This window comes from Juglans microcarpa x Juglans regia, chromosome 6S, assembly GCF_004785595.1.
Source record: "Juglans microcarpa x Juglans regia isolate MS1-56 chromosome 6S, Jm3101_v1.0, whole genome shotgun sequence".
In the NCBI taxonomy this organism is placed as follows: Eukaryota; Viridiplantae; Streptophyta; class Magnoliopsida; order Fagales; family Juglandaceae; genus Juglans; species Juglans microcarpa x Juglans regia.
Genome location: NC_054605.1, coordinates 13,714,878 through 13,765,487, shown reverse-complemented (window position 1 = coordinate 13,765,487; position 50,610 = coordinate 13,714,878). Strand labels below are relative to the sequence as shown.

Below are 50,610 nucleotides of genomic sequence, written 5' to 3'. Positions count from 1 at the left end.
GGTCATGTATAGATGAGCCTTTTAGTGGACCGAGTTAATGGCTTTCTGCTCCGGACCAGGCTTAATTGGACCTCGTGGGCCTTAAGGGGAAAATCCCCTTACAGTTACCCGGCTAATTCTCACCGAATGAATACGGTGGAAATTTATCATGATTCGATCTTGCTCTCTTACCAAGGGCGGGAACCTTACTTAGGTTTTTTGAGGTCCAGGAGGTTTATGTGAATTGGCATTTCTGATGGTGTTCCTATCTTCCACGATGGGTTCACATTTTCATAACATCTTTTCAGCCTCATTAACGTCAGGCGGCTTTTCAAGTTTGTGTCGTAAACCACATTCCCCAAAACCGAAACGTCAAGTATCCTTGTTGCCGCGGTGCATGAGAGTCTAAACGTCATCTTCTTTTTATAAAATGAGGGAATGGGTCCTGGTTTCCACCCATTGCGTTGTGGTTATCCCATTGTTCCAGTTTTCTTGATTTTCTTCTCTCCAATTAGTCTTTTTTGCTACTTTGTGTTCTAGCATTGATGGCCTCTGAAAAATCTGTTCAACCCAATGTTTCTGATGGTGGCTCCATTGATACTGGGTCATTGTTTCTGGGTAGTGGATGGCGCTCGACTACCAACAAGCCAACGCTGGCCTCCTTAGCCCTTACCTACCAAATACCATAGTCTGTTTCCTTCGAAGTTCCTGGCTTTAATGTGGGCGCTATCGATGCATAAGGCCATTCCACCAAGGTGGCTCTATATCCTTCCATGTTATCATGCTGCTTGAGACTATCATTACCTCACCCTGTTCGCAACTTTCTGAACTGCCTTGGCTTGGCCCCCTTCCCAACTGCACCTGAATGCCTGAAGATTATTAATGTGCTGCAGCATTATCTAGCAGCGGGTTTTGTTGGAATCCTTCCTGGACGACACAGACCTTACTAGCTGTGAGTTTTTTCTTGCTCATAGGGTGATACGTCTGAAGAGGAATGCATGCAGGTTCAAGGCATCCCATGCTTTAGTCACCTTGGTGTCGCGATACTGCAAGGTGAAAGATTGGTCCCTCAAGTTTTTCTTTGTATCTGGTAGTGGATGGGAGTTTCCGGTAGGCCAGGTGAACAACCGAAAGTTTCCAATACAAACAAACTGGGAACAAGTTCCGGAAGACAAGGTTGTGCATCCGACAACCACCCCTTACGAAGCGAAGCACATCAAAATTGTGCGGGAGTGGGTGCAGCCCGATAGTGTTTTTTTCCGAGGTTCTCCTTTCTGAGGAGAGTTTGAGGAGCTCTCTGCCTCCCCTGGGACACCTGCCTTCTGATGATAGGCAGGTTGTTATGCGGCTCCGAGTTGCTTCGCTTCAGAAGCGTTCCTCAGACCTTCTTTTACTGGATAAAGGGAAGAAAGCTCGTCGAGAAAGTGTTCGAGTTGAGGACAGGCCTCTTTCCGAGATACAGGACCCCTTAATGCAGGGATTGGCCACTTTGGAGACTAGCCATCCCATTACAATGGCGGTCCCAGTGACGGTTGTGGCGGGCTAGCTGGCAAGCAGTTTTCCCTTGGCGTCTCTTCATGTGGTGACTGTTGAGGCGTCCGAGGGCGAGGTCGAGATGGACGCCCTCCTTTAGAGTATTTTCGAGGCTACTGCGCCGGATGAGGGACAACATTCTTCTTTTTGGGTCTCTCCTTCTTCATCTCATTCGGCTGTACTATTTCCATGAGGTTTGATCGTTTCTTTCCCGCCTTTACTCTTTTTTTTTCTTTTTTTTTTTTGCTTCCTTTTTCTTAGTTTTTCATTTACGTCGCCAGAGTACTTTTCAACTTGCAGCTTTTATCATGGACGATCAGGAGGCAACCGTTTAGGAGAGCTTGGAGGAGAGGGAACAGTTGAAGCGCAAACTCGAGAGGATGAGACTCGACCTTTCGGGTGAGCGCAAGTGAGTGAAGAAACTAGAGTGTCGTCAAAGGAAAAATAAGCAAAAGTGGAAAGAGGAGAAAACCCGATTGGAGCGGCTTAACCAAAGTCTCTAGGGCGACTTATCCTAGGCGTGGGAGGAGAAGGACCGGTTGGGGCATTTGAACCAAAATCTTCAGGACGATTTATTTTGAATGTGGGAGGAGAATGATCAGTTGGAGCAGCTGAATCAAAATCTTCAGAACGCCACCCTCTCCTTACAAAGACAGCTAAGGTGGTTCCCGAAGTTTCGCGACGAGGTGTGGGGATGCGAAATTGTTGAAGGTCATAGATCAATGGGGCATTCCTTCTGGAGAGTCCAGAGCTGTGTTCGAGATCTTTCACCAAGTAACTTCAACGGCTCACTCTTGCCAAGATTCCCACTAATTAGGCATCCTTTGAAAGCAAATGCGAATTAGGAAGGAAAGAGATGTCAAATGCTTTCCCTAGTCCTGCCGCACTCGTGCCGGCATTAGTGGAGTCGGCCAATCTTGTACCCGTTGCCGCTGAGCCAACCAACCTTACTCCTATTGCCATTGAGACCAATGCTCCTGCCACTAAGACTTAAAGATTTTATTTGTTTCGTTATACTCTTTTTTTTTTTTTACACATGTATCCGCATTTTATCGCTCAATGGCTTGAATATATATACATACTGACTAATGCACATATCTTGTTTGTCATGTCTCGCATTTGCCTCTTTTTTTCTTTCTTCTTTTGTTTTTGTGTGGTCGGCCTGGGGGACCTTGGTAAACGGATCCACAGAGCTCCTACCTACCCCGCTGGCAGGTCATGTTGCACTTGCTTATCCTCTATGGATAGTCTTTCTCGGAGTACAACCATCGTTTTAATCGTTATTCAGGCAGCCGTGTCCAATCGTGCCTTTGAAGTTTCTCGGCGTACCCCACTGGCATTCGGTTTAACCTTTTCGACTCTGCTATTTGCTTAACCTTTTGAGGCGTCTTTAATACTGGCTTTCTTCTTTTGCGTTTTTGTTATGCTCTGTGCAATTTTCTGGATTCATGTTAATTCTTTCCAGATGAGTCCAGAAAGAATTCTTTTTATTTCTTATGACCTTATGTCCTGCAAGTTCCCGGCCTGCCTAGTCACATGCTTAGTGGTCATTCGCATTTTGCATACGTGGCAACACAGTGCCAGTTATGTTTCCACATTAAATTGTGTCCCTTTGATTTCCGCATCATGGCTCCATTCTTTATTGGCATTAACTCAACACATTGTATCAATAGATATGTTCTACAGTGGTTGCGATAATCAAGGGATTCTGATTCTCTTGGGTGGGGGACACGTGGCGACTTATGGTGATTCGTGGAGTTATGATGCCTTAGCAGGCCAAGCGTCAACCTCGCCTATATAAGGACCCTTCTCCAAAGTGAAAATCCATTATACTCATTTCTAGCCTTCTCTTTTATTCTGTGACTCTTGCTTTATTGCTTGAGTTCCCAGTTCCTTTGCTTTTCCCTTTGTTTTTCTTCTATCTTTCATGGTTCTGGTGAAACCTTTACACCATAGTGGGCGACAGGTCCTCTGGTGGCGCTTAGGCCGTTGCTAGCTGTGGCGGTTTGAGAGCCGGAGGTGGAACCACCAATCCTTTTGTTGTTGGGGTTCCGAACCCCTTGTTCTCATTCTTGCCTTTTTGTTTATTGTGCCTCACTTGTTCTCGCTCTTTTGCTTACAGGGTTCGACTTCAAAACTCTTCTCCCAACTTGCTACCTGCACCGAACTTCCGTGTTCCCTGTACTGTTCCTTTTGTCAGAATCTTTAAATGTTGCGTGACTCTGCGACGGCATCATTAATGTGGCGTGTTGTTCGGATGGTAGAACCATTAACACGGCATGGTTCTCCAACCTCCTCCCCTAAGTCTACTTTCCTTCTGGTTTATTGTTCATGCCTTCTTTGTTAATAAATTAATGGTTCTGCGTATATTATGCCTGATATGCGGGCGGACACTCGATGACTGGACACTCTCCAAGGGGTGTTCAGATCGACGAGTCTCATCTTCTGCAGCATCATCCCTCCTATAAGTCATGTACAAAGGAGCCTCCTAGTGGACCGAATTAATGATTTTCTATTCTGAACTGGGCTTAATTGGGCCTCTTGACCTTGAGGGGAAAATCCCTTACAAATATCATGAATCTTGATTGAATTATATAGCTAGCTGGATACTTATGAAAGTAGGCATGAAATAGGAATACTGATTATATATTATACATATGTAACATGTCGGGTAGCAGCTGGCTGGCATGTAGTTTTTGTCCGACAAAGGCATTCATGTCGGGAAGATAAGGCAGGGCATGTAACATGTTTCCTGATCTCTTACCGACCATTTAGAACTACCTACCTAATATATATATATTCTGAAGTACAAGATATTCATTGACTTGGAAATTAATCGAATGCAACAAAAACCCTAAAAGGGAGATCACGCAACCCATTTAATTACCTTAATTGTGCTTTCGCGCGCAATTAATATTTCAGATTAATTTCAGCTTTTAGCTTATAACATATAATATATTTCAGATTAATTACTTTAATTATCCCTATTTTAGCTTATTCATAAGATAAAACAACTTTCGACAATCGTTATCATATTACTTTTCATAAGCTTTTACTATTTCCACCGTCACATCAAGACAAAGCAACCTTCAACATCATTATAATGTTACTGAAAACTTTTTACTGCTTTTGTCATATGTAATTATCAAATGCACTATTAAAAAATCTATATTAAAAAAGCCTGTGAAGGTAGAGGAGCATGCAGAAATCTTCCTCTAGCATCTTTTATCCCAACACGTTCACTTCGCGTATATATATATATAATATATTTTTTTTTATTGAGATATTCTCATATATTTTATAAATAATAATACAAATATATAATAAAATAATAAATTGTAGTGAGATATTTTCAATATTAAAGAATTATGTTCAGTTTAATAACAAGTTTGTTTATAATTAATTATCTCCTTTGCCATGCACCTTTTCTTCTTATCATTATTAATTTATATATATATATATATATATATTTATATATATATATATTTATATTTATACTTATTATATTATATTATAGCTGGCCTCCACTTCAATATCTTATGCTCTCCAACCAACACAATTACTCCAAGATGTTCAAGACGGGCTCAATTGATTTGGAGTTTTCAGATGATGATCCACAACTTGTATAGAAAATAAAAATAAAAAACGTAGTAGAGTCGTCAGTCTTCAATTATGAAAATCTACAATTATACAAGCAGACACCAAGATAATAATAGTTATCAATCAGATTTTAGCTTAATCATGTAATTAAATTATAATTAAGTCTATATTATATATACTTCATATTAATTACTTATGTAATTGAGTCATGCTAGCACAAGAGATGTCACCGCGCGATAAGGTCAAATGACTTTTTTCTTGAATATTTTTCATATATTTTTTTATACTCTTAATTTTTTTTAAAAAAATATATATTCATAATATTATTAACAAAAATACTTCCTTAATTATTAAATAAAATAAATAAATAATCCGTAACCACTATCGTGGCTTTTGTCGGTGTATTAATTAGCCCTGGCCCAAAAATAAAAACAAACGTACGTAACTTATGTCATATGCTTTTTATATACGCCATTATACGTTGTTGATCTTTGTTTAATTTGGCTTAAATGAAATAATTGAAGGCAGATCGATAGCTTAAACCAAAAGAAATAGAATTCAACGGAACTAATTAGAATATATAAGTTAGAATATATCAACTCATTATTTATTACTCCAGTCTTTGCGTGTCAACGTTCGTACGGTGGCTGTATATGTAAGTTCCAGGATGGGGGATGCATGACTACTTGCAGGCTTTTCTTTCCTTTTTTTTATGGGCATGCAGATGACTTGGGTTTCCTCAAGTTCTTTCTTTGAAACTCCCTACATGATCTCAAGAAAAATTCTACCTGTCGCTCTTTACCTGACCACATCGATCGTAATAAATGTATTAAATAGAATAAATCGCATTTTGATATATAACGTGAAGATAATAAGTTCTATTTCTCAGATCGATCGGTGGTCTCATTTCCTAGACGACCAACACATGTTTTTTCGTTTTTTTTTATTTTTTTGGGTGATCGATAAAAGAAAGCAACCAACCCATTATATATTAGTTGGAAGTCTTTCAACGTCGTTACTTTCGCGTCCTTTTCGTGTACCACGTACGCGTGCGTTTCTCAACGCCAACTCTTTCAAGTATGGCTACTAGTAGTGACGTATGCATATGCGTGTTTATATATATATATATATATATAAATGTATGTATCTATTCATTCTTACATGTACGTACTCGATCCCTATATTCAAATATGCACTATATATTATATATTTAGTATAGGGAGTTGTATGAATAAGTTACTTGTTGGGATATATTTAAATTACAGCTTGTTTAAATTAATATGTGTTTAAGGAACTGTTTAGAGTTGCGGTAATAGTTTTAAAAAGTGTTTAAATAGTTTTGAAAACTCTTTAATAAAAAAATTAAGTTGTTTGAATGTTACATATTAAAATAGTTTTAATTTCAAATAAGTTAAAAAGTATGTTTTGATGTTTTTTCCTCAAACGTATATTTTTAAATAATGTAGAACGTAATTTGAATTTTAAAAAAAGTGTCAATGGATGAAAATGACAAATTATATGTTGTAGAATAACTCTCTCTCTCTCTCTCTCTCTCTCTCTATATATATATATATATATATATCTTTACATAGTATTAAATTATCCTTAGTAATAAATTATCCTTAGTAAGTATATAGAAATGCATATATATGCATGCATGCATTGATCAGTACCGTATGCATATATATATATATATATATATATATATATATATAATCGAGCTTATTTATAGAGTACGTATTATAGGGGGGGCATCGGGCAGGGGACAACATGTGGATTGCATGTATTGTTCCGTCAATGACGCTAATTTAAAGTCTCATGGAGAATATCAGACACGTAATATCAGATCATGATGATAATCATCATGGATATAGTACTGATCAGAAAGTACTGGGAGACATGATGTTGTGCACGCGTGTGTGAACGAACATCATGCAATGTTTGTGAACGAGATCGATCGAACTTCATAATGATGATGGTGACGATGATAAGCTAGCTTTGGACTCTTTTCTATTAGCACTATATATAAAGTCTTCTGATTCCCCTCACAATCATCCATTTACGCCACGTTTGTGTGTTATTTCGTGGTATCACCCACCATGCAGCGCCTAGCTAGCACTCTTTACAATTTTATATATATATATAATGCAAGTCGTTTTACACTAAATGCACATGTTGGAATATGATAGCTAGCCTTTATTGTTAGTTTTTATTAAAAAAATTCTCATCAAAATCAGTGCAAAGCGCACTATTTAGAACACCAAGGACGTACCATTAATGTCGATCATGCACGGTGTCATTATCTGTTGAAAAAAATGAAAAAGCAGAAAGCAGTAGCCGACTATATTGATCTAATACGCGCATGCATATAATGGAATTTTAATTTAGAGTTGGAAAATTTTGAGTTTTTTCTCTTTTTTAGAAATTCTGGCCACAACTTTTGAGTTCAAGATCATGCAAGATGCATATTGTGTGATACATATTATGATCGTGTGTGATCATGGATATATATATATATATATATATATATATAGTCATGTGGAGGGAATATATATATCGATCGAAAGTGAAGCAAACTTATCGCAGCCTCATGACATGCAAAGAAGAAACTAAAGAGAATTCATGAACTCTCTAGATCAATCTATTAGGCTGTGTTTAGATACTGATGTGATTTCAGATGATTTGAATAATTAATTTATGAATAGTAATATTTTGTGGATCCTATTGAGATATATTTGAATGTTTGAAATATGTTGAGATACGTGTTTAACTTTTTTGATAAGTTGAAAAAGTAATAGATTTCATCAATGATTAGTTTGAGATAGGTACTTAATCAGATGGATTCGACACCCAAATATAATATTTTCTTTTTTTTTTTTTAGCATGCACATGCCTTTTGTGTGTTCCTTTTTTTTTTTTTAAATAAAATATATCTAGAAGAAAAAGAATTTCTCACATGAAAAAGATTCATGAATAAGCACGCGGTTTTAGTACTGATCATGATCTGATTAAGACGCGGATGTTGATCACTAACGTTATAAGAAAATGATTAAGTAGTAAATCATGTAATTAGAGTAATTAAAGTACTACTACTGATCATCATGTATATATATTTTGATATGGACGAGGATAGTGCATGGTTTCACTTTCAATATTCCCCCATCTCTGTTTAATATTAATGCTGCTAATTGCACGCAATAGTATCATAATAATTCTCAAGACCAAAACAAATTGCACTACTACTATGCTACGAAGTGCCGTATATGTCACTTTAATTTCAAAATAGACCATGCATTTAAAAGCTGTAATTATTCAAAGTTAGTCCCGTGATACCCCATATGATATAAGGATAACAGTAGGTAGTGAATGAGATTCCACAATATTATTTGAGAATGAAAAGTTTTTGCTCTTTATAAGGTTTGAATGAGTCTCCAATTGCATTATTTACTACTCATTTTGAAGTATAGATCATGTTATTTAGACCTTCCATTAGGGCGTTACAAGTCCCATGATACTTCTTTATTTATTAAGCTTTAACTATATGGACAATGCTAGAGCCACCTCTGGGCTCCTACTGCTCTTTATGTGTATTTTTTTCTGGTTCTTTTCTTATATAGATTTTTTAATACTGCTACATATTTTTTTTTTAAAAAATCACAATATCATTAAAAAATACTTCTTTAATCAGAAAGTAAAAAAAAAAATATTAGTCTTCCCACTGGAGCTAATAAAAAAAATATTAATCATTAAAAAACACATTAAAAAACACTTCATGATTAAGGAAGCATTTTCTAATTATGTTGTGAATTTTTTTTATTTTTTAAAAATATTTAAAGTGTTAAAAAAATCTATGTAAAAAAAACTAAAAAAAAAAAAAAAAAAAACTCACATAAAAGAGCCAACGGGAGCCCCAGCGGTGGCTCAAGCATTTTCCTAACTATACATAATAAGACTGAAAATGATTTCTAAAGCGTTCGTTAATCTTGACGAAGACAATACAATTAGGAATTTTATTGGTGATACCGGAATTAAGCTTAATCGCATATATGTTTTAACTTACATGCAATATGTTTTATAAGTCTAGCTAGCTCTTGAAATTTTGGATCAGCTGCTGATGATCACATGATGATGGCATGAAAAAGTTTGCATGATATCAAGAAATCAAAAGTATAAACGACCAGAATATTCAAAAAATCAAAGGTATAAAGGCTGAACATCAAGAAAGATAGGCTTAAAAGATCATGTTCAGACACGAAAGTAGAGCGGCTTATTTGTTCAAATAAATTGACTGAAAGTACTACGTTCCTACCCATGCGCATAGAATTTTCGTTTGCATAATCGTGGGGACTTGCGGCAATTAATATAACATACCCAACACAAGATTTTTTTAAAAAATATTTTTCAGAAACTAGGAAACAAAATGAAATTCATTTTCCCCATATATCACTATTCTTCTTTTCTCAGTGAAAGAAGAGGCAGGGGTGATCAGCGTAGCACTAACCCTCCCTGAGTGTGACCATAGGAGCTATTCTCCGCTCATGTGAAATGTCTAGTTTGAGTCATAACTACTGTCCCAAAAGAGAACCCATCACCACAGTATCCTCAAAGTATCCAGCTAATTCAAAACTCTATCTTATGGCCCAAATGTCAGGCTTTATTATCACAATTAGTGGTTTCAACTTTCGTTATGATTCGAACTTCTGACCTTGAAATCATGAAATACCAATTCATACCAACTGAACTATCCCTTGATAGTATATATCACTGTTCATTTGTGGTTGTTTACCGTCCAACATTTATTTATTTACAATGACTGAGAAGTCCTTTTTTTTTTAAGTAAAAAGTGTTAGCTAGCTAGGAGTTCAAACCTTGCATGGTATTCTCTATTCGATTCTCATGTCGATATGTAATAATATTTTACATTCATTGGTAGCTTTTAGGATATTATAATTAAAATAATTATAATTTATTTATTTTCATTAGCTTAAATTTTTAATTATAAATGATGATTTAACGTGGTATCAAACCAAATATCTTGACTCTACGCTTTGTTAAAATATTATAAATGATATTATTCCCACTTATTAAAAAATAAGTCATTGAGTTTGAATATTGACTTTACACTTTATCTATTTAATTAAAATATTTCATAACTTAAAAAAATTAAAATTCATTTTCACACGTATCACTATCCACTCGCGGTGCATGGCAGCTTCCATCCATTTACCATCCAACATTACATGTTTGTTTACCTTGACTGGCAATTGTTTTCTTCTTTTAAAGCAAAAAGTAAAGAGGGAGTTTGGTCGTTGGCATGCATCATCTCTAATTTAGGCGTGATAACCATAATATTGATTTCAAAAAATATTTATTTTCATTTTAAATTTGTATAATATTTTAAATAGATCTTTATTCGAGTGCGTAACTCATGAAATTACTTAAATGTGTCATATATTCAATTGGTATACCTGAAGATGGTAAAACTAACTAAATTAGCCTTAATTAGATGGTTTTGAAGCCAAAAGCACTTCCTCAAGAACAAGAATACAAATAATCGACCCGAGTTTCATCGAGATAATAGTTAAGAGAATTGCAGCATTTACACCACACACTATTTACATAATATAATTTCATTTAAAAGATAAATTTTAAAATTATATAAGTGATATGAATATTATGCTATACACGTAAACTTAAGAATAAAATAACTCAATAATTGATAACGTATATATAAAAACTCGAATTTACAATCTTTCATCTATCAAATCATGTATCCTTTTAGCCAGTATTTTAAATTTCGTACTGTACCGGTTGGTACGGTCGAAATTTTTCATTTCGGCCGTCCGGCCGGTACAGGTACAATACTTGTTCCGTACCGGCCAAAATACCGGCCGATATTTCGGCCTATATATTTTTTTTTTTTCAAACTATAAGCTTATTTTTTAACCCCCAATTCAGACTAGATTATTTATAATTTATATATATATGTATTTGTATATAATTTATTTATATATAGACTATTATTTTAGAATATAATTTATATATATATATTTCTATATATAATTTATTTATAGATCGACTATCTCGAATCGTTATCCCAAAATACTATTCCAAAACGGTACCGGTATCAAAATATTTCATTCTAATGTCTTAACCGGTATGGCATCCGATACGGTATTCAAAACATTGATTTTAGCCTTTAAATGAACACCCATGTCCGAGAGTTCAAAATAGGAACATCAAACATGTTTGAGGTCTGGACGGACATAAAATTCAGTCAACGAAGTGGTAAAGTGAGAGAGGAAGCGTTTCACGCTTGGGTGCAGACTGCAGACTTTTAAGAATGTCTTTGCCAGCTCCCTGCTTAGTTAGGAAAAGACGTACGCAAACCTATTCAAGTCAAGAGAGAAAAGGTCAATATGTCTATTACTTATTATACCCCCGAATTGATATGATAGTCAGAAATTTAGAACTATGTTGTCCTTGTAATAAGAGGGCAGAATAAGGGCATTTTAGTAAGAGTAACTCTATATATACCTGCATTGATCGATTCAATCCCAGTTGGTTTACAAGTTGTAGCCGCTGAAGCCTGCAGCGTCTCCCTTCCTTCTTCTCCATAATTTCCATTTTCTTGTCATCTCTGATTAACTTTCTCTCTGTCTCTGTTTCTCGATCTCTCGATCTCCGTCTCCATGAATATCGGTTCCACGCTTCCTGCTCAAAATATCCATCTCTTTCGGGCCAGACGTGCCAGCTTCATACGCCGGGTGTCTCGGCTAAACCCTTCGGCAAGACCGGTGGCAGCTTCTTCCATGTTGACGATTCAAAAACCGGAAACATCGACCGATTTAACTCGGTTACACCTGGCCAACCTCGAGAAACTGCTCCAGACGTCAGCCCCACCGAGCCAAGTACTCGACCCGCAACCTCTGCAGAAAGATTCGAGTAATAATGGGTCGATGGAAAACAAGGGGAGAAGTCCGCTAGAAGGGCTTAACTTGGCCGGGCTCTGGTCGGAGGTGAAGGCAGTCGAGGAAATGTCGCCACGGCACCTCAACCGACTCCAGCGACTCCTATCAAAGACGAACGAATACTCTCCCAGAAACCATCTCGGCAGCAAATGGCACGAATATCACGGCAGCAACCACTGGAAAGGCCTTCTGGACCCTCTCGACGAGAATCTCCGTCGTGAGGTGGTCAGGTATGGCGAGTTCGTTCAAGCTGCTTACCATTCTTTCCACTCCAACCCCGCCATGCCGACTGAGGAGCCGCCACTGCCACGCCACGTCGCTTTGCCCGATAGGTCTTATAAAGTAACGAAGAGTTTGTATGCCACGTCATCCATCAAATTACCTGACATGGCGCCGGATTGGATGACCCAACGGTCTAGTTGGATAGGTTACGTTGCGGTTTGTGACAACAACAGAGAGATCCAACGGATGGGACGTAGGGATATCGTCATTGCACTCCGTGGTACCGCCACGTGTCTTGAGTGGGCGGAGAATGTTAGAGCCCAACTTGTTCAAATCCCAGAAAATAATAGTAATAGTAATAAAATCGATACGAACCCGGCTCAAGGACATTCCAATTCCAAAGTGGAATGCGGGTTCTTGAGTCTGTACAAAACCCCCGGAACCCATGTTCCAAGCCTAGCAGAGTCCGTGGTTGAAGAGGTGCAAAGGCTGATGGATCTATACAAAGGCGAGGCTCTAAGCATTACAATCACAGGCCACAGCTTAGGTGCGGCCTTGGCTGTACTCGTGGCTGATGAAATCAGTACATGCACAGCCTTAAGTGACATGCCACCGATTGCAGTCTTTTCCTTTGGTGGGCCTCGTGTTGGCAACAGAGCCTTTGCCAACCGCATTGATGCCCAAAATGTCAAGGTGTTGCGAATTGTTAACTCTCAAGACGTGATCACTAGGATCCCCGGTGTCTTTGTTGGAGAAGAGCTAAACCAAAAGCTAAGGAACACAAGTATTGTTGGAGGGTTGCTTGACATGCTTGACAAAAACATGCCATTGGCCTACTCCCACGTCGGAACGGAATTGCGGGTCGACACGAAAATGTCGCCGTATCTAAAGCCGAATGCTGACATGGCATGCTGTCATGACTTGGAGGCATACTTGCACTTGGTAGATGGGTTCTTAGCATCCAATTGTCCATTTAGAGCAAATGCTAAAAGGAATTTAGGGAGATTGCTAAAAGATCAGGGATCCAATGTGAAGAAATTATATACAAGCAAAGCATTGACTATAAACCTTGAAAGAGATGGACTGCCCATGTCTAGTTGCTTGCCTAGTCCATCTTGATCATATTTTTCTTCATTGTAAAATGACATATTGTTTCATTATTTTTTATTTATTTATTTCACAATCTCATGATGACCATCCATGTTATTGATCTATGTTGGATTATGGTCTGTATTTTGGTAAACCACGAAATCAGACTTAATAAAGATGTATTTGAACGGGAAAAAAAATTTCTCCCCTACATTTGTTTATAGAAATTGATTTGTCCACTACAAAATAAGGTCATTATTTAAATTCAAAGCTATTTATTCAAGGCAAAATAAAAAAAAAATAGATAAAGCTACGGTCTTATATGGAAATTAAAGTCCTCATAAATCTTTCAAAATAATGATCTACATGGTTGGTTTGGTGATATTTATATATGAATGGTATTGTTTGAAGCTGTTTATATCACAAACCATCCGCATGGCATAATTTGATTTATAAGATTCAAACTTTAAAATTTATCTTCAAAATCAAATTATGTATGTGAATGATTTGTGGTATAAAATCTTTCAAATAGAATTATTCATTTATATATTTCGATACGTGACAAAGTTAACAATGCTCGTCATTAGTGCCAATGATCCTCCAATTTTATTTATTTAGTCGCAAAAACAAATAGAGATGAGAGAAAATTGCTATTTACTGTTCTCTCTCATCCTCATTTCTTATGTAATATCGTGTGTTTGAAAGATAAATAAATGATGACAAATAACTTTTTACTTATTTGATATCACATTAGAAAATTGTGCGGATGATAATTAAAAGAACAATACATAACACTTATTCAAACCAAACTAAAATGACTAATAGGAAAAATAATGACTTAAATTTAAACTAAGCGGGGCCTTAGACTGCAAATAGGCTAAAAGCATTCACAAATGATAAATTTTGGGGGAGGATAAATGCTAATTGTAATTCAGGAAAATTTATAAAAATTTACTTCTTTATGTATATGTTAAAAATTATAAAATTTAAAATTTAAAAGAAAATCGACAAAATGAATATTATACATAAAATTATAAGTATATATAGTACTACTTTTCAAAAAGATTTTACGAGCTATGCATGAAACAGTAAAACTATTTACTTATGAATAAAACTACTTTGCATCCCTAATGTATCGCTCCATTTGACCGCTTGACATAATTTTTTTTTACTTAGTGATTAAGGAAGTGATTTTAAGTGTATTGAGATTTTTTTATTTTTTTAAAACATTTAAATATATTAAAAAAATGTGAAAAAAAAAAAGAAAAAAAAACTTAAAAAACACAGTTGATCAAATGGAACAGGCTACTCTGGGCGGCAGAGTAGCCCGACTCTTTACTTATTTCGTGCGCAGCCGTAAAAATCTCTCCTTGGTTGTATAATGGGGTGAAACAACATAATGCAAAATGGTATATTGTTCATGTACTATTCATTCATATTAAAATTTATTTTAAATTAGTGTCTAAATTTAAAGATCTCGAATGAGAAAAATAAATATATATAATGGATCTTACGACATTTATTAGTTATTTATTACCATTCAAAATGTCTATATGAGTAACAATATAAACAATAAAATATATTTCATATATTTATCTATTTTCCGCTCAAAACTCAAAAATTCAAGCAACAACTGAACAATTGAATTAGGAAAATTTTAATTATAAGTGATTCTGTGTACTAATACACATATACATTCAATATGATTAGTTAGAAAGTAGATTTTATTAGAAATAATACTAATTTAAATTTAAAATATGAAGACAATAACAGTAATATGCATATTAGTACGTAAACTTGTTTATACATAGTAAAACTGATTGAATTATAGTTTTCAAGTACCATACGTTTGTTAATCCAACGTACGTCACCGCGTAAAACCCTCAGAAGGCTTCAACTCATTGGAAGTAGACTACTCAACCACACCACTTGTTGAGCACGCATGCAAGCAATAGACTCGTTCGAAATTATGAAAGAGTCTCTGATTTTTTTTTTCTTCTTTAACGCACGCATGTCGTCGAAGGTGCGTTATCACCAAACAAAAAAAGATATCGATTATCCGTTGCCGGCCACTTGAACAAACAATAAAGGTATTGTGCTTGTGCTGGACCCCCCCACTTATCTTGCGTTGAGAATCTTTTTACTTTTTCGATCACCGTCGCAAAAGGTAATTATTCTTAATATTAATGTTAAATATAATTTTAAGATGATATTCAGTTTTGACTATTGGGCGTGTTCTTATTGTAAATTATACTTTTTTATTTGGCTGCTTTTTTTTAAAAATATTTAAAAAAATTACAATATATTAATAGTCAATTTCTTAATAATTAAATAAAAAATAATAAAATATATAAACAGTCAAATTAAGAGAGTAAACTTAGACGACGTGATATCATTTTCGTTTGAAAAATAGTAGGGTCTATTATTAAAAAAATTAATTTTTATATGAATCTCATATTTATCTACTTTATTATAAGGAAATGCGTAAAACTTATATATTTTAAGACTGTAAATATTATTTTTCTTATTACGAAAGCATTAATACGTAATACTTTTATTTGGTTATATAAAAATGTTATTAAAAATTTATAATTATATAAAAAATTTAATAATACGAACAGAAACATGAAAAAAAAAAAAGAATTCGAGAAGGCGGTGGAAGACAGAAGAATAACAAAAATAAATATAAAAAGGACAAAATTGTAAATTGATTAAGAATGACAACATGATAGAAAGGAGAAACAAATGCCAAATGAAGGATAAAATTAAAAAAAAAAAAAAAGAACTAAATTCGTCTATATTAGCTCTTATTATATATAAGAAATACAATAATCAATCTATTCCATCAATTACTTTATGGGTGGCTCTACAACTACTGCTCACAACTCTTATCGGGAGTTACCATTACTCTTATCGGGAGTTACCATTAGTTTTAGGAATTTTTTTTTTTGACTTTTTTATACATGTAATTTTTAATTTTTTTTAAAAGAGTAAAAAAATCATAATATTATTAAAAAATATTTCTTTAATCACCAAATCAAAATAATAATAATAATAATAAAATTCTAGCGGTAACCAAGCGGGAAGATTATCATTTCCCTTTCTTAATAAGTTATGTAGCATTGTACGTGGAAAAATTTCGTATTCATCATAATTCGTCAATGGTTGACAATACAATGAATGGACTTTGAAATGATGTCGAGAAGAATAATTAATGCATTTTCAAACGCGTCAACCTCGAAAGTTGAAAACAATATTTAATGAATTTTTAAATTAACGCTTGTTTGGATTATAAGTCAACTCAATTTATGTGATCTTATTTTATTTAATTATTATAAATTTTTTAAATTTTAAATAAATAAATAATTTAAGTTTTTTAAATTTAAAATAAATATAATATTAAGAAATAATATTCTAATAATATTTTATTCAATTTTTAATTTTTATCTCATTTCAATTCATTATCTAAAAAACAGATTAATTTTATATTGAAACATGCATGCAGGGCATGCTACTAATGTAATTTCAAGATTTATATATATATATGTATAGAAAAAATCTTTTTGTAAGCGATTTTGCTCACCAAACTGTATATCAATATTAAATGTAAGATATTTTTTTTTAATAAAAAAAGTTATGTGAGTGTTAGTACGCGATTTGGTGCACCAAACTGTTTATATCTAGCAAGTCTCTTATATATTTATAATTTTACGTACGAGATTTATTTTATCAATTTTTTTGTAATTTAATTTTTAAATTTTGAATTTCTTAGTTTTAAGGATATCAATAATTGACACGTAGTGAAATAAATTTTTTGTAAGTTTTTCTTAAATACAGTTAACATGTTTTTTATCCACTCATCCTCTCATAATATTACATTTAATAATTAAAAATTATTTATTATATCATACTCGTGGACCAATAATTTAATATCATATTTGAAAAGACAATGCTACGTCCCCCGCTGGGAGCTCCCGCTGGGGTGTAATATTGTTTTATATGTATTTTTTAAAGTTATTTTTATATATATTTTTTAATACCTTTAAATATTTTAAAAAAATAAAATAAATTTAGAACATCATTAAAAAAATACTTCTTTAATCAAAAAGAAAAAAAAATTATTAAAAAATATTTCCTTAATCACGAAGTAAAATAAAAATTTATAAAAATATTTTTTTTCTAATTTTATATTTTACTTCGTAATTAAGAAAATACTTTTTAATAATATTATGATTTTTTTTTAATTTTTTTTTAAATATTTAAAATGACCCCATAGAAAACACAAAGAAATACATTGCTAGATCCCAACGGGAGCCCAGCGGGAGATCTAGCATTTTCCTATCTGAAAAGATAGTGTTAAAAATGATGAGAAATAGAATTTTTCTATAAATATATCTTGATTCAAGACCAGTTTCAAATTGATTGTGAATATTTTTTTGATAGAGAATTGATTATGAATATTTGAATTCTCATCGAGAATTGAGAATTTTCTGATCATGATATTTTCTTCAATAAAATAATTTACATTGTGGGCCGGGTTATAATTAATTTTGAACAGCCATAGGCTACACTTCACTTGTATTTCATTTATTTATTTAATTAATTAATTTGAGCTAAGGCAAAAGTTGTCTTGGTTTATTTTCTCTTTAGTTAATAAAAATTAAGGGCATGTTTGAGAACATTACTCTTATAGATATTTTTAAATTATTTCATTATTATTAATTACTATTTTATTATATTATCATTAATATTCACAAATAATCTGAGATATTCTTGTTATGTTTATGAATATAACTGTTCTTAAATATCTTTAAATTATTTTATTTTTATTTACAAATGATCTGAAATACTTTTTAACATGAAAATGAAACCTAATATTCAAACAGAGCCTAAATACTATAGATGTGATGGCATGATGCACTCTAATAAATAAAGTCCAAACCGAACCCCTAGGACCGAAAGATCATAGATTTTTGTGGTCAAAGGCATTGAGGAGTCAGGACCAGACCGCATTGGTAAAAATTTGATTGGAGGACTGGTTCTTTGGTCATTTTGAACAATACTCATCAATTTAAAAATTACTATAAAATACCATAATTTTTCTCACTTTGTATGCTCAATATCTTTTTATTTATTTATTTATTTTGTATTAAAATAATTATTACATAGTTTTGGAATACATAAACATAATACTGTTATTTTGTCACGCTATATCATGTTATTAAAAATTAGTATTTGGTGCTTATATCAATTTTTTAATAATATAATAATTTTGTGATAGAATAAGAGTACTGTACCATTTTAAATAGTAATCTACTATTTATTTTTTAAATATCGTTAAATATTATCATGTGAATAAAGTGAGAGAATAAGATATCGCGCTATAGTTTTTAACTTTTTTTTATAATGGACAAACTACAAATATTTTAGGGTTCGTTTGTATACATAAATCATCTCATCTTATTTCATCTTATCTTATCTTATAATTATAATTTTTTTAAAATTATACACAAAATATAATAAACAATTCAATATTTTCAAATCTCAAAATAATAATAATATTAAAAAATAATATTCTATTCAATTCATCTAAAATTATCCAATTTCATCTCATCTCACAATCCAAACAAACCCGAGTAAAATGTCCATGTTTAGCATTTGAGGCAACTCTTTTCTAAATAATCAATTTTTTAAATATTTAAGAAGGGCAATATCAATTGAGTAAGATGTTTTTATAATTTTTTGTTTCAAATATCCTCAACAATTTTCTTTCAGAATCTACATACAATACAATGTCTATCTCTATGTGAATTGTATAATCGGTTCAAATAAAAAATGATAAGAAATCCCAATTTACATCAAATTCGGTCTTGAACATCTTTTAGAGAATATTTTAGTCACAAATAAAATTGTTCATCTGAGTTTCAGCCCGGGACCTTATATACCCGGGCCGGACTGGATTAATCCGAATCAAAACCGGGCCGACTCCGAATGTTTTGTTGTTTGTCTTTACAAATGGATATGATTGGATTGCTATATACAGATTTTCTACATAAATCCTCCTCAACTCTCAAGCTAAGGCTGATCCAGTTTGTCACAGACTGGATCCAGTTTGCTATATTGAGATTTTCTGCTATATACGGACTTGCCACGTTGTACGAAAAGGCTGATCCAGTTTGATTATATTGGGTTTAATTAAGGGTCTATTTCCACAATAGCCACTTAACAGTTAACACATGTTAACGTTTTTAGAATTACAGTTTTGCTTTTCTTACGACAGGTTTTATATTTGAGTTTTGCTGTTCATAAGCCCTCATACACTATATATCATAATTTTTTTTTTTATTTTTTTAGTTTCATTTTTCTTAGAGCAATTAAATTTATCTACTTATCATCCATATATCACATATTTGATTAGAGAACAAATTTAAAAAAATAATAAAAAAGATAGTGTGTGATGTGTAAGACTTATGAATAGAATTTTTCTTTATATTTTACAGGTGAAGAGGTAGAAACATATCACCACCAAAAGATATATGCCTTTGTTTTTACATATAAGATGAAATAAGATGAGTTGAGATAAAAGTTGAAAGTTAAATAGAATATTATTAGAATATAATTTTTTAATATAATTTTTATTTTGAGATTTAAAAAAGTTGAATTGTTTATTTTATTTTATGTGAAAATTTTAAAAAGTTGTAATGATTAGATTGGATCAGATAAGATAAAAATGATTATGAAAAAAAAAAACCAGTCCATAGTTTTCATAACACTTTAGTGTACTGGGTTGACATGAAACAAATTCTGGAAGAGTTCCAATTTCTAAAAATATAAAAGAGTAATTTTACATACAATTCTGAAGTGCGTAAATGCTGCATAATTATTTTGAAAAAGAATGAGATCTATTATTAAAAAATTAATTTTTTTAATGTAGATCCTATATTTTATTCACTTTTTTCAAAACGATTACGCGACGGTTGCACAATTCAAGTTGCAAATATTTTTTCTCAACATCAAAACATTCAAACTAAAAAAAAAAAGAAAAAAAAAATCAAGTACCAGATTGTAAACTTAATACTCGGGCCATATGTATCAAGATTTTACAATCTGGGTTTCGACCTTGAACCTAAAATTGAAATCCGATTTTCTGAATTTCAGACTGGATTGAAAAAAATCCAATCCGGATAAACAGTCATAATTACAAAAAGATCTCATGAAATTATTTGTATAAAATATCTTTTTATTGCTACAGTAGTTTTTTAATTTTTATCAGGAATTTTGTATATATGTCTTTCGAACTATAAAAAAACTATTTAAACTAAAAAATTATAAGAAATTATAATCTACGTCAAATTGCATCGCGTCTATTTTGGAAATTGGAGCGCAAAAAGCAACGTACTTTTCCTTTACTCTTTAAAAGACAATATTTTTAAAACAGAAAAAATGGAAAAAGAAGAAATAAAAGGAAGAAATAAATTAAAATAAAGTAAAAGGATCTACTTTTGCTAATTATCTAACCCAACGACTTACCAAAAACCTAACGTCTATCTTTCCGGCTGGCTGGCCCTCTGTGCCTAAATTTCAGAGTCAAACGGCGACTTACGACCCATAATCCGATCCGGTGAGCCTTCTCATCATATAATGTGTTCGTGGGAATGGAATTTTCTGTTTCGGTGTTAATTATGTGGAATGCGACTCCATTATATTCTTTAGTTAATATAGATGTAGTTCCCATGTACCCAACAAAAGAAAAGTATGATTCTCGGTATGATAAACAAAGCAAAGTTTCTTCTTTAGTTGGAAACTTATTGGGCTGGATTTTCTGCTTTGAAAGTTGTTTGTTTTCTGTTGACATGCGATCTTTACATGGGCGTAATTAATAATTTTCTGTGATCCGATTGTAAAAATACTGTTGCATTTATGTTAATTACAGTTCTGTTAAATTCATGGGTTCCAGGTTTTTTTATGTCGTGTATAACGCTTATATTTTGTCTCAGCACAACTCTCTCTTGCTTCGGTTTGGGATTGCGGATAAGATGTGCCGTCAGAATTCTTGTGCTCAATTGTCTGTAGAAAAGAAAACTGCAGCTGAAGAGAGTCTACTAATATATTGCAAGCCTGTTGAACTATACAATATTCTTCAGCGCCGTGCTTTACACAATGTACTATCTTGCAGAATCCTTTCAAGTTATCTTTAGCTCGTTTATGTTTTTTAAGAATGTCTAGTTTGGAACCATTATACTCTAAAAGCACCGAAGTGTTATTCTTTTATTTGAGTGCTGAAACACTATGAAATACAACCCTTCCAAAGAAATTCAAGATAGTACCAATTTCGTTATTTAGAATTTTATATTATAAGCTCGATCATCTTGATACTGATGCTAATATGGGCTCAATCTTCTCCACTGCACGCCCTTCACTTGTTGGCAGTTGGCACCCTATATACGTGAATTATTTGGGTCTAGGTCACCTGCGTACACTCTAGCCTTCTACTTTCTAATGCATTTTGTTTGTTGTAGCCTTCATTTCTTCGAAGATGTTTGCATTACAAATTACAAGCAAGGCGTAAAAGGAGGTATGGATTCCGTGTTAACATCTAATTATCAAAAATATATTAGTCATATGAAAATCCATGTCTACATCCACCCCATCTTTCTACTGGAATCAGAACCCACAAATGTGTTAATTTGGACCCTTTGTATCATTTTGTGTGTATTTTTTAAGACCGGTGAAATGTTCTATATTTGGCATCAGGGCTCGTCTTCTGAAGAGAAACTTTTTCTCTGCTAATAGATTGTTTAAGTTTATCTCCCGTGCAGTCTAACTTACTCTTAACATTTTCTGGATCATATGTGTCAATCAGAGTAATTGAGCATCCTGGTACCGTAAAAGAAAATATGGAAGGATACTTGTCCAACTAGGAAAAAGGGACAAAAAACTAGCAACAAGATAATCCTCTGAACGTTTCGCTCAGTATTCAACTAGGTGACCAACTTTTGAATCCTCTGAGTCAATTGAGTTCCATATTTAGCTTGGTTCTATCGATTTCTAGCCCGTGTCGGTGTAGTATTGTCTTGTTTTTTATATTTCAGCCTGTTCTGTTGTTTTTCGGCTGTTTCAATTGATTTCCCATAGTTTAGGCCCTTCATGGTGGTGTTTCAGGCGATTTTATAGTAGTTCAGCTGGATACATTGGCTTATAGTAGCCCTCCATCGAGTTCCGATAATTGTGGGAACCGATCTGCCTTTGTTGATTGTAATGGTAGTTTTGGCAGCTTACATGGTGCACATGATGGTCGAGCTGGTCATGGTTCACATGGTGGTCGTGACTCTCAAGGAGTTGTCATACTAGAGGTCGCGAATCTTGCATATGTATCTATCGTGGTCATGCTAATCATTATATCAATTATTGCTGAGATCTACATGGAAAGCCATTTGGGTTAGTTCATCATGCCTTTACTTCTCGGGATAAGCTACCTTCATCATCAAACCTTAGTCTTACACCAGATTCTGAGATGATTCCAATTTCTTGAGTTGATTATGCAAAGTTCTTAGCTCATTAGTGGGTCACTTTCTCCTCCATGGCTATTCTTCCCTGTTAGGCATTGCACTTCTCTGTCTTGTATTCCCATTCAATATCCTTGGATCATCAGTTCTGGCTCAACTGAACGTATAACTGGTTGTATAATTCCTTGTCTCATTATCATCCAGTTTCTTGGCCTCAAGGCATTGGGAACAATAGATATTGCTCTTAATATAGATGTATTGTCTATCCTATATATTCATGGTTTTTCCTTCTGTTAACGTTGTGTTTTGTACGCTTTCGGGCTGAGTTCCAGCAACTCGAGTCTTGAGTCTTTCACCTGCACAATTGAGAAACACGGAGAGTGAGGGGCCTTGGTGAAGGCCGGGGAGTCTCTGATGCTAAAGTTAATATATCTCCTTAGTAGTTCGTGCGTGAGCTTAGAGGAATCAGATAGAGTTCTTCGTACCTGGGGGTCGGCTTTTATACTAGGTTTCTGGGTGGGGACAACTCACACTTGGCTTCAGGGAGTCCATGTCACTTCAACTGTTCGCTTAGTCAGAGTCCTTTAATGCGGCATGGCTTCTGGGACGACGTCATTAATGCGACGTAGAGTTAGGGGAGTGGCGTCATTAATGCGGCTTGACTCCTTAACTTACTTTTTCATGCGGATGCTCCTTGTTAAGCCCTTCCATGCTTGCTGTCAGGAGATCAAGGGTTCTCCATATTTCCTTTCCACTTGCCTGCGCAGGTTCTCGAGGGTAAAGTGTCATTGGGGTGGTGTTAGGGTGGCGAGTCCCATCAACCCCTGCCGTTCGCTTTCCATACGAGTGGGTTGCTTCGTGGGTGGGTTTTGCTCGTGAGCCGAGTACTCTGTAGAGGCCCATTGACTCCTTTTAGTGGAGGGTCGTTGGGCATTGGGCTTGGCCGGGTTCTCTGACTTGCTTCCCCCGCGGTCCCTCATGGGCTTGCTATACTGACTGATAGGGGGGAAAAACCCCCTTACACCTTCAATTTATTTTCTATATGCAAAATTACTCACTCTCTTTAGTGCTCTATAAGTTTTTTTTTTTTTTTTTTGTATATTGCAACATCCCATGATGAAAAGAATGATTGGTGTAGGGCTTGAAGTTGGTGGCTTTTACCGTAAGGACATTGCCCTTGCCTCTCCTCTTCAAGCACCCCAATCTTTGTTATTTTCTTTCAGATAAAGGAATTTTATGTTTTGACTCTGTAAAGAACACGAGTCAATTCCTTTTTCAATGTATCTATTTGATAAAGGCATTATTCATTAGACATCTTGCGTTCACACACCACAACAAAAGGCATGGTTGAATGAAAGAATCATCATTGTAAGAAGTCTCGCAATTCACATGCATGTTCCTAAATGTTTTTGGAGTGATGCATTTTTCACTATGCGATATCTGAGTAATTTTATGCCTTCCTCTGCACTTTAGGGAAAGCCTCCTCACTCCATCTTATTTTGTACCTCCCTAGTCTTCTCCATGCCATTGAAGGTTTTTGGGTGTGTTTGTTTTATATAATATTATCCCTGGATGTAAGAAGCTTGATCCTCGTGCTAATAAGCACGTGTTCCTTGGTTAGTCTAAAAAAAAAAAATAGATATTGTTGCTATAGTCCCTTTTTTAGGCAAGATTTTGTCAATGCTGATGTCACATTCTTTGAATCCCCATCGTATTTTGAGAAGTTCAATGTCATGATGACTACTCTTTCGACTCATCATGCAACTCCATTATTGGCTTGCTTATGTCTCATCCCATGTCCACCTGATTCTAAGCAATCTTCTACTTTATAATCTTCACCACCATGTCCTACAACTCTATTATTAGTGTACTTTTGTCTTTTGCTACAATCAACTCTATGCCTCCACATCTTTCTCACCATCATTGGATCCAAGTCTCCCAATGTTTTAGAATTGCTACCTATTGCTCTCTGGAAAGGTACCTGCTCTTGTGTCACCAAGCATCCTATCTGTGACTGGTTCTTTTCATACATTGTCTCCTTCTTTTTCATGCTTTACCTCCTACTTCCCATATTCCTATCCTTAAGATGTGATATCTAGCTCGGGTTGGAGGCAAGCTATGTGATGTTGGAATACATCAGAATAGGACTTGGGATCTTATTTTCTTACCTCCTTGTAAAAGCCTGGTTGATGGCCAAATACTATAAATAAACTTGCAATATTTATTATGAGGAGACTTTCCCTGTGGTTGCCAAATCTCCTCTGCTTGGGTGTTGATTTTCCTTACTGCTAAAATTGACTGCCCATTGTTTTAGTTGGATATTAAGAATGTGTTCCTTCTTGGTAAATTTGCTCAAGGAGGTATACATGGAGCAACCACCTAGGTCTGTCGTTCAAGGGTAGCATTGAGGTAGTGTATATAGGGTAACAACACTCGATATTGTCTAACAAAGGCCACCAAGGGCATAATTTGGAATTTTTCTTTTTTGCGATATTAAAATTCGATCTCCACAAATGTCAAATATATCATTCAATATTTCAAATGCGTACTGATGTGGGTTACATTCTACTTATAGTATATGTGGATTGTATTGCGATTATTGGGAATAGCTCGAGAGCAATTACGAAGTTGAAACAATTTTTGCAGCACCTATTTCTTCAAAGACTTAGTTAAACTTTGAATACCTCTCTGTATTGAAGTTGCAGTTTTCAGGAGGGTATCAATCAGAGGAAATATGTTCTTGATTTTTGGGAGGAAACGGGTCTATTAGGTGCTCAATTTGTTGATAGTCCTACGGTATCCTAATTTGAAGCTAATCAAGAATAAGGCAAGTTATTGGAACATCCTAGTAGCTATTGTTGCTTAGCTGGAAAGTTGAGATGTCTTACCATCGGCAGTCTATGTATATATATTATTACTTATAAAAAAAGAGAGGCTACATATGTCATATGTAGTTAGTGTTATTAGTCTGTTCTTGGAGGATCCTAGGTTTCCACATTGAGAAGTTGTCACTCATATCATTCAACTTCTGATGAGAGACACTGATCTTGGTCTACTGTATAGACCCACACGGAAACCTCAAGGTAGAAGGTTTACAGAAACAGATAGATGGTGTACTACAAGATATTTAATGCTCTTAGTTGGTAACATGATTGCTTGGAAAAGTAAGACACGACAATGGCGGTGTGATCTTGTGTAGAAGTAGAGTACAAGGCAATGACTCATCCTACTCCATTTGTACCATTCTTTGATTAGGTTGCCTACACATTGCATCTAATCCCTTCTTCCATTAAAGATCTAACACGTTGAAATTGATTTTCATTTCATCTGAGACAAAATGCTAATAGGAGATATATTACAATAGTCGTGAATTTTTGAGACCAATTGGTTGATATGTTACAAGTTTTTGTCTTGTCGATTAGAATTTATTTGTTCCAAACTTGGCATATGTGATATATATTCTCTCGCTTAGGGGGGGGGGGGGGGTGTTATCGGAAATATAGTAGAATTAAGATAAGGAAGATACAATTGTAATGAATTCTAGGTCAGCTGTATGCTCTATATGATAGAAGGTTGTCATGGAGGCAGAAATTTCTTTTGCTTTCCTTTCACTTATACCATAACATTCCGATAAAGAAATCAATCCCATTTTTTTTTTTTTTATAAGTAGATATTTTATTGATATTGAAATAGGGATAACCCAAGTACACATGAAGTATACATGTGATTACACCTAGTTAGGAACTAGAAATGGTTACAAGGAAATCATGAAAGTTGAGACTATTAAACTCTATGACAATGGCCCACATAAATAAAGTCTTCCAAAAAAAAAAAAAAAAAAAAACACTTAAAACTCTTCCAAGGAGTGCTCTCGATTCTCAAACTTTCGTTCATTCCTTTCACTCCAAATGCACCAAAGTAGACAAATGGGAGCCATCTTCCACACAACTGCAATCTGTGGTATCCCCTTGATCCCTCTCTAATTAGCTAATCGGTCAACCACCCTCCCCGGCATAACCCATGTTGATCCCATTTTGTTGAAAAAGTAATTCCATGAGGCCTTTGCAAACTCACAATGTAGAAGTAAATGATCCACTGTTTCGCTGCTGTTTCTGCACATACAACACCAGTCAATAAGGATAAACCCACGTTTCCTTAGATTGTCAATGGTCAGAATCTTCCCTAAGGATGCAGTCCAAACAAAAAAAGTGGCCTTACGAGGTGCTTTACTCCTCCAAATGCTCTTCCATGGAAAGTGATTACTAGCTTGAGTAGTGAGAACCTCATAGAAAGAGCGTATAGAAAAATTTCCTTTACTAGAAGGAGACCTAACCAACTTATCCACCACTGTATCATCAGTTCCAATGGTGTATAACAAGTTAAAGAACTCAACAGGAACACCAACCTCCCAATCATGTGCCTCCCAAATGAAACTGACATTCCACTATTGTGAGCCATTAGTAATTTTCCTCAAGTCAGCCACCAAAGCATCTTGTTCCCGTGCATTTATGAAAATAGAGGGATAAGCATCCTTGAGAGCCGTATCTCCAACCCAGACATCATGCCAAAAACTGATTCTATTACCATCCCCATACACAGCCTAGTGTGGCTAGAGAAAGACCTCCAACCTTTCCGGATATGAATCCATAACCCCACTCCATATGCCCCCTAACTTCATTAGAGCACCAACCCCCCCCCCCCCCCCCCCCCCCCCCTTATACTCCTATACTTAGTATCAATTACGACCTTCCATAATGCTTCATTCTCATAATTATATCTCCACAACCATTTCCCAAGGAGAGCCTTGTTGAAGACCCTCAAATTGCGAACCCCCAACCCGCCACCCCTCGTTGGAGAGCACACCTTGTCCTAACCAACTAAGGGAAGCTTAAACTCGTTGCCATGTCCACTCCACAGAAAATCTCGTTGGAGCTTTTTCCCTCAGTATTATTTCTTATAACTTGCCCCCCCAAAAATCTATTACCCTATGCTTACATATCCTACTCAACTCAACTTAATCAATTTTATATTCCCATTTCATATTACAAGTCAACTCAATCCCAATTGAATTGGTGTTGGCTCTATGATTTTTCATCAACTAGTAGGGGTGAGCCACAATTATTTTTTTCTACCATTCCATCCTCCTATAAAAAATAACTCTTTGTTGCCTTCCTATTTGACATATTCTCTATTTCTACTCATTCTATTTTAGGTCTTTCTTTACCTCTTTCACTCCATTATTTTGAATTAAATTGGTCTCGTATTAGTGCATAAAAAGTATGCTTGCCTACAGAAAGAAAAATTAAAGAAACATTTTCAGTTCATGTTGTTATCATCAATGTGCTAATCTTTGGTTTCTTTGTTTGCTCTAATGGCTGGTTAATTTCCTTGGCTGTATATTCTTGAATAGATTGAAGGCTGGAATTGTGATTTTCAACTATAGAGACTACAACAACATGCTACAGAAGACTGAAGGTATGTATGAATGTTCTTTGTCGCTTCAGCATGGTACATCGTTTCTATGACCTTATTTATTATGAGTCATATAATCAAACTCCATATTCCGTCTTTCCGAACACCTTTTATATACTTCTTTTTGTCCGTTAATGATTTTGTTGTGCTTGCAAATGGATATTCCCATATTATCTTATCTTTTCGGTATGCTGATTGGTTCCAGTCCATCATACATGTCACTCCAAGTACATTACCTGCAGACAATACTAGTACTAGAAGGTTTGGTTTGGTGAGTTGTTTAGTTAATAGGGACATAGAATGATAAAATTAAATTAATCAAGAATGGTTTCCCCCCTTTTTCTTCCCTGCCAATATGTGATGTCTGAACTCTTTGTTTCTGTCTATCGATTTAAGGATTATAATTATATTCTCCTTGTATTTATATGCATAATCTTCAGCTTATTCCTTTTCTCCTCATTACTTGTACTCATTGTTGTATACCAGAAAATTTGAATATAAAAATTTGATTTGTAATTTTGCTTCTCAAAAGTCAAGAGCTGTTTTTAAATAAAATTTCATTATTTTATATTGAATATAAATTATTATTATTAAATCAAGGCATCATCTTAATTGTTTGCCATAGGCCACAAAATATATTGAGCCACCCTGCATTGTACCCTAGGATCTGTCAACATAGTGTGCTGGTAAATGAAGCAGCTGAATGGTGTAAATGAAGCAGCTGAATGGTGGAAAATCAAGTTGAAAATCTCAAACTGGTCTTGAACTGCTTGATAGGGGGGGGTGAGAGTTCTTTTGATGTTGTAATGGGTTGCTGATTTGAACACCCATATGTCAACTACAATTGGATGTGGTCGATTTGTCACTAGTTGTGATTGCAATTTTTTGGAGAGTTTCATTGTCAAACTTTATATTAAAGCTTGATATGTCTGGGGAAACCTTGAGTCAGTTGGCTAAATCATCAATCATGGCCAAAGTCAATTGGCTGTAAATGGGTAGGTAATACAGCCAAATATGTTGCACCTATCATATACCCGTTGGGATTTCCTAATTTTATTGGTTAAGTCCTTTTTGCTTCCCACATTCTTCTTTCCCAGATTATTTGATTTCTTATTATGTCATACATTTTCTTGTCTTTTCTTTTGGATGATGGTGCAATATTTGTTTTATACAAGTGTCTATGGGTTGCATCCCCTTGGCATCCTGAGTCTACACTATTGCTTATTGAAAAAAAGGGCTTTGACGACCTTCAACTATGCAAAAATGGTTGAGCATCTCTCAATTTCTTAACTTCATGGACATTCGAGGGCAAGTGTTGGTAAGAATCCTCTTGTATTCTCAAGCTAACTAGCCTCTTCTTATGGTGAAGAACTGGGTGTTATATCATGCTTCAGCCACATAATTTCCCTGCATATTCAATACATACACTTTTTTGGTTCCCTTGTGGGGGTCAGCATGATGAAGCTCATTGGACTAGTAGGGAACGATGAACTTTCCACCACACCATGTCATCATGTGTAGATGATGGTCCGCCATGCTTTTTCATACCTGCCAAGGAGAACATAAAAACATGTTGATACCCTTGATTTTCTGTTGCCTTGTGTTTACATAGCACTTTAGCTTGATTTGAGAAATTTAGGGAGCTTAGTTAGACTCAGGCTCATCCTAGTTAGTCATGCTACCTATTGATTGTGATTTATGTAATTATGACCTTTACTGTTTATGTTGTCAATTGTGGAGATATAGGACAGATATTGTCAACTGTCTTAGTTTGTTTATTTGGTGGACAGAAGTCAGGAGAAACTAATGATTTTAGTGTTTAAAAAGGTGGAAGAAAGGTAGGGTTTGTACATTGACTTTGGTTTCAAATGTCTAGAGTTTGATGACTGAAGAGTGCAGGATATTGAAAATTAAGAGGTTCCAGAAGTTGCTAGTTGAATCAATTTTGACTCTGTTGTTGATTGTTTATGGTAAAAAAGATTTCGGGTCATGGAAATTAAGGATTTTTTATAATGGCTGACGATTAAAACACGGCATTGTGAAGAACAATGGTAGAGAGAGCTAGTCATCCATGCCTTAATACACCAACACACTCAATTTTCCACGAATCAAAGTTGCCTAATTTGGAACTCCTAGAAAACTCAACCAAATTTTATTATTTTTTCTTCAATAGATGTAGCATGTAGGAGCAATAGAATAAAAGTTTGTGTAGTCAAACATCTTCAGTGAGGAGCTTGAGGCCAAAGATCTTAGTTCAAATGTGACGTCTTGGTCGTAGAAGGGAATGTTAATTTCAAAAAGCAAATATTTCAAGTTTTTATTTCAATTAGTTTTGCTTGGATGAATACTCAGCAGCACTAAATGAAAATAATTGCTCTTTTTATGTAATTTATAAGTTTGGCTTTGGGTATTAAATTGAAGTTGCCTCCTTTAGTTTATCTTAGTACATCTGGATATTAAACGTGACGTCTTGGTCGTAGAAGGGAATGTTCATTTCAAAAGCAAATATTTCAGGTTTTTATTTCAAATGGTTTTGCTTGGATGAATACTCAGAGGCACTAAATGAAAATAGTTGCTCTTTTTATGTATTTTACAAGTTTGACTATGGGTATTAAATTGAAGTTGCCTCCTTTAGTTTATCTTAGTACATCTGGATACCTTACCAAATTAAACGAAAATGATATTGAAGTGAGTAATAACTTTATTCTTTCTTAATTTATCACTCGTTTATACATCATATTACATGGATTAATAAAATCTCTTCTTACTTATAAAAAAAAAATTATTGATGTAGGATGTGTGCTACTTAACTTGATTCTGGTCAGATGCTAACTATTGTATGTTTCTTTCAACATGCAGTAACTGATGACTTCTCTTGTCCATTTTGCCTGATGCAATGTGCAAGCTTTAAGGTGGATTGCCATATTGGTTTTGTTCTATTTGTCATTTCATTCATTTTTTTTTATAGGGCTTTTTGTCATTCCATTCATGATTACATGTTTAACAGAAACTATTAAATTTTTTATTTTGCCCAAGGTTGAGGAAATAATTCCCCTAAATTTGAGTGCAGTGGATGGTTCAAGAGTAGAAACTTTCTTATATTTTTTATTGTTCACATAAAGCTGTGCAAATTTCGGAATTTTTCAAAAGATGGATTTCTATCGTAGGTTTTAAAATACTTCATGCTGTGAAATGTTGATATTGAAGCATTTATTTATGCCCATAAAAAAATTTATTTTCTCCCACGAGTTCCACTATTTTAAATTATCCTCTGTTGGGACTTATTTACTGTACTTTTAAAACTATAATTTAAAATTAGCATCTGATTTGTGCTCACTTTTTTTCCCCAGTTAAGTGCCATTTATTTTTCCATAACGAACTGTTAGGCTACCATTTCAATTGTGCCAATTGAATCATTTCATGAAATTTATTGCTTTGGTTTCTTAAAATAGCGATGGATTGTTAATATCTTAAACAAAGTAATTTTCTTTGACCATTGAAAACAATGCCTCCATTTTTGTATGCAGGGTCTTCGGTATCATTTGAGTTCTTCACACGACCTATTCAACTTTGAGTTTTGGGTTTGTAATTTAAATATCGAGTCTCCAGCTGCATATTGAGCCATTCTGGAAAGACTGTCAAGAAACATATATTTTGTAGGTAACTGAAGAGTATCAGGCAGTGAATGTCTCTGTGAAGATTGATATATTAAGATCTGAGGTAATGACTCCATTTTCACCCGTAGACATATTCTAGACACTTTTCATCAAGGTTGAATTACTTGTTTGTTAACATGTTGGATAAGAGCAGTTCATGGGGAACTAAGTAGTTGATCTGGTTTTTGACTTACAATCTGCACTGAAGGATTTCTCTTAGGGACTCATGAGAGAATGGTCATGATGTCTCGTATATAGACAGATAACTGTGGATCGTGCAGGGGTGTAGCTTGGTGGAGGGGGTCAGGGGTCAGGAACTTCTAACCAAAAAAAAAAAAGAAAGAAAAAAAAACCAGGGGTAATCTGGGGTTTAGTCTTAATGGTGGTTCCCATCCAAACCAGCCTAATGCATCCGATCTCCTCTCCCAGCCCTGCCCAACTTCAACCCTGGGAGCATGGGATTTGCTATCTTCTCTAGGACACATTCCACCCATCATTTTATATGTGTTTTGCGCTTTTGGATAAGATCATATGTATATGGTGCCCCTCACGTTTTTATAGTTTTGTTTAAGAACTTGCATGAATACATGGTGCCTTAATGTGATGAAAATTATGCATTTTGCTGCACCATTACTAGCTGGAAACAATATTTTCTTCTCCAGTAATGAGAATCATCCTCACTTCACCTTTAAAAGAAGCTATTTTCAACCAAAGAGCATATGTTCTTTTCCAACTATCATATCATGTCGAATTATTTTGGTATACATGGATGACTAATAAAAAAAATTATTTTTGTGTACAGACCGTAGCTGCTTCAGTGGAGCCAAAACTGCAATCATTTTTGTTTTGGTCTGTTTTCATATGAAACAGCTTAAAACTTCATTTTGAAATCGTTTTTGTTTCTTACTGAGAATTGAAAATATTGATCGAATGGTATGTACAGCTCAAGGCCGCGAAAGCTTAGGCGAAAGGAACTTGATCAAAATGAAAAGCTTGTTAATGTACAGTTCCTGGAGTTGGACTCACCCAGACCAGTCGGGGAACATATGCATAATGGTTTTTTGGAGAAGGATGATGGTATATTCATTTCTTTATTTGCAACCTTAGTTTTTAAGCAATTCTGCCATGGAAATAGAAGTCGTTCATGTTCCGAATCCTATTCATTTCTTTTTTCACTGGAAAGGTTCTAACTTTACTGGTGCTACCGTCATTGGGATGTTTGTTTGCATATCTGGACGGTAAAGCACGGATTATGAGCAATCTCATTCGTCCTTGAGCTTGTTATGATGAGTTTAGAATGATTTTAGATCTGCAAGAACACATGTACCAAAAGCTGATCAAACTGACATACCAAAATAATTTGGTATTGTCTCCTGCTGCATGGTTAAACCAAGCATAAAGTTAATTGCAAAAAAAATCCATGACAATTTGATTCGAATATGGAATTAGTTTGATCTAGGTAATTACTTATAAAAAAAAAAAAAAAGTTTGATCAAGGTATTTCTAGATCCACGCTAGATTTAGTGTGCTGATTGCCTACATTGGGAGGTCAGATTATAGGTCTCTTCTTTTAGTTTTCTTTGAACATGCGGATGCATGGCAAAGTTGCAATATATTTTTGGGAAAGGTTACCATTTCGTTCCATCTTCTTTATTTAGTATGGAAGCCTGAAATTTAACTTCATGGATCAGATGTTCAATCATGTAAAGGCGAGATGGTTTCCAAGTCATTTCCTAGTGTGAAAGAAATGCATAATGGAAGGGTTGGAGGAAACTATGGTCCTGATTATCCTGGTGCTGCTGGGTGCATAGAGCGTGTTGCATCCAGTTCTAATGTTCCTGGCGTTTCAATTGCCATGGCTCAATCTTCTGTTGATCCTGAATGTGTTAAATCAGTATCTGGAAGTGATCCTGCAGTCCCTGCCAAAGCAAGGAAATCAAGCGCTGAGCGGTCAGACCCTAGAAAGTATGTTCACCAGGATTATGTTATGCCTCTTTTATTTCCACTCTTCAATAGCATTGCAAAGAACTCCTTTTATAAATTTATTCTATTTTTGTTCCGAAAAGCCTTTGTTTCACTTTACAATGAAAACTGCAATCATGTGCCTATTTGTTTTGGTATTCTGTGCATTAAAAGCAGATAGATTTTATTAAGGGGCTGATGTTTCTTCCTTCCATTTAGGGCCAATTTCGCTTCTTTTTATGTCTGCCTTTGGTAACTCTGCTGGCGGCCTTTCAATTTATTGATCTTTTAAATAAGCAATTCACAATAACAGTAGTTTTTGTCTGCACTATACTACCAAATTGTAATTAGTTCAGCCTCAGTTTTTTCCTTTTTAAGATTTTTTTTTATTGGCACCGGGTATCCAGGAATAAAATCTTGACTAATCCCGGGGGTGGAAGGCCCTTGGTAAGGAGTTTCCCGCAAGTGCGCCTAGGGTAAGTCGAGGAGAAATTCCCCAATCCTGATTCCCATTGCCCCAAGAGTGTGATAGCGGAGATTCAAGCCTAGACATCCGGTTTATACAGCTCACCCCAGAACCACCACGCCACCCCTTGGGGTTTTGTAAGATTTGAATATAAAATCTACAGCAACCCTACCTGTTTACCATTTGAAAAAACATTGATAGTGTTGGAGTTTGAGATTATCATCATCATTGCATGTGTCCTATGGTCATTACTTGAATAGAATTTACTCTTATAATATTGTCATGCTGAACTCCTGAACTTCTGGACGTGCTTGTACAGTATGAAAAAAATTTTGGACGTGCTTCTTGAGATTTTTTCCCCTTTTAAGAAACATATTTTTTGGGCATACTGATTCATTTATGAACCTTCCACGTATTTTTTTTTCAGCCGTGTGCTCCTGCAGAAGCGACAGTTCTTTCACTCTCACAGAGTTCAGGTAATCAGTGATTCTTAGACCTATTTTCAGAATTTTGTTTCTTCATCAATCATCTTTATATGCTTGAGTTATAGGATGTTGGATGCATATCCCACTCGTTTTAAACTTGATCTTAGCTTTATTATACTTAACATACAGTTTTGTCCGCTTTAACATGCCCTGTACTTGTAAAAAAAATACAGTTTTTGTATTATTCCATCACTGTTGATGCTGCAATACAGTTTCTGGAGGACATCTTTTCAACAATTCGGGCCGTCTTTTCTCTGATAGGTTTGCTTGAATAAATTTTGTAATTTAGCCAGAGGGAGCGAGTCATTAGCATAAGCAAAATTGCTTTTGTATTTTTTATTTTTCATAAATTTACGTGTTATTAAAATATTTTTTTGGGGTTTGCATAGGTTGTATTTGTTGTAGAAAATTTCATATAATGTAGTGCACTCTTCTATCTGTCACAGTTGCTTTTCAACGCAGTTGCTTTCTAGAACTGGGCCCTCACAGACCTTGTGTGATTGAAAAATGAAAGTTGTTAAAATATTAATAGAAATTGCATTGTGTGTCCTTGATCATTTCCAACTCTTTCTTGGGATTTATTAGAACATTTCTTTTAACTGATCTTTTGCAGGCATTCTTTTTCTCTTTTGAACTTTTCAAATGGGCCACCACTTTGTATCATAGCTCCTCACACCATTGTCCTTCACTCATAACTGTTTTTAGCACCTGGCATTATATGCTGGTTTTGCTTGTATAATTCTCAGATCTTCTAATCTCAGCTTATGTGTATTTTACTTTGAACTCCCCTAAAGTAGCCACTTTGATGTATGCGTGCAAATGGGATGCACATTTACTTGTAATAACTTTCGTTCTTAATAACTTTGATATAATTATGTATATACAAACACACACAAAAAGATTGTGTCTGATAATTCTTGACCTCATTGTAAAATTGGCTTTCAGTCTAATATTTGGTACATAGCCTCTAAGTCTAAGCTACTGTAATGATGATGTTAAGAATTTCAGCAAGATTTAGCCAAGGATTCTTCTATTTGTTTCTGTCTTACTCGAGTCTTGTGCATATGAAGTGCTAGTTCTTACAAGACACTTCTGATTTCAAGTTTGCTGAATATCTTCCCTAAGAGGCATGATTCACCTTTTCTTAGTTTCTAGTGGCTAGTGGAAGCTTTCATTGATATTTTCAACTTCCTTATTTATGTTTGGTGAAAGAATCTTTGACAAAGCTATTTGAAGAGAAAGGAACACAAGGACTTTCCAGGAAAATAGGGACACAACCTATTTATATCAGTAGTATAGTTACAATATTTTGTTTGGATTAGAGTTGAGTGTAAATACCCTACATGGTCTTTCACCATGTCAGGAAAATAGGTGGCTGCAAAGATGACTAGTTTAATTTCTAATTCATTCTTATTTGTGCACTTGAAGACTATGGCATTAGATCAAGTACTTTCAGACCGGGATAGTGAAGATGAAGTTGATGATGACATTGCAGATCTTGAGGATCGAAGGGTATGCTTGATAATTATATCTGATTTTTATTGCTTCTTTCTCTAGATTTTGGTTCTTATTGTTTCTGCATAAATTGGTGAATGCCAAAGGAATAAATGCACTGCTTTGAGAAGATTTTATCTAGTTGAACAGGACAGAAACAGAAGACACAGAGAAAGTGAGAATAAAAAGAACAAAGAAGAGAACAACGGCTGTCAAAAAGAGAACTCTTAGGGTTCTCACTCCACTTATGCATTATGTATGCAAGCATCGAGAGAAAAAAAAAAAAAAAAAGCACCCTCCAATTTAGTAACAAAGCAGATAACACAGGCTCCTTTTTTATGTAAAAGGATTTCCGTTAAATGTTTTCACCATTTTTGAGTGTCTGATTGTTTATGTGAATCATTCTCTTCGAAGCATATGCTCTAATTGTTTGTGTGAATTAATACCTGCAAAGATATGCAAACAGCATTATCAAGCTTAGCAAAGGAATTTAGAGCTAGAAAGTTTGGAAGTTAAAATTAAGTGTACTTTAGTTCATGTATGCCCATGGCTCAGACAAATGTTAATCCTAAAAAATGAGATGTGCTTTATGCACTTTAAAGCATAAGCACGTATAACCCCAAGGGGTGGCGTAGTGATCCTAGGGTGAGTCATAGAAACTGGATGTCCCGAGTTTTAACAGCGAGGAGTCGTATAAACTCCTTGCTGAGGGCCTATGCACCTTTGGGAGATTAGTCATGAATTTATTCTTGACACCTGGTGCCAATAATAATAATAATAAAAGCGTAAGAGTGAAAATTGAGTTTTGAGAGCATTTCTATTATTACTTCCCCCCAAACCTTGCTTCAAACAGAGTTTTGAGTAGGCTGCATGATTTTCAGAGACAAGCAAGCCAAGTTGATACCAAACTGCTAAACCCTTTTAGGACTCAGAAATTAATACCAAACTGTTATGTTGCAGATGCTTGATGACTTTGTGGATGTTACAAAAGATGAAAAGAAGCTTATGCATCTTTGGAACTCATTTGTGAGAAAGCAAAGGTAGTTATATTTCTTTACATGTAGCATTCTGATATTTCTCAATGTTTATGTTTTTATTTGATTTAATTTAATTTTTTTCTGCTTTCTTCTGGCTACGAGTGAGGCACTTCTTCTCTGTCTTCATTTTTTTCCTGTAATGTACTGTTTCAAGGAAATTCATATAGCACCTAGGTGCACCAGTTATTTTTTTGAGTGAGGCACATTCTTTCTTGAGTGAAAACTTTAATAACAGAAGGAACAATTACTTTAATTGTGGCAGGGTGCTGGCAGATGGTCATGTTTCCTGGGCATGCGAAGCATTTTCGAAGCTTCATGGACAAGAACTCGTCTCATCTCCAGCTCTCTTTTGGTATGTTTTTTTGTCCTAGTAAATTAAGAAGCTTAAATTTGCCCTGCTATTGAAGGATATAGAATAATCTTTTTTCCTCTTTTATTTTTCATTTTTCTGGTTTTTTTTTTATTTTTGTAGTTTTTTTTGTTTTTTTTGGGGGGGGGGGGGGGGGGGGGGGGGGGGGGGGGGGGGGGGGGTTTGTGTGGCAACTATTCAACTGATCTATCACCAGTAATATTTTTGTGGGTGATTTGTACAATCTACGCATGACAAGCATAAGAATTATAATCAGGTTGTGGAACACTGAGGTCAAATTAGAATCAAAATATATGTAACAAGCAGACACGAATATTTGCATGTGCCTTTCTTGTATGACGCATATAATTGGCCTTTGCTATAGATTAATCCCTTTTTTTCTCAGTAGAAGTCTTTATCCCTTAAAAATAAAATAAAATGAAGTTCTTGAAATATATGGATTAACAATCCTGACTTTGATTATATGGCAACTTCTTATACTACTCATCTTTTACTAGTAAGTTTGCGATTCACCCAGTGAGTCTCAAGAGCAGTAATCTCACCCTCCGGCCATTCTTATGGGGGAGAAAGTGTCATTTGAATTAGAGTTCATGGACATTTACAGAATTGAAATCTTGTGCCCCTAGAGTCGATGTGAACTGCTTCACATAAGAGGCATATTTTATTGACCTGAAGGAGATGGCATTTGTAATACACCCGAAGAACTGTGTTTGTATGGATGGAAAGTGCGGGAAAATTGGTCAAATTCGGGGATGACCTTGCCTCCAAAGAAAAGAGAGGGAAACTAGAATTTATTGCATTAAACTTATTGATTGTCCTCTACATACCTCTAAGCATTTTATACCAAATTTCCCTCACTTTCCATCCATACAAACACAGTTCCCTAGAATTTATTGCATTAAACTTCTTGATTGTCCTCTACATACCTCTAAGCATTTTATACCAATTTTCCCGCACTTTCCATCCATACAAACACGGTTCATCAGGTGTAGTACAGCATTCAAATGCTTTCTCTATTAAATGAGGTTTAATATTCAACTGGGATAAATATATTTTGATCATTAGCCTCCGCATTCTCTGGGAACAACATACTGCTTCATGACATCTTCAAGCTCGTTTATACCAAGTCACATTATGCCTTGTGGTCAAGCACTTGAAGAGCCTAACTATTTTCTTGAATTTAGTCATTTACATTTTATGCTAACTTATTTATTTATTTATAGCTGAAATTGTCATATAAATATGCTCGTGGGTTCAGGTGTTGGAGGTTATTCATGATCAAACTCTGGAATCATGGTCTTCTTGATGCCTGCACAATGGACAACTGCAGTTTAACTCTTGAAAAATTCAGAGATGAGGGATCAGATGCTATGAAAAGCTAACGAGGAGATTATTAGTTTCTTTGGTTCTAAAGCAAATGGATATGATATTTCTAGTTACATTTTTTCTTTCTCGCCCCTCGCCAAACAAGCAAAAAAAAGTCTTGCTTATACGTCAATCATCGATTCAGAAGAAATGAGATTCATATTCTTTTCACGGCAGCGAAAGGAACCGGGGCTTCCATCTCAGTGATCTATCCATCCTCTTAATAAATGAGCCTCTGGTTGTTTTAAATTTGTCGAGGAAAGCGGTCTAGACTTGTGACAATGGCATTTCCAACCCATGGGATGTATAATCACACCCTAATCTTAGCATTTCTTTCTTCTTATAGATTGGTTGTAAAGTATGAGTTATACCTCACACACACTTTATTTGTTTCCTTTTATTTTGACATATCCTTCTTTTAAGCTGCAACTGGATCAAACATTTGAATTATCATGATATTAGAGTGGCCCTGTATGGTTTCTACAGGCACATCATGTTGATGAGGTCTTTCTTGAACCATTATGTTACTGTGCCTTTTTGTGTGTGTGAATTTGAAATAACACTACTACTACACTCCCACAAACTATCATTTCTATTGCCATATAACTGCCCCAACTTTCAGAATTTTCATCTAACCTCCAATTTAAAGCATGAGTAATAATTTGTCCTCGTTAATATCTAGTCCTTGAGATGGGCAAAAGATAATGATATTACACACTGAAAATAATCATTACTTACAATATTATAATAATATTTTATTCAACTTTAATTTTATATGTGTAACTAAATACGGCATTTAAGAGTAATGCTGTATATATTTACAATTTTACTTACGAGATTTATCTTGTCATTTTTTATTTGAAAAATTCAAATTTTAAATTTTAAATTTCATAATTTTCAACGTATAAATAGCTAGTAGATGGAGAAGTAAGTTTTTCTAAAATATATTTGTCAGTTTTCATTCTATAATTTAAAGTGGAAGAAAAATAAAAACATCAACTGTATTTCCATATCATTTATTGAGCCTTTAATGTTGTTAAAAAACATTTACTCATACTATATGTTCTACTTTATTTGTCTAAATTTCTCCCACCCTTAATCTTAGGCTCCTCTAAGAGCACTCACAATGGCTTTTATATTATACAAAAAATGTAAATAATTTGAAGAATTGTTCTAAAAAGAAGCTTCATCCGATTATATAAAATAAACTGTAAAATACATTTAGCTACAATACCCTGCTACATGTAACGGGTACTGTTCATCCTGTAAAAAAAATTTTATTATTGATATTTCATTTACTCTCTCATTTTTATTTACTTTGATTTTTATCATATAAGCAAATTCTTTTTATTGTTCATCATTTAGAACACATATATTTCATTTTCTTCTAAAAAATATCTTGGAATTATTTTTAAACCAATTTTTTCATATTTGATTTGATTTTAAATTTTTATTTGGCTTATATATTTTTGTTTTACGTGAAAGATTGAATTATTTTACATTGTATATAAAAATAAATTTCAAATATAAAAAAATAAATGGATATTGTAAATTTATTGGTAGAAATTAAATATTTAAAAAGAATAAAAAAAGAATATTTAAATGATATAGAGAAAAAATAGATAAGCTGATGGATGACATATTGTAAAAGTCAGTATGTAAAATAGAAAAAGTGAGTTTTGGTGATGTATTTTAAAAGATAAGATAAAGAATTCATTGGGAGTGCTCTTAGATATTGAAATCTATATAAATATGGAATGTTAGATCATGGGTTCAATGTATTCTAACAATGGATGATACTCATAATCCCACACCACACACTTTAAATATTTTAATTTTTTTATTTTTACTAAACCATTTGAGTTGTTCAACTCATCATCTATACATCACATACTTATTATGAAAAAAAAATAAAAATAGATATGTTGTGTGGTGTGTGAGATGATGAATATAATTTTTCTAAAAAAATAGAAAGAGCGATAATGTATGAGAAATGCTAAAGGTATTTAACAAAAATTTATAAAAAACTTATTTCTCTATATGTAAGTTGGAAAAAGCTATTTTGCCTCTCAAGTTATACCACTAAAATGTATCGCTTGACAATTTTTTTTTTTAACTTAGTGATTAGTGAATTGATTTTAAGTGTATTAATGTATTTCTTTAAAAAAAAATATTTAAAAATATGAAAAAAATATGAAAAAAAAAAAAAACAAAGAGAAACTAGCGGTCATTAGAAGCGGTACTCAGGTTGCATAGTAGCACTACTCATGTAAGTTATTAATTCGTTGAAACTCATAAAATTTAAATTTTAAAAAAATTAACAAATAAAATCTTCCAAATAAAATTATAGGTACAAGCACACTACCAGCACTGCTCATAACGTAAAAGAGAGGTCGTCCGAACGCGTCTTTAATTTCTCCATACTTTCAAAAACCAAACATATTCCGCCAATTATAAGCCCGCGAAATTTGAAACCATAGAAGGCTACAAACTTTCGAGGAAACGAGAGAGAGAGAGAGAGAGAGAGATCAAATGGACAATTCAAACCCAGAGCTAGCCTCTGATTCTCAGGTACCAAATTTTTAGTTTCCTTCATGATTCTTCGATATGCTGCTGATTTTCGTTCAAATCTTTGGTTTTGTTCCTGATAAAGTACAGGCAAAGAAAATGGTATACTTTGGAGCCTTGTTTGAAGTAAGGGTTAGAGTGGGATTTGCGAGACCCTACCGTGTTTTTCCTTCTTTTCCCAAGAAACTAAAATTTCTGACTTTTCTCTTTGTAGGTTCCGGGTTCTTCGTGCTCACTGTCGCTTCCTTCTGGTTTGTTCTACTTCTCCTAGATTCTGCTAATATTAACGACTGTTTGGTTGATAAGAAAGTAAAGGGAAATAAATGAGAACTGGGCTATTTCATATTTCCAAGTTGCCCTTTTTTATACGCTGTGATCCCCCCAGATTCTGGTTTTTATTAATTTCTTTCTTTCTTCTTCTCGGCTCTGTCAGAGCCTCCTGATATTAGGATCTGGTTCTCAAGTTACAAGTATGAGTCTCCTGTTATGGACGCGAATGACAACTTCGGAGATTCGCTTGCAAAAGAAAGTGAATTTGCAAAAGACGAATTGGTTATGGAAGAGAGCAACGGAGATAAAGAAGAAAATCCTGGTAGATTTAGTTGTATTCGAAAAAGAAGTGAAGGACTCGTTTGTGATAAGCTTTGCTCCAGTGGGTACGTGAAATGTTGCAGCTCTTCTGGAAATGATAAGCACGAAACCCAGTCTTCAAATAGGATGTTCCTTGACATCCCTTCTGCCCCTTCGGTAATATTTTCTGTTCGTTGTTCTCTTAATGCTATTGGAAAATGTAGTTTATATGGTTTCTTATATGAATGATAGTTTGGGATCAGCAGCACAGTCGTGAATTCGGTATTTATTTGTCTCCGATCAAAGCAACTATGTTCCATTTTTTTTTCCTTCTAACATCTTATGCATTTTTCATTTTTAGCAGCTTGCAGATTCATTGCACTCGCCTTCGCTCCTCTCTGGTATGTATCGCTTCTTCTATAAGTTTTAACTAGGAATATCTGGCCACTCGAGTCGGCGCAATCGCGCTTGGCAGCATTATCTTACAAAATGTTTAGCTTTTGGGGGAAGTGTCGAAGGAAAACAAATGACTCTTTGAAAATTACACATTCTTGCTCTTATGGTTCATAAGTAATTACGTAGTTGTTGAAGAATCCACCTAAGAAATACGAGATTGATTTTCTTTTTCTTTTTGTTTCTTGGTCTGTCAGAGCCTCCTGACATCAGAAACTGGTTTCCAAGCTACGTTTATGAGTCTCCTGTATTGGGTACAAGCGAAGATCTTGGAGATTTTATTTCTATAGAAAGCGGAAGTAAGAATGTTGGGTTTGCCATAGAAGAGAGCAACTCAGAAAAGGAGGAAAATTTGGGGGAATATAAAAATTGCAGAAATAGAGGTGATGCTACTGTGGGTGAGATGTTGCACTCTAATGGTGATGTAAAATCTCACTGGTCTGTAAATAATGAACACAAACCGAAGTCTTTGAAAGAGGTACTCTTAAAAATCTCCTATTTCGTTCTAGTTTCTCTTTTTCCTCCCCTTCTTTTTGATGAAATGATAGAAACCAATATCAGCTTATATAATATGGCTTTGTTAAGAATATAATACAAATAGTTGAATTTATCTATTTCCATCAATTTAAGATTTTGGAAAAGGTAATTTTATATAGTATCAGAGTAGATGTTTTGAATTTGAATGTTGACTCTACATTTTATTTTATTTAATTAAATATTTTACGTGTTGAACTTACTCATCGAGAGAGAGTCTGGCACACATGAGGGGGAATATTAAGAATATAATATAAATAATTAAATTTATCTCTTTCCATCGGTTTAAATTTTTGAGCCAATTAGTGATTTGATAGTGATTTTTTTTTTTAAAAAAAATATTTTCTGAAGTGTTGCTGGTGAAATAAAATAAGGGAAAAGTGAATTTTAATTATTTTCTGGATATTTAAAGTTTTTATTCAATTTGTTAACTCATCCTAATGCATATTGTGAAGTTACAGGTCGACATTGGGGTTGGATGGAACAAAAATACATCTGCTCTAAACAATTCTTCTTTTGGAAGATCTTTGGGACAAAGCTTGAATGTTGAAATACTGCAAAATCCTCGATTTAGTCCAACCAAAGATGCATCAAGCTTGAATGGTGAGGGTTCTAAAAGTAAGCAAGAGCAGCCACAAAAATCCACTTCGATGCTATTGAACATCAGTAGAACTTCAGGAAGTGATGATAGAAAAACTCCAAACAAGTTGATTTCTACGAGGGATTTCACACGGGAGAGCTCACGGGTGAAGGTCCAAACAGAAATTGGCCACATGTCACCTGAAAGCAATTCCAAGTTAAATCTACTCAATGGAATTACAGTGAAAAAATCAACTCAGGAAAGAAGCGGCAAAGAAAATGAAGAAAAAGATGTTTCAGAAATTGGTTTTGTTACAACAAGGAATCTCAACTTTAAGAGGACAAACAATGAGGATTCTATGAGAAGGCCAGAAGGTATTAATAAAAGGACAGATTCAACCTCTTGTGGAAAGAAAGGCCTCATAAAAACAAAGGTCTTAGCAGAAACAACCAATTTTCAACACTCTGGTGCAATGGAGGTTACTGGGAAATGGCGGTGTCCTCAGAAGAGTAAGCCGGATAAGGGACCTCCATTGAAGCAACTTCGACTAGAGCAATGGATTCGCAGGGCGTGAAAGCTTCATAGATTTGCTTCTGACTTCATATTTGTAAAGCTTGATATGTCTATTGTCTAGTGTTCCACCTCCAGCCAATTGGCTTAGTCAGTTGGATGTAAATGGGTTGGTAATGCAGCCAAATTTGTTGCACCCATCGCATTTTTGTTCTCCAGATTTGTTGATTTCTTAGCATTTCATGCATTTTTGTCTTTCCTTTTGGATGATGGAGTGCTGCTTTGTTTATACAAGTGTATATGGGTTGCATTCCCTTGGCATCTTAAATTTATACTATTCCTTACAGAAAGGAATGAACACTAACCACAAATCTAATGGCTGAGCATCTCTGAATTTCTTACACTTCAGTATGGCATCTCTCTGGCTTCTAGTCTATCTAAACCTTTTAGCAGAGATATACTAATTTTCCCTGGCACATGTTGAAGTTCATTGGACTAGTAGGGAACAATATACTTTCTTTTTACGGAATCAGTGTGTGAGAGTTCTATGGGTTAATTGTATGTAGCTACTTTTTGCCCCCACTATCCGCCACACCACGTTCTTGTCCTGCGTAGATGAAGGTATTAAGGGCTCCGCTCAAAAACTCGAGTTCAATTCAACACATTATTCGTGAATATAAAATATAAAGTTCAAACCCATATGATTTTAAATTTAAAAACTCAGTTATTTTTGCGTACTTGTTGTAGATTCTATTAATGTAATTGGTTGCATTACCTTTTTTTAATATAAAATAATTGTTTTGGCTAATTACATCAGTAAAGTGTACAAAAAATACACAAAAATAATTGTATGTTTAAAATATAATATGAATAAGTTTTTATTTTTTATTATTAATATGGTTAAAATATAATTTTATTTTAATATTTGAAAAAATTGAATTGTTTCTTGTGTTTTGTTTATAAGTTTGAAAAAATTATAATGATTGGATGAATCTCTCCCCTCTCCTTATTGGTACTAAAGAGTGTGACTGTGAGGTGGACTTCTCCATTATTAAAATTAGTTTTAGGTTTAGTTTTCTAATTTGTTAGTTTTTTTTTTTTTAAAAAAAAGAGTCAGAGTCATATGTCCAATAGTGATTCATTCCCAGCTTTTATTAAAGAGCCCTCGCTTACGGTGGAGGAATACCTTAAAAAAAGCCAACTCATCAATGTGCTTAAGAAAAACCACAAAAACAAACTCAATAACTACACTGGACTGTTAGACTAAAAATAATTCTAGAATGCGGAATAACACTTTAGAAACAAGAATTGATAGATTTTAAAGCCAAGAAAAATACCTCCAGCCATTGATACTATTCACTATTTTTGCTGCGTTTCTCTCTGTGTTTGGCACTTCCAAACTATTCCCCACTCTATTTAGATGGTGTAATATCGAAGGGAATTGAGTGAGTGAGTCTGGGAACCAAACACTGTATTTATAGCCGAAGCCTCCATCAAACTTCTGTGTTTACGTGTCCCACGTGATCTTATTTTCATGGGATCAGTTATGAACGTGATGGAAGAGTAGTGGACCACTTCAAGGACTTTTAAGTGATAGACTCGTTCTCACGAACGTCTCAGTGAGAAATGGTCAACATTCTCCCACTTAGTCCACACTCCTAATCTAAGATTTAATCTTAAACCCATAGATAATCTCCATTTAAGTAATAAATACATGAATCATGACGATAGGTCCTCTAATGACGAGTATTACCTTCCATGCATTACTATGTATTTATTCTTTAAACATTATAATTTATGTGGGAACAATTTCTTAATGAATAAATCCTATGTTTATTCTTGGTCCAACATAGATGAATTTTTCTCAAAATTTAAATTAAGATGCACATCAATATGAGAAATAATATCAAAATATTTATGAATTTCATTAAATTAACATTGTTCATACAATGAAAAATTACATAATGGAACCAAGTCCCATGTTCACTACATGATCCTTGAATTTCAACGGTGGCATGCCCTTAGTCAAAGGATCAGCGATCATTAGTTTAGTGCTTACGTGCTCAATGACCACTTTATTTTCTTTAACATGTTCCCTTATGACTAAATATTTAATGTCGATGTGTTTACTCCGACTCTCACTTTTGTTATTTTTAGCCATAAAAACAGCAGCTGAATTGTAGCAATACATTCTCAATGGCCTAGAGATCGAATCCATAATTCTAATCCCAGAAATAAAACTCTTAAGCTATACACCATGTGAAGTAGCCTCAAAACAAGAGACGAACTCGGCTTCCATAGTGGAAGTGGCAGTCAAAGTCTGTTTGGCACTCCTCCATGATATAGCTCCACCGGCCATTAAAAATATGTATCCTGATGTTGATTTGCGTGAATCAATACAGCCAGCAAAGTCAGAATCTGAGTAGCCAATTACTTCCAGATTGTCCGTTCGTCTATACATAAGCATGTATTCTTTAGTTCCTTGAAGGTACCTCATTACTTTCTTTGCAGCTCTCCAGTGGTCTAAACCTGGATCACTCTGATATCGTCCCAACATTCCTACATCAAATGCAATATCAGGTCTTGTACAGACCTGAGCATACATTAGGCTTCCGACAGCAGAAGCATATGAAATATTCTTTATTTGTTCCCTCTCAAGGTCGTTCCTCGGGCATTGGTTTAAATTGAACCTATCACCCTTCACAATGGGAGCTACACTTGGTGAACAATCCTTCATTCGGTATCTCTCTAAAACTTTATTAATATAGGTTTCCTGAGACAGACCCAAGATACCTTGAAATCTGTCTCTATGGATCTTAATGCCAATGACATAAGATGCCTCACCCATATTCTTCATATCAAAACTTTTAGAGAGGAATTGTTTCACATCATGCAGCAAACCCTTATCATTGGTTGCTAACAAAATGTCATCCACATATAAAACAAGAAAACAGATTTTACTTTCACTGACCTTCTGGTATATACATTGATTCATAACGTTTTCTACAAAACTGAATGAAGAAATTACATTATGAAATTTCAAATACTATTGTCGGGATGCTTGTTTTAAATCGTATATGGATTTCTTGAGCTTGCAAACCAATTGCTCACCATCACTAGAGTGGAATCCTTCAGACTGTTTCATGTAAACCTCCTCCTCTATATCTCCATTGAGAAATACTGTTTTCACATCCATTTGTTGCAACTCTAAGTCAAAATGGGCTACCAATATCAAAATAACACGCAATGAATCTTTCTTAGATATAGGAGAGAAAGTCTCCGTGTAATCAATTCATTCTTTCTGAGTGAATCATTTAGCAACAAGTCTTGCCTTGTATCTCTCAATGTTGCCCAATGAGTATTTTTTAGTTTTAAAGACCCATTTACATCCAATGACTTTTACACCATTAGGCAACTCAACAAGATCCCAGACTTCGCTACTCTTCATAGAATTCATTTCTTCCTTCATGGCATTGTACCATAATTATGATTTTTTGCAACTCATGGTTTGTGAAAAGAACTTGGAATCATTTTCGGCTCCAATGTTATAGTCAGATTCTTGCAGATACATAACATAATTATTAGGAATTGCTGATCTCCTTGCTCTAATAGATCTTTTTAATGTTGCACCATCATCTTCCTGAGAAGTATGTGGTTCAATTTGTTTAAAAGTTGTTGGCAACTCTTGAACTACTTGATTTACTGGAACGTCGTCAACAGCTTGTGGAATGTCAATGATTGGTTGTTCAACACCAGTTTGCACTTGAGGGGTATTGTAAACAATAACCAATCTATCACTTGAGGTGGAAGATTAAGATTCTGAATGATCATTCTCAGAAACTATGTTCCTGGTTTGATCACTCTCACTGATCAAGTCATTTTCAAGAAATTTTGCATTTCTTGATTCCACAATCCTAGTACTGTGAGATGGACAATAAAATCTATAACCCTTAGACCTTTCAGCATATCCAATGAAGTACCCACTAATGGTCCTTGGGTCTAGTTTCTTCTCTTGTGGATTATAAATTCTCACCTTAGATGGGCATCCCCAAACGTGCATATGTTGCAAACTCGGTTTCCAACATTTCCATAATTCAAATGGCGTTTTAGGAACAGCCTTGGTTGGAACTCGGTTTAATATATACACTGTTGTCTTAAGTATTTCAGCCCACAATGATTTAGGAAGATTGGAGCTGCTAAGCATACTCCGCACCATGTCCAATAATGTTCGGTTTCTTCTTTCTGCTACACCATTCTGGTCCGATGAACTAGGCATGGTGTATTGGGCAACAATCTCATGCTCTTGAAGAAACTTTGCAAATGGCCCAGGTGCTTGTCCATTCTCTGCGTATCTACCATAATATTCTCCACCTCTATCTGATCTCACGATCTTAATTTGCTTATCGCATTGTTTCTCTACTTCAGCCTTAAATATTTTAAAGGCATCTAAAACTTCGTTTTTGTTATGAAGCATATAGAGATACATATATCGTGAGTATTCATCTATAAAAGAGATGAAGTATTTCTGACCATGTGAGTCCATGTCTGGACTACATATATCAGTATGTATGATCTCTAATATGTCTGAACTCCTATTTGTACCTTTATTTGACTTGTTGGTCTACTTTCCTTTTATGCAGTCCACACAAGTATCAAAATCAGTAAAATCCAGAGCATTAAGTACCCATTTATTTACTAATATTTTAATTCTATCTATGGAGACATGACCTAATCTCCGGTGCCATAATTTAGAGGAATCCTCATTAATAACACATCTTTTAGTGCCAGTGTGAACATGCATTGAATCATAAGTGATATTGTTTTGTAAATTAATGCAGTAAAGACCATCAGACAAAATACCATTCCAACACAATCAGATTTATAAAATAAACTGAATGATGAATTTGAAAAATTAAAGGAATATTCAAAAGGTACTAGTGTTGAAACTGAAATCAAGTTTCTAGAGAAACTTGGAACATAAAAGGTCTTTTCCAACTTTAAAACAAAACTACTAGATAAAATTAAATAGCAAGTTCCTACAGCTTTCACATGTGAGCCCATCTTGTTTCCTGATAAGATGCTTCGCTCGCTTCCCACTGGCTTCCTTAGGTTTTGCAAACCCTGCAAGGAATTTGAAATGTTGATTGTTGATCCAGAATCAATCCACCATGTGTTAATATTGACATTAACCATATTAGATTCATAACAAACAAGTGAGGTTGGATTACCTCTGTCTGCAAGCCATTTCTAGAATTTAGCTCATTCATTCTTCATGTATTCTTTCTTTTTATAGAAAAAATAATTGGAATCTTTCTTAATACCACATTGGGGAGGTATTTTGCCTTTTCCTTTTAGTTTGGCTTGAGATTTGCCATTTCCATGCGTTGCCAGCATCGCACTTTCACCCTGTTCCATCATCAGTCTCCCTTCCTTTTGAACACACATGGTCATGAGTTCATTAATTGACCATTTATCCTTATGTGTGTTGTATGAGATTTTGAAAAGTCCATATTGATGCGGGAGGGTGTTCAAGATGTAGTGCACCAAGAAGGACTCCAACATTTCAACCTCGAGTTTCTTCAATTGAGCCACATTGTCCCTCATTTGCATGATGTGCTCACGCACACCTTTCACACTGGTGAGCCTTAGGGATGAGAATTTCATGATTAGGGTACTTGCTAGTGTCTTGTCTGAAGTTATAAATTGTTCATCAATGACCTTTAGCAAGTCTCGGACCTTGTCATGCTGATCGACAGAACCACGAATACCAACAGAAATTATTATCTTAATGAACATCATGCTTAGGCAATTAGATCGCTCCCATCGCTCATAAAGTGCAATGGCTGTTGCATTGCTGGTATCAATGAGTGCTGGTGGTTTGTATTTCCTAATAGTATAGTCTATATCCATCCACCCTAAATGAAGAAGAACTCTCTCCTTCTAGACTTTATAATTATCTCCATTAAGTTTAGGGATATCATAACGAATATCAGAGAAATTTGTAGGTTGTGTAACTACATATAGATTACATGCTTATGTTAAAATTGAGACCTAAATAAATATTCATGTTTTACCAATGTAAATCATGCTTAAAAATTCAATCTAATGACATCAAATTGCCTATAGGCTAAATTTTTAATTCAAGTAGATCCAATTAATTTATATGATAGAATTTTATCAAATTATTT

General features: G+C 34.6%; 3 protein-coding genes across 6 annotated transcripts; all 3 read left to right on the top strand.

Moving 5' to 3' along the window:
• Positions 1–11,686: 11,686 nt before the first annotated feature.
• LOC121236384 (phospholipase A1-Ibeta2, chloroplastic) lies at positions 11,687–13,594 on the top strand. Its single transcript, XM_041132798.1, has one exon. The coding sequence runs from the start codon at positions 11,805–11,807 to the stop codon at positions 13,422–13,424; it is 1,620 nt and encodes a 539-aa protein (XP_040988732.1). The 5' UTR covers positions 11,687–11,804; the 3' UTR covers positions 13,425–13,594.
• A 7,260-nt stretch (positions 13,595–20,854) lies between these two features.
• On the top strand, positions 20,855–39,710 carry LOC121237274 (polycomb group protein EMBRYONIC FLOWER 2-like). 2 transcript variants are annotated; one of them, XM_041133950.1, is made up of 15 exons: positions 20,855–21,015; positions 21,392–21,556; positions 21,914–21,969; positions 28,311–28,375; positions 31,232–31,284; positions 31,900–31,953; positions 32,033–32,092; positions 32,831–32,877; positions 32,972–33,105; positions 33,720–33,993; positions 34,884–34,932; positions 36,370–36,453; positions 37,396–37,475; positions 37,735–37,824; positions 39,101–39,710. In XM_041133950.1, the coding sequence occupies exons 2-15, from the start codon at positions 21,431–21,433 to the stop codon at positions 39,222–39,224; spliced, it is 1,296 nt and encodes a 431-aa protein (XP_040989884.1). In that variant the 5' UTR covers positions 20,855–21,015; positions 21,392–21,430; the 3' UTR covers positions 39,225–39,710. The 2 variants fall into 2 exon arrangements, with proteins under 2 accessions (XP_040989884.1, XP_040989885.1); XM_041133951.1 differs by lacking the exons at positions 20,855–21,015; positions 21,914–21,969 and having other exon boundaries at positions 21,418–21,556.
• A 1,921-nt stretch (positions 39,711–41,631) lies between these two features.
• On the top strand, positions 41,632–44,820 carry LOC121236428. Of its 3 annotated transcripts, none has more exons than XM_041132856.1 (6): positions 41,632–41,778; positions 41,990–42,026; positions 42,209–42,522; positions 42,710–42,746; positions 42,996–43,276; positions 43,788–44,820. In XM_041132856.1, the coding sequence occupies exons 1-6, from the start codon at positions 41,740–41,742 to the stop codon at positions 44,484–44,486; spliced, it is 1,407 nt and encodes a 468-aa protein (XP_040988790.1). In that variant the 5' UTR covers positions 41,632–41,739; the 3' UTR covers positions 44,487–44,820. The 3 variants fall into 3 exon arrangements, with proteins under 3 accessions (XP_040988790.1, XP_040988789.1, XP_040988787.1); XM_041132855.1 differs by lacking the exon at positions 41,632–41,778 and adding an exon at positions 41,800–41,901 and having other exon boundaries at positions 43,794–44,820; XM_041132853.1 differs by lacking the exon at positions 41,632–41,778 and adding an exon at positions 41,800–41,901.
• The last annotated feature ends 5,790 nt before the right edge of the window (positions 44,821–50,610 follow it).

Coding starts and splice junctions, on each gene's coding strand:
- LOC121236384 (XM_041132798.1), top strand. CDS start 11,805: ATGAATATCGGTTCCACGCTTCCTGCTCAAAATATCCATCTCTTTCGG.
- LOC121237274 (XM_041133950.1), top strand. CDS start 21,431: ATGTGCCGTCAGAATTCTTGTGCTCAATTGTCTGTAGAAAAGAAAACT. Junction 31,285..31,899: donor TGCAATGTGCAAGCTTTAAG/GTGGATTGCCAT, acceptor TTTTGTATGCAG/GGTCTTCGGTATCATTTGAG. Junction 33,106..33,719: donor TTTTTTGGAGAAGGATGATG/GTATATTCATTT, acceptor TTCATGGATCAG/ATGTTCAATCATGTAAAGGC.
- LOC121236428 (XM_041132853.1), top strand. CDS start 41,815: ATGCTGCTGATTTTCGTTCAAATCTTTGGTTTTGTTCCTGATAAAGTA. Junction 41,902..41,989: donor ACTTTGGAGCCTTGTTTGAA/GTAAGGGTTAGA, acceptor TTCTCTTTGTAG/GTTCCGGGTTCTTCGTGCTC. Junction 42,523..42,709: donor ACATCCCTTCTGCCCCTTCG/GTAATATTTTCT, acceptor CATTTTTAGCAG/CTTGCAGATTCATTGCACTC.